The sequence below is a fragment of the Mesoplodon bidens genome (assembly GCF_964165515.1).
Source record: "Mesoplodon bidens genome assembly, chromosome: 17".
Taxonomy (NCBI): Eukaryota; Metazoa; Chordata; class Mammalia; order Artiodactyla; family Ziphiidae; genus Mesoplodon; species Mesoplodon bidens.
Genome location: NC_138174.1, coordinates 23,913,230 through 23,985,318, shown reverse-complemented (window position 1 = coordinate 23,985,318; position 72,089 = coordinate 23,913,230). Strand labels below are relative to the sequence as shown.

Below are 72,089 nucleotides of genomic sequence, written 5' to 3'. Positions count from 1 at the left end.
TTTTTCATTTCAAAACATTCTACAAACTGCAGCCTATGACATCTGGAAGGGCCAGTTAAGGTTTTGAATTTATATCTCAGGATTGGAAATAACCTTAAAGATTACCTAGATTAACTACCCATCTGATGATTAATCCACTCTATAACATCTCTACCAATTCTCTGTCTATTTTGGGCTCGAAAATTCTGAGAAATAGACACTCACTTTTTAAGGCAGTGGATTTTGCCAGTGAATTCCCCCTAGTCCAAAATGGTTGGTGTAATTCAGTACAAGGCTCTTAGAATGCTAATTTTTTCTTTGAAAACCTTATGGAAGTCCATATTGTTATTAATCCCTTTACAGATGGTCACACAATTTCATTACAAATGTGTATAGGAAGAATAAATGTCAAATATGCAAATGTCAAAAATAAAATGAGGTTATGCAGTTGTCTGCCCTGTGTCTTGTGGTATGCTAATAATAATTTAAAAATTAGGTTTGGATGTATTAACACAGCCAAACAGATGACTTACTACTAATAGTGATCTTACACAGTTCTAATGATCTTCTTTCTCAAATACATTTCACCATTGAAAAATGAGTGAATTTTCCAGATAAAAAATTAAGTTTACCTTTTACAACACCCACTCATGAAAATGAAAAAAATCAAGCATGATGGAAATATTTCCATAGAATGTCTCTGCTTGAGTTAACAGGGCATATTGACACACCCAAATTTTTCTGAAGGTCTTGTACTCAGCCCTGGAGCATTGAGGCTGGTCACCGCAGCACCAAGGCTCACTGGCTGTTGAACTCTGCAGTCACTCTGCTGTGCGTTCCTTACTTGTGAGTAATTCTTCCAAATCTTCCACTGCTCTCACCGATCATTTCTAACTGTGGTTGGCTATCCTTTCCTATAGGGGAAATCTTATTGCTTCAATTCTTCTGTTTCTTTTCATGCACACTGGATTTATGTTTAAAGATAAGAAATTGAAACAACTATTCTTCTAAGATTGCTAATTACTGCCACTAAATAAAGTGCATAGTATTTGGGACAGCTCTTTTTCTCAGTGCCCTTCCTCTCACTTCCAGTCCTGACTGATGATGACAGAAAATCTCACTGGCTGATAATTGATGCTGTGTAGTAGTCATAGTAATAATAACAAAAAGAAGAAGAAGAGGAGGAGGAGGGGGAGGGGAAAGAGGAGGAGGAGAGGAAGAAGAGTGTATACATATAGCTGATTCACTTCATTGTACGGCAGAAACTAAGACAACATTGTAAAGCAACTATACTCCAATTAAAAAATTTTAAAAACAAAAAAGAAAAACAGTAACCTGCATGTATTAAGCTCTCTTCTAAGGACTTTGGATATGTTGACTCATATTGTATTCATAACAACCCTATAATGTAAATTTCACTTTCTATATTTTTCAAATGAGTTGACCAAGGCATAGAAACTTAGGCTACCCGCCAGTAAGAGTCAGAGCCTGGATTTCATCACTGGACATATGGCCCCGGTGTTCCTGTTTTCAACCATTTAGTTTTAAGATAGAGTTTTTAAAGTTTTCACTCCGTAATAAGGTATGGATATATGTATATTAAGCAATCACTTACTTTCATCCTCTATTTGTTTTTGAATTTTATTTTATTTATTTTTTTATACAGCAGGTTCTTATTAGTTATCTATTTTATACATTAGTGTATATATGTCAATCCCAATCTCCCAATTCATCACACCATCACCCCACCACTTTCCCCCCTTGGTGTCCATACGTTTGTTTTCTACATCTGTTTTTCTGTTTCTGCTCTGCAAATCGGTTTATCTGTACCATTTTTCTAGGTTCCACATATATGCATTAATATACGATATATGTTTTTCTCTTTCTGACTTACTTCACTCTGTATGACAGTCTCTAGATCCATCCATGTGTCTACAAATGACCCAATTTCATTCCTTTTTATGGTTGAGTAATATTTCATCTTCTTTATTCATTCATCTGTCAGTGGGCATTTAGGTTGCTTTTATGACCTGGCTATTGTAAATAGGGCTGCAGTGAACATTGGGGTGCATGTGTCTTTTTGAATTATGGTTTTCTCAGGGTATATACCCAGTAGTGGGATTGCTGGGTCGTATGGTAGTTCTATTTTTAGTTTTTTAAGGAACCTCCATACTGTTCTCCATAGTGGCTGTATCAATTTACATTCCCACCAAACAGTGCAAGAGGGTCCCCTATTCTCCACATCCTCTCCAGCATTTGTTGTTTGCAGATTTTCTGATGATGCCCATTCTAACTGGTGTGAGGTGATACCTCATTGTAGTTTTGATTTGCATTTCTCTAATGATTAGTGATGTTGAGCAGCTTTTCATGTGCTTCTTGGCCATCTGTATATCTGCTTTGGAGAAATGTCTATTTAGGTCTTCTGCGCATTTTTGAATTGGGTTGTTTGTTTTTTAATATTGAGCTGTGTGAACTGTTTATATATTTTGGAGATTAATCCTTTGTCCGTTGGTTCGTTTGCAAATATTTTCTCCCATTCTGAGGGTTGTCTTTTCGTCTTGTTTGTAGTTTCCTTTGCTTTGCAAAAGCTTTTAAATTTCATTAGGTCCCATTTGTTTATTTTTGTTTTTATTTCCATTACTCTAGGAGGTGGATCAAAAAAGATCTTGCTGTGATTTAGGTTATAGAGTGTTCTTCCTATGTTTTCCTCTAAGAGTTTTATAGTGTCTGGTCTTACATTTGGGTCTCTAATCCATTTTGAGTTTATTTTTGTATATGGTGTTAGGGAGTGTTTTAATTTCATTCTTTTACATGTAGCTGTCCAGTTTTCCCAGCACCACATATTGAAGAGACTGTCTTTTCTCCATTGTATATCCTTGCCTCCTTTGTCGTAACTAATTCATCCTCTATTTTGCATGAGGACCTTTGGTAAAACCCGTGTACTGTTTTACGAGAGGCATCTTGGTATAACAGAAAGAACATAAGATGTATAGTCCAAAAGAAATGAGAGGACATTTGTTCAGGCATTCAGTACATAGTAGTTTGAACAAAGTCTCTTCAGTTTTTAGTCTTTTTCTTCTACCTTTCCTAGAAGACTAACAGTGCCTTCTTTGCATATGAGTGTGTAATACATGTTTGTTGTGGTGGTTATGATATCTGCCATACTGGTTATTTGTGAAGTGTATTTGCTCAGAAACATCTTATCATACATATTTTTGCATATGCATTGCTGTTTCAATATTTTAAGATTCAGGAGGACTCACTTTATTCAACAACCTTAATTAAGTGCCTGCTGTGTGCCAGGCATTTTGCTGGGTGACGAGGCTAAATAATGAGTAATACAGATTCCGTGTCCTCAAGGTTCTTATAGTCTATGGGGGAAGTCACTCATATGGAGAGAGTCACTGTCATGAAGAAAGTGATAGGATAAAGGTGAGTAAGGGACAAGAGAGGAAGGGCTCTTAGAAAAATCTAGTGTTTAAATTAGGGGGAAAAGCCTAGGAGGAGTTATTACCTGCTCTGAGACTTAAAGGTTGAAGAGTCAACCTAATAAACAGAATTGGCAGGAAACGTCACAGGTGCACCTCAGCCCTTTAAGTGTAAGGTGGAGTGCATCCAACCTGGCCTTCTGCCAGGGTTCCTTCAGTGGATGGCAACACTCACTTGCAGAAGACAGAAACCTGTGGGTATCTTTGACTTGATCTTCTTCCTCTCCATCCACAGCCAGTCAGTCACCAAACCCAAGGCATTCCACTTCCTAAATGGCTCTGGAACCCATCACTTCTCTCTACCACTTTTGCCACCACCGTGGTCATTTCTTGCCTGTAGTTGGCAATGGTCTGGTAACCAGCTCCCAGCCACCAGGCTTGCCCCACCCATGTTTTTCTACTACCCTCCCTCAAACTCATTCTCCACACTGTAGTCAAAGCATATTCTAAATATTATTCTAAATATTTCCTTGAGGGGAAAATAAAAATCTTTCAATTATTCTCCATTGCTCTTGGAATGAAATTTAAATTTTTATCATGACTGACAAGGGCTTGATGATTCAATGTTGCTTACTTTTCTAGTCTCTTTGTTTTATGGTATTATATCATATGCATATGTATATCACTTTGCAACTTACTTTTTTCTTTAACATTACCTTTTTAAAAATATTTTAAATTTATTTTTGGCCGTGTTGGGTCTTCATTGCTATGCGCGGGCTTTCTCTAGTTGCAGTGAGCGGGGGCTAGTCTTCATTGAGGTGCATGGGCTTCTCACTGTGGTGGCTTCTCTTGTAGCGGAGCAGGGGCTCTAGGTGTGCAGGCTTCAGTAGTTGTGGTACGCAGGCTCAGTACTTGTGGTGAGTGGGCTCAGTAGCTGTGGCGTGTGGGCTCAGTCGTTGTATCACCTTTGCCTAATTCTTTCTCACACTCTGATCAAGCTATACTGAACTTCTTAAGTTCTTTGAATACATCTTATTTTGCATCTAGGCCTCTACATGTGTGTTTTCCCAATAGTTTGGGATAACAATTACTCATCCCAAAAGTCTCATTTTAAATATGGCTTCCTCCAAAAAGTGTTTTCTGAACTCCCAGATCTAGGTGAGGAACTACTCTTAGGTTCTCCCAGAACACATTTTACTAATTACACTATATGATAAGTGGTTATTTCCTTGTGTAACAGAATGATAAGGTGGGATAAGATGCTAGGTGGCAAAAATTCCCATATTTTAAAAAAAGTTACTTACAGAAAAGGAATCTGGAAACCAGGTTAAGGATGTAAATGATTGAAGTTGAAGTAATCAAGAGGTACAATCTTCCAATTACAAAATTAATAAGTCATGGGGGGACTTCCCTGGTGGCACAGTGGTTAAGAATCTGCCTGCCAAAGCAGGGGACATGGGTTCGATCCCTGATCCAGGAAGATCCCACATGCAATGGAGCAACTAAGCCCATGTGCCACAACTACTGAGCCTGAGCTCTAGAGCCCATGAGCCACAACTACTGAAGCCCGTGCGCCTAGAGCCCGTGCTACGCAACAAGAGAAGCCACCACAATGAGAAGCCCGTGCACCACAATGAAGAGTAGCCCCTGCTCGCCACAGCTAGGGAAAGCCTGTGGGCAGCAACGAAGACCCAATGCAGCCAAAAATAAATAAATAAATAAATTTATAAAAGAAAATAAGTCATGGAAATGAAATATACAGTATGGTGACTATAGTTGACAATACTATATTGCATATTTAAAAGTTGCTAAGAGAGTAGATCTTAAAAGTTCTCATCACAAGTAAAACTTTTTTGTAACTACGTTTGGTGATAGATTTTAACTAGACTTATCGTTGTGATCATTTTGCAATATCTACAAATACTGAATCATCGTGTTGTACACCTGAAACTAATATCAGGTTATATGTCAATTATACTTCAATTAAAAATTAAGATAAATAAATTAAAGAGATAGTTTGTTTAGAGAAACTACAAGAAGGGCTTTGAAAGAACCAGTTAGGATGCTTGATATTTGTTCTGAAGCTTGAGATGACAAAGCGACCAGGATTTGGCCTATGTCTAAGAAGACCAAAGGGAAGTGGTAGGTCTAAAGCTGCCTGTCTGGTGGCAGGGCTAAGATGAAGCTGCACTGGGAGCAAAATATGCTTTCACGGACAACAGGGCAGAACTGTGTACCCAGGGACATGATGTGGGCACCCAAGGGGGAGACAATCTGAGGATAATATTTAACGGGACTCCAACCAAAAGAGCTTCTAGCCAGAGACAGGTTACAGAAACCGAGGTGGGAATTATAAATAATTAGCCAGAGGATAGGGCACTTCAGTCAGATGTTTTTGGTGGGAAAGTCTTCATGGGAACATGAAAATGCCCCAGGAAAAGATTAGCTCTGACCATTCAGCCACCAAGCCCAAAGAGCACCAATCCAGGCTATAACTGTGCCCCTTCCTTGGTTGCTCTTGACTCCACCCAACCCACAGCTGCACCCCTGCTGTAAATTTTCCAGACTCATTTTTCTAAACTGTGGGAGGAAAGAGAATTTAACTTTAAATGAATCAACGTTCTTATTATTAAACTGAATTCCTCCTTGGAATGACTAAACCAAGGGTATTCTCATGACTAAAAGTGTCCAGAAGACATTTTATTATTTAAGTGTGAACAAAAAAATTATGAGACTTGTCTGAGATTTCCAACTAAAAGGAAAAGAAAAATAGGAGTTTCTAAGAATATAGATGTTAGCAGTGTGATTATGGTGTGTCTAGGTGTGAATTTCTTTGTATATGCCTGTTTGGGGTTTCCTGGCTTTTTGAATCCATGGGTTGATGTTTTTAATCAGTTTGGAAAATTCTCACAATAATCTCATTATGTGTAGCTCCTTCCCCATTCTTTCCTTTCTTTCTGGAACTCTAATTACACATATGTTAGATCATTTGATAATGTTCCACATATTTCTAATGATATATTCTGTTATTTCCTAATTATTTTCCTCTGTGTGCCTCAGTTTGGAACTTTTCTGTTGAACTGCCTTTGAATTCATTGATCCCATTTTGTATTCAGTCTACTATTACAAAAATCTAATGAATTCTTAATTTCAGGTGTCTTATTTTTATTTTATTTTCTAGAATATCCATTTGATTATTTTTAAACCATTCCATTTCTCTGCTGAAATAGTCTATCTTTTCTTTTATTTTCCTTATCTTTTCCTCTATGTTCCTTATTATACTTATAATAGTTATTTTTAAATCCTTGCCTACTATTTCCAATATTTGGGTCATCTGCTGATCTGCCTCTATTGGATGTATTTTTTCCTCATGATTTAACTTCCTATCATGTCATGTAATTTTAAAATCTGCACACCAGACACTGTGTACTAAAGAACTGACATAGATATTATTTTGCAACTAAGGTGAGGAGGACTTCAATCCAATCAGAAATTGAGCTAGGCTGTAGCTTTAATTAGTTTCAGCACAACTCTTGTTTCAAATATCTTGGAGGCTATATTTGCTTAGTGCTTATTGTAAACCTTTCTCTCCAGTAATATTCTCTCACATACACCGTGAGACTTCCAAGAGATCCCTCTCTACCGTCTCAATCCAGTCCCCCAGCCTTGTAAGCTGCCCAGTACTCAGAAAAAGTCCTGTGAAGGAGAAAACAAGTAGTTGGAGAAAACTACCTAGGCATTTGGAGTTCCTCCAGATTTTAATGTGTCATGTCTTTTCCGGTAGAATCTCTCTGCCTGTAGCAAACTTGATCCTACACTTGCCTGTGTTTGCTTGGCAAATGCTCTCCAGGAGGAAAGTGGCTAGTGATATTTTCTCCCCTAGGAAAGATTGTTCATATAGAATTCAGTCCCTTTAAATTTCCCTGCATCATTTTCATCTCTGCATCTTGTTGATCTTTTTTTTTTTTTTTGCGGTATGCGGGCCTCTCACTGTTGTGGCCTCTCCTGTTGCGGAGCACAGGCTCCGGATGCGCAGGCTCAGCAGCCATGGCTCACGGGCCCAGCCGCTCTGCGGCATGTGGGATCCTCCCGGACCGGGGCACGAACCCGCGCCCCGTGCATCGGCAGGCGGACTCTCAACCACTGCGCCACCAGGGAGGCCCTACTGAATGGTTTTAAAGTCCCATTGCAGGGGCAGGAAATAATGCACATCGTTTTCTTTTTGCATTTATTAGGTTTTTGTTCTTTCAGTGTAAGTGCAACATTCATCTTAGAATGTAAGCTCTGTGGTGACAACTATGTATCTCACTCAGCATCATACCTCCTATGTTCACCACAGTGCCAGACTCGTGGCTGGTGTTCAGTAAATGTTTGTTGCATGAATAATTGTCAACATGAACAAAGACACAGGAGTTTGAAATAAATAGCACAGAGTATAGGGAAATTATAAATTTTTCTTTATGTTCTAAAACTAGAACTTTAAGTACAAGGAGAAAGTGATGGAAGATGAGGCTAAAGATACAGATGGGAAAAAATTAAGAAGGAGTTTGTAGCGTAAGTAATCACAGGCCAGTGACCAGTTTCAAATGGGAAAATGATACAGCCAGCTGCACATGATAGATTCTTCTGGAAACAGGTTTAAGTAGGAGGAGGTTGGTGGGAAAAAGAACAAGAGGGAAGCTGTTTTAGTACTACAGGCAAGAAATGACGAAAGGCTGATTTAGAGGCAAAGAAGAGGGAAGAAGCATGTTGGGAAGCTGGCATCAAATACCTTTGTCACCCTCTCACTCCCATCTCAAAGAATAAAGTATGTAGTATGTGGGGCTGGGAGGTTTACCTGAGGCTTCACGTCCTGAGGATTCAGTAGAGAAACAGAAAAGCACAGGCTAATTTCTGGACAAAATTACTGACAGCAATGAGTAGACCTAAGCATTAACAGACTCTGGAAAACCTGAAAAACCAATCCCATAACTTCCTGAGAGGCTCTGGATAGGTGATCCACATGCATCCTGAGAGACACTGGGAATTACTTGAAATTCCCAGCCCTGGGAGAATCCCACTGTCCCTCCTTAAGCCAGCCGCCTGGTAAGGTGAGGAAACACCTTCCTTATCGGTCACTTCCTGTGTGTCCACCATTGCAGAAGACATGTACAGATTAGTGGTTCTCAAAGTGTGGTCCTCAGACCTCTGAGGTCCCTGAGACCCATTCAGGGGATCCTCAAGATCTGAGCTACCTTTATAGTAATACTAAGATCATAACTTGCTTTTCTACTTTGTAGGCATTTGCACCAATGTATAAAATGCTGGAACCATAGCATAAATCAGTACAGTTGACATGAAAACTGTGTTAGTAGTCATGTATTCTTCACTGCTACACACTTCAGAGGTTTTTTTTTTTAAATAGTTAAAAAAAATCTTTGATGGAGTAAAAACTATTATTTTTATTAAGTCTTAATACTTGAATATACATTTTTTTATATTACATGGGACAAAATGGGATGTCTGCATTGAGGCACTTCTGCTACATAGCTAAGTAGGATTGTCATGAGAAAAAGCATTCAAGTCATTGTTCAAGTTGCAAGATGAATTAATGACAAACATTTACACCTTTCAGACTTGGGTATTTGTTCATTTGAAAAATGAACAAAGTGAGTTTGTCAGTTCAAGAAAAGCAATTGGCAGTATTTGTCGCCAATACAATTCAAGTTTTCAAGGACAAATTAGAACTTTGAAAAACTCCTATTTGCCTCTGTGAACTTAACAGCTTCCCAATAGTAAAGACTTTCCTGATAAAATCAGTGGTGATATTAGTGAATGTAGGTTTTTGATATTGCATAATGAAATATGTCAACACTTAGAAAATCTGTGGAACTCAGTGAATGAATATTTTCCAAATGACCAGTGTTATAAATCATCCCTGGGTAAGAGAACCATTCAAATAAAAATATAGATCAATGGATATTATTGTAACAGAGGAGGAAAACTCCACTGATGGTTTTAGATTCCATAGTGCAAATAATGGCTAAGAAGTGACCACTTGTTGAGTTCTGGTGTAGTAGAAAAGGAAAACACCACAATTATCAGAAAAGGCAATTAAAATATTCTTCCTTTTTCTAACTATATGTTTGTGTGAGGCTGTATTTTCTTCATACACTTTGACAAAAATAATGTATCACATCAGAGTGAGTACAGAAGCAGACAGAAGAATACAGCTGTCTTCTATTAAAGAGATTTGCAAACATAAACAATGTAGTCCTATTCACTTATATTTTTATTTTAAAAATGATCTATATTTCATAAATAATGTTAATGTTGTTACTGCAAATGAGCAAACATTTCTCTGTTTGAATTTTTAATATGGTAAATATTGACAGCTACAACTCACATTAAAAAAAAAGCTTTTGGAAGTTTCCATTGTAAGAGAGTAAACAGATTCTGAGACTAAAACGTTTCAGAGCTGCTAGTGTATAGATAATTACATAAAATCTGAAAGTCACTCAGATTTGAAAGGTTCAAATTTTCTTAAGTTCTATAAGCTTGATAATAAAATTCTACAATATTAGCCTTAAAAAATACATATATCTATTTCTCCTTATTGTCTGGGCATGTTATGCCCTTAAGTTTGCTGTATGTTTTCCTAGTCAGATTAGGTTATCAGTGTAATTAGAGAGTGATGTTATTTGGGGTAGTTTTCTATTTAACACTTAGTGTTCTCCCCAGTTTAGCCCTCTGTTATTGGAATGTCAGAAATGTTTCTTTTCTTTTTTTTGTTAACTTACTCATTCATTTCACAGACCTTCATGAAGCACTGTGTTAAGGCAGTAGGAATACAAAGGTCATGACTTCCCTCAGGGAGCTTACAGTCTAGTAGGTGAGAAGCAAAGTAAAGATCATAAAAAGAAGTTTCAGAACTACGATAAACATATGCACATCATGTAATAAAGAATTAGATAGAAATAGTGGGGCGTGACAGACAGCCTGGGGGTGGTGGGCTATCAGGAAAAGCTTCCTAAGGACAAGGGACCTTAACTGAATGTTTGAAGATAAGGCAATAATCAGGTGAAAAAGTCAGGGTGATCAATCCTGGTAGAAGACACTGAATGACCAAAGGTATAAGGGCAAGAAATGGGAGGGTGCAAGCGGTCCTGTGTTGCTGGGGCATAAAGTGTAAGGCTGCAGGGGGAAAAAGTGAGGCAATGAAGCAATAGGAACCAGAAGTTGACCTAAAACATGGTAAGGAGCTTGAGAGTCACCTGCTGGGCCAGTGATGTTTAAGAGGGGCTCCATGAAACCCTGGCAAGGACTGAAAACTGCAGGTCTGTGGAAATGCTTTGGATGGCCAGCATGATGCTTTAAAATGGATCTGTACTGTATAGCACAGGGAACTCTGCCAGTACTCTGTGATAACCTAAATGGGAAAAGAATTTGAAAAAGAACAGATACATGGATGTGTATAACAGAATCACTTTGCTGTGCACCTGAAACTAACACAACGTGGTTAATCAATGATACTCCAATATAAGATAAAAATTAAAAAAATAAAAATTAAATAAAATGGATCTGAATGCTTTTTCCCAATCTGACAGAGTCTTCAGTATCCTCCATGGTCCTGTTCTGGTCTCTTCTCTTCCTGTTCATTCAGTCCTGTAGGTTCCCCGGGCTACTGACTATTTTACTGACATTCAGGCCATTTGTGTTGCACTGTCCATTCGTGTTCTACAGATGTTTCTCATCTGGTTTTTACCAAATTTTGTTTCTTAAACCCTTGATATGTGAACCTCCCATCCCCTCAAAAAAAAAAAAAAAAGGATGAAAACTCTTTGAAAAACAGAGAATACCAAACCCCTTTTCTGGAGATTTACAAAATACATTTGTACATGTCACTGATATGATCCGCATTCAACAAAAAACAACTAATTTTGTTTAACGCAGGATTTTCCAAGCGAAGCCGACCATGGGACCACCCCTTTTATTAAGCGAATGTCGAGTAATTAGGGAGTGAAATGTTGACAAATAAATAAATTAATTAATAGGCCAGAAAGTTTCATTACCTTTGAAGAAGCAACAAGTGGACTGACAGTGGAGTTTCCGATCCAGCCCGTGGATGTGGGAACACAGAGGGATGACACCTTTAGGATAGGAAAGGAAAATGACTGCCTTGCAGGAGGAATGTCGCATGAAGAACTCTGAAGGAATGTAATATACGGTCCTATCCATGAAGCGACTAGGTAAACACAACTGAACAGATTCAGAGATTTGAGGGAACTTCTTCTAATCTGAGGATCAAGATGCCAAGGAATAAAAGACATGTATAAAACATTGAAAAAGAATGGAAAGGGCTATACAGTAAAGTCACTGTGGGTTTAGTTGTTATGACACATTTTTAAAAATCTTTGATTCTAGTAGAGATTTATAAAAAGGATGAAATATAGAATTGTTTCCCAAAAGAAGAAAAAGGAGAAGGAAGAGAAAGAGGGGGAAAACAACCGTTACTTCCCAAAGTTAACTAACAAAAAGTAAGAAGAGGCCCAGACTGCATGGAATAGAAGATCAACATTTGTTGTTTCTCTGTTGGAGTTTGAAAATTGTTTTTTTCCTTCTATCCTCATCCAACTTGAGATACATACACAAACGAATGCTAAAAGCATCTTTGAGTTGAACAAATCATTTCATCTGGGTGTTTATTTTTTACCCATCCTAATTGCCCTTCCTCAACACGTGCTGAGTTCTAAGTGTTTAATTGCGAACACGAGTTTTAGTAACTCAGAGATGTGCCATTTGTGAAAAATCTTCCCTATGAAATGCCCTTTCAAGAACCATGCAGAAAGAGGACACAAAATTCAAACGTAGTAACAAGAAGTGAAAACATCCTAAGTTTTTATAGGTGTTTAAATTGGCCAGTACCCCTGTTCCTTCCTGCTGAAGCTGTATCAGAATCTGTGAGCAATGTTCGTATTCTCATTTTCTTACCAAGGGGCACAATTCTGAAGACAGACTTTTAAAAAAGTCTTCCTTAGCAAGGAAACCAACATTCAATTATACCTCAGCTTTGTGTAACATCTTTCTTTCCTGATTGACAGCTGGATGAGCGCTCCTGGGTGGCCCGCCTCTGGGTGTATACCTCTCTTATTTTTAGGACACTGAAGGAAAGTAACTGCCAAGCAGTAGGAATGGCATGTGACTGAACTCTCTTCATATATATGGACCTATATGTAAAGTTACTGGGTCCTACCCCTCTCTCTGTACCAAATTTCTTTTTTTAAGTCACAGTTGGTGCCTATCGGCTCTCTGCTGCCACATTCAAAATCTGCCTCATTTAAAGCCACTTTGAGGGTGCAGAAACAGGGGTTTGGGAAGAGGGTTCTGGTTTCCTAAGCCTGCCAAAATACATATTTCGGAACCTATATTTGGAAACATGCTAGAGGCTGCACCCTCAGGATCTCTGAGGGTGTTCCTTGCTTAAAAAAAAAAAATGTGACAGGGGTGGTGGGAGGAGGAGAGGCAAATAGGAAGGGCCTTCAGACATCACCAAGTCCAACTTTCTAAATCCTATAGGCGAAACTGAGGCTAGCGGATGCCAACTGCCCCAGGAATGTCTGCGATGTCACCTTTATCCTTGACCAAGGCATTCATCTGCATCTCCCCCAGCCCATCTCTTGGACCTCCAGAAAGGCCGCTGAGGATGGGCAAGTGGCCTCTGGAACCGCTAGAACAACCCACAGCCTCCTCCTCTGAGGGCCCCGATGGGGAGGGAGGAGGTCTTTCAGGGAGAGAGTAAGGGAGGGAGGGCGAAAGGAAGGAAGGGGAGCCAGGGGTGGGAGTGGAAGAGGCAGGCTCGGCCGGGGCTGATTGGCTCCCGGGGCCAGCCCTCCCGAAGTGGTTTATAAGAGTTGGGGCGGCCGGCACTCTCCTCGCTCGCCCGCGCGCCCCAGGAGCAGCGCCCGGCTCTGAGCGCCCCTACGTCGAGGCCCGCCTGGCCGCGCGCCGGCTCTGCGCCGCCTTTGCACTTGGCCGCCGGCAGAACAGCCCCGGAGGGAGGCGAGCGCCGGAGCGAGGCGGGCCGAGCGCCATGCGCCGCGCCAGCCGAGACTACACCAAGTACCTGCGCGCCTCCGAGGAGATGGGCAGCGGCGGCTCCGGCGCCCCGCACGAGGGTGCCCTGCACGCCCCGCCGCCGCCGCCGCCCGCGCAGCCCACCCCGCACCATTCCGCCGCCGCCTCCCGCTCCACGTTCGTGGCCCTGCTGGGGCTGGGGCTGGGCCAGGTCGCGTGCAGCGTCGCCCTGTTCCTTTACTTCCGAGCGCAGGTGAGTGCTCGCCTCCCAGGGGCGCGCGGGCGGGGCGCACCCGCCTTCATCCTCCAGCACTTTGCAGGCGATGGAGTCTAGTCCCCCGGCTTGACTCCCCAGAGCTTGCATATCTGGGGAGGGGAAAGTGACTCTAAAAAGGGAGCGTCCGCCTGGGGGACAGCCAGGCGCGGGGCCCGGCGCGCTGGCCTCTGGTCCTCGCGCACGCACCCGGCCCCGCTGCGCGCCGAAGCTGAGCTCGCCCGACCTGGTGCGTTTGAATTTCCCCCGGCGAGACCGCATTGGCCGCTCACCTCTTTGGGAAACGACTGCACACTTTTCTCTGCTTCCACTTCCCACTTGAAGCAAAGAATGAACTTAGGTCCACTCAGGAAAAACAATTGAGCGTCTACCGTTGGGAATCGACCCCTTTCCCTTCCCACCCACCCCCGGGAGGATTTGGGGTCCTGGGGTTGGTTGCTTTGCACCGCGCAGTGCGTGCGCTGCCAGCAGCTGCTGGAGCCCCGGGGGGCGATGCCCAAGTCGCCAGATGGATCGAAAGACATAGCGCGGCCAGAGAAGCCCGGTCTTAGGATCCGGGCTCCGCTCGCGCGGAGTGAGAGAAGAAAGAAGGGCCCTCGTGCCTTCCCACTAAGTGGGCGGAGGAAGGAAGCAAAGTGTGTGTGGAGGTGTTCTCTCCCCCGGCACAGCCTAGCGACAGTCTAGCAAGTAACCAGCTTTTTCAAAGGTGAGGAAGCCGGTTAGGAACGGCAGAGAGATTGTAGAAAGGAAGGGGTAAATTTGTAACCTTATGCTTTCTGGTGGTTTATGCTCTTGTGTTTTCTTGGAAATTGCAGTGCAGTTGGTTGGATTCATTCAAGTATTCTTGTCTGGTGCTGTGAACTCTTTCTCAAAGGAAGTGGGGGGCTGACTGTGCATTTTTTTTTTTTATGGGAAAAGAGATTTGGGTTTGGACTTCATTGGTTTTCAGATTCAAAGGTGATTACCAAACCAAATTGAATGCATCAGGACAAGACATTGCCTGAGCTGCATGGGTTTTTGACGTGCGCCAGAGTCTTGAACTCCATTACTTGTAATCATAGGCTTTTTGTTAAATATTCAGTATCCACTAATTTGCATTTTATAGAACTAGTTTATCTACTAAAAGGTAGACATACTATGTGCAGTGCTTTAGAAAATTTGTATTTGTATATTAATAAAAATAATCTTTTCCTATTGAGAGGAAGTTTTTCTAAAAATACAACTTTCAAGTGGTGTACTTGCAATGTAGATTACACAAATATATATGAAAGTGATGAAACATTTTTCTTTCATTGGAGTATGCTGCAGCCAAGAATGAGTGATTTATCCATTTTCTCATCCAGCGTGTGGTCCTGTCCCCCTCCCCCTGCCCCGCCCCACCACTTAATGTCTGTATATTGAGTGCCTGCATTGCCCATGACACTATTAAATGGTATGGAATATGAATTAAGAATCATTTATTCAGGGCTTCCCTGGTGGCGCAGTGGTTGGGAGTCCGCCTGCCGATGCAAGGGACGCGGGTTTGTGCCCCGGTCCGGGAGGATCCCGCGTGCCACGGAGCAGCTGGGCCCTTGATCCTTGGCCACTGGGCCTGCGCGTCCGGAGGCCCGTGTACCGCAAAAAAACCCCAAAACAAACAAACAAACAAAAGAATCATTTATTCAACATACAATGGCCACATTGTGTGCATTGCATGATGCCAGGTAATGAAGGGGCCTAGAACAAAAGACTTTAAATTCTTAGTCAAATAAGAGAGAAGCATTCAGAAAAGGGACAGGAGATTCAGTAGTTCTCTTTTATCTTTTCTAACAACTTGGGGTTATGGCATTTTCATAGCAGTAGTAGTGAAGTGAGTATTCAGCACTGAAAGAGCAGTAGGGAATGAATGAGTTCTAGGGACCAGGAACAGCTTAGATTGGCAGGAACCATGGAAATCGGTGTGACCATTTAGGAAAGAATGACCTGTTGGGCTGTTGAAGAAAGTGTTCAGCTTCTTTGTAGAGATTCTCAATATTAATGACCTGGTGGGCTGAGGATTCTAGCCTTCTGATGATCATCTAGCAATCTTGATGTCACATGGATAGAAAATTTTCAGATGGAGAATTTAATGTCATCGAATTTCTGGGTACAGTTTTCCTAAATGCCATGAAGACTGGGCTTCTCCAAGACTTATGCAAATATATATTAACCATTACTCTGAACCCAACTGTGTATTACATTTTTAAAAGGTCTTCTCCTTGGGCTTCCCTGGTGGCGCAGTGGTTGAGAGTCCGCCTGCCGATGCAGGGGACGCGGGTTCGTGCCCCGGTCAGGGAAGATCCCACATGCCGCAGAGCGGCTGGGCCCGTGAGCCATGGCCACTGAGCCTGCGCGTCCGAAGCCTGTGCTCCGCAACAGGAGAGGCCACAACAGTGAGAGGCCCACGTACCTCAAAAAAAAAAAAAAAAAGTCATCTCCTTCAGTTAAGAAGTAATATTAGAAGCAATGTTTTCATAGCAGGATACTCCACTAGATGTGGTTACGTCTTGCTGAGTACGGTATTTACAGTTAATACTGAAAGGGGTCCTAATCATTTAGAGATACATTCGGAAGTAGTTACAAATGAAATAAGATGTTTGGAATTCATTGCAAAATAATAGGTGGGGAGCCTGGGGAACAGGGAAGTGGTTGCTTATAGATGAAACAAGATTGGCCATGCACTGGTAATTGCTGAAGCTCGGTGATGGGTACCTGGAGGCTCTACAAGTCTACAGTTCTTTCCACTTTTACATATGCTGGAAGCCTTCTTTCAAAGTTCTAGTTGAGAGAGTAGATTCAGTTTGACCTGACACTGATTTAACATTTTCACTTCTATCAGCTTCCTTGGATTAGAACTTGGTACCAAATAAGAGATAGTTTTTTGATTTCCACTAAATTTGTGGGTCAACTACTTGGGGCTTCTAAATGTGTTTGAACTAGAATGAAATCATCTAATATCAGGTAATATGTTTGCAGTTAACAGTTTACAAAAAAAAGAAAAGGAGCCAGTTTTATTGTTTTTGTTTAAAGATGGGAGGGGGGAGCCATGCAAATCCTCAAGAAACAACTATTCAATTTAGTTTTAAATGCATTTAGAAAAATGTCCCCAAATAATGTAAAAATAATAGTGACAAAAATTTTCCCCTGCTCCACTCATGTTTGAATAGCTAAACGTGAACCAGTCTCCTGAATGTTTGTAGATTGCTTGTGCCTAGATTAAGAAAAAAATAAAAAAGTACTAGATCCAGTGTAGACTGGCTTTTCCCCTACCAACCTTGCCAAAGAAAAAACAGCATGTGGCTTGTGCTATATATTTATCACATAGTATTCATACTTTGGTTAACAAAGAAAAAAAAACCCTTACAAAAAGTTGCTTTTAAAATTTCTGTGCCCCCTTTTTTTTTTTTAAGCATCCGTATAACCACATTCAAAGTTTAGAGCTTAGCTACAAGATAAGCTTTTCAGGAAACTCAATCTCTGTCCCCTTTTAACGCCTTCCGCCAAACCCCCAATATGCACACCAACCTCCCTGGGCTGTTTGTTACCCAAACAGGAGAACGGAAAATCTGATGTGGAGGTGTGTAGGCTGCCTGCTTGAAAAAAACAGAAAACAAAGTAGCACTAATGTCTAGCATCCTGCTTCATTTAACCCTACAGATGATTAAGTTTCAAGGAAGTTTTTTTTTTTTTAAAGATTGAGTTCCTTTCACATGAACTACATAATCTGATCACTGTATTTTTGAAGTCCAGTTTAAATCAGATATTCAAGATTCACTTAATATTTTCAGTCATTTCTAGGTACAATGAATTCATTTACTGTTTACTGTGATTTTTGGATGAGTTTCTTCTTTCCTCTGTCGAGTGTAAGTTCCTTGAAGGTCAGGACTGCCTGTTTTGCTCACTACCTTCTTTACAGCATACAGCCTAGGGCTTTGCGTGTTGAATTTACTGAAAAAGTTTTTCAAATGATTTGCAGCACTAGAAATATACCTTTTTCTAATTTTTAATGTATAAATGATCTCGTTAGTAGCTAAAATAGACTAAAAAGTGCAATTTTTCCATCATATAAATTTTCTATCCAGACTGCTGTGTCAGGGGATGGGTTGTTAGGGGAGAGGTTACATTTGTCCAGCCGCTCGGTGAGTAATGTGGAGGGTCCAGCATCAGTCCGGCGCCCTGCCCTGCAGCTCCTGCAGTGCTGAGACCACAGGAGCAGAGGCCATCATTTGCCTGTGTGTGTTGCTGGCCCTGCACCCCTGCACCTCTATGCCACCCTTTCTCCTGGTCTCCATCTTCAGGAAAGAAGAGCTGCAAAGGCACTGGAATAAGAAAGACATTTGCTTGCAGGTTAAAAATAAATTTCTAAGACACATGCAACCCTATGTTCATAGCAGCACTATTCACATTAGCTGAGACATGGAAACAACCTAAATGTCCATTGACAGGTGAATAGATAAAGAAGATGTGGTACATCTACACCATGGAATATTACTCAGCCATAAAAAAAGAATGAAATAATGCTATTTGCAGCAACATGGGTGGACCTAGAGATTTTCATACTAAGTGAAGTGAGTCAGAGAAAGACAAATACCATATGATATCACTTATATGTGGAATCTAAAATATGACACAGATGAACTTATTTACGAAACAGAAATAGATTCAGACATAGAGAACAGACTTGTGGTTGCCAAGAGGGTGGGCAGGGTTGGGGAGGGATGGAGTGGGAGTTTGGGATTAGCAGATGCAAACTGTTATATATATGTACAACTGAATCACTTTTCTGTACACGGGAAACTAATACAGCATTGTAAATCAACTATACTTCAATAAAATGAAATTTTAAAAATAATAAAAATAAAATTCTATCATATGACCCTTAAATAAACAAAATAAGTGAGTATATCAAAATTAATTATGCCATACTTTCATTTAGGAAAACACCTCCCCTTAGGGATATTGATTAAATTGGCCAAGGGTGGGACCTGGGCATGGACATATTTTTAAGAGAGAAGGGACAAAAATCTCTGCATTATATTTCTTTGCATTAAACCCTTAGCCATTATTGACCATTTCAGTAATTTTGTATTAATACTAATTGGTATTACTTGTGAAAAAATTTTAAAATTGGTGTCCAAAGAAATTTGGAGACATTTTTTTTTTTTTTGCGGTACGTGGGCCTCTCACTGTTGTGGCCTCTCCCATTTCGGAGCACAGGCTCCGGACGCACAGGCTCAGCGGCCATGGCTCACGGGTGCAGCCGCTCCGCGGCATGTGGGATCTTCCCGGACCGGGGCACGAACCTGTGTCCCCTGCATCAGCAGGCGGACTCCCAACCACTGCACCACCAAGGAAGCCCTGGAGACATTTTAATAGCAGACAATCGATATTTGTATCTTTGGTATTGGAAAGCATTACTTCTCAAACTTTAATGTGCATCAGAATCACCTAGGATCTAGTTAGAATGCAGATTCACAGGCACTGCCTGGGGTGGTGCCTGAGTGTCTGCATTTCTAGCAAACTCTGGGTGAGCCTGTAACACTGCAAGTGATTGGACTATAGTTTCCGTAGCAAGAGTCGCTGGTACTGCTGCTTCTGTTGATGGCACTTAGCTTTCAGCGGGACTGGAGCTTAACCAATGTTAGGGTACCCAGGCATTTCCCCATTAATATCACACTGTTCCTTTAGCTCAGCGGCTTTCTGGTGGTGAGCCAGCTGAGGCCTTTGCAGGATTCTTCTTTCTTGAGGTCTGAACCCAACGACTCTTCATATCAGCTGTCCAGGCTTCTCTGTTTTTTTGTGAAACTTATTGGTATAAGTGAGCTTTTTAAAAAAAGTATGGAATTGAACACTTGCCTTATATAAAATCTCAGATATTCTGATTCGTACTAATTATTTTAAAGAAATAAAAAGTAAACTTGGATTGCAAATAGTTTTGCTTCCTGAGTCACCCCGTGCAAAAGTGGAATGATAAAATTTGTATTAGTGGGTGCACATTTGTTGAAAGGCTATTATTTCATTTTGAGAATCTCAGGTATGGATAGGGTACTTTCTTAGGTTACTTCTAACAGCTGGTTAATAAACCTGCACATCTTCTGATGACTTTCAAAACGATGATTAAACCAGGGAACGAGAGACTTGATATTAATTGACTGGGCTTTGGTTATTGGAAACTTACATAATTTTCCCTTTTTTTCATCTAGCCTGTACCTAGTCATAAGCAAATGCACATGAAGTACCTTGACTTTTTTGAAAGAAGAGGAAAATAAATTAAACCACTTAAAAATTAAACCAATTAAAATAATCAGGTAGCTAATTACCTCTACTGTTTACTTGGCAGTTGACACCACTACAAAGGCTTGTAGGAGCCGCAGGAGGAGCTGGCAGACAATTTTAAGAGTAATACTTAAAGAAATGCTTATGCTGGCACCTGTTTTAACCAGGGGACCAGCTAATAACTTGATGGGGATATTTTGGGTGAGACTATCCAGTACACTACAAGAATTTTAGCATCCCCTCAGCATGTATCCATGGAGCTTGCTCACACCATGAGTCCTCCTCATCCCAGCTCACACCAAGTATCACCACACACATTCTTAGGCACCCTCTGACAGACGTACCACTCCAGGTTAAGAAAACTGATGAGAGGATCAACGAAAAGGGAAATTATGCTTATGGCTTTAGATTTTCTTTGGGGCTAGGAAATGGATTTCTCCCTCCCTTCTTCAGCTGATTAAAACACACATTGATTACGGGAAAAGGCCAGGCAAACATGGGAGCTGAACATGATGTTAATTTCACCTGACTTACATAGGTTTCATGCTTTGAACATCCAAGTGGGCTTCATAATCCCACATAGTGTGCTGCATGGGGGGGACTTAAAGATAAAAGGCTTTCTCTCACTGTACTGAACACATGTCATTTCTTTGATTCCCCTCCTCTCAGTGAGCACTTTTACAATGTCAGAAGATTTTGATAATTTCCCCATGAATCACATGTGTACAGGTGTGTTGTGGATGGTAGTCAGCTACTCATAAAAATGAATTAGAGGGCTTCCCTGGTGGCGCAGTGGTTGAGAGTCTGCCTGCCGATGCAAGGGACACGGGTTCGTGCCCCGGTCCGGGAAGATCCCACATGCTGCGGAGCGGCTGGGCCCGTGAGCCATGGCCGCTGAGCCTGCGCGTCCGGAGCCTGTGCTCCACAACGGGGGAGGCCACAACAGTGAGAGGCCCGCGTACCGCAAAAAAAAAAAAAAGAATTAGAAGTAAATTTTTTCACCAACTCGATGGTAACTGTATTAACTATTAGTTGTTGGGGACATAATGACTCTTGCAAGAATGAATTCGTTTGTCCTTAAGTCACACTTTATTGAATAACAGAATGATCAGTGATAACCACTCTGACGTCCTCACATTTTCCCCCCCTCAGATGGATCCTAATAGAATATCAGAAGATGACACTCACTGCATTAATAGAATTTTCAAACTCCATGAAAACACGGATTTGCAAGACGCAACTCTGGAGAGTCAAGACTCAAAATTAGTACCTGATTCGTGTAAGAGAATTAAACAGGCCTTTCAAGCAGCTGTGCAAAAGGTGAGTCCACATTGAGATAAGTCAAGGGCCCTCACTGACTCTCCTAATATTGAAAATTAAAACTGGCTAAGTGCTGTTGACTTTGTTCTTTTTTATTTTAATAATTTGTAAAAGAGCTAAAGAGAATTTTTTGAGGGATTCTTTTGAAGTTGGTAGTGGTTAGTTTTGGTGACCAGCAACATTCATGCAGATATTCTTTTCTTTCCTTCCTTTCTCTCTCTTTCTTTCTTCCTTCCTTCCTTCCTTTCTTTCTTTCCTTCTTTTTCTTTCTTCCTTCCTTTCTTTCTTTCTTTTCTTTTCTTTTCTTTTCTTTCTTTCTTTTCTTCTCTTATTTTGGAGGAGGGATTTACATTCACACTTGGAAGGAGGACAAAGATGGTTTGTGGTAGTCAGTGGGTTAGTTTGCTAGTTTGAATTCCCTGCCTTAGAAGACATTCCTTTAGTTCACAGAATTCTCTGCTGGCCACTTCCTTTATATTTGGTTTTACAATGGTAGGAACCTCTATTCCATGTATGTGGATCCAGGTCTCTGTTGAGAATAACTATAGCTGGTCCACTGTTGTCATCCGAAGTGAGGGGGTAAAGTGAGTAGAGCAAGAATTGGTGTGGTGGGTGAGATGGAAACTCTCTGTCCATTTTTCATTCTCCGGGAGAGCTGGGTGAGAAGGGAGGAGATGGGGACAGAGAAGACGGATGACTTCTCTACACCGACAGCCTCAACTGAGAAACCCTGTAATAACTGCCTGTTTTACTTTCCTGGATAAAGTCACTTGAGAATTCTGCAGCCTTGCAATTATTTTACTTCTACCCCAAAACCAGGTAGAATCCTGTGACTCCAGTGCATGCACATCTGTATACATTGCATACGTGCGTGCACATCTGCATGGATTCTTGCATCCGCTCATACATCCCAACCTCTAGTTTGCAACTCCCTGGGCTATCTCTGATTATCTTAGAGTAAATACTAAAGTTCTCAAGTGCCTTAAATCTAAACTAAAATTTAATTAGTTTTTTTCTTAAAGATTCACAAATAGTAATAGCATTTTTTAAAAAGAGGATATGGGGGGCTTCCCTGGTGGCGCAGTGGTTGAGAGTCCGCCTGCCGATGCAGGGGACATGGGTTCGTGCCCCAGTCCGGGAAGATCCCACATGCCGCGGAGCGGCTGGGCCCGTGAGCCATGGCTGCTGGGCCTGCGCGTCTAGAGCCTGTGCTCCACAACGGGAGAGGCCACAACAGTGAGAGGCCCGAGTACTGCAAAAATAAAAAAATAAAATAATAAAAAGAGGATATGTATTGGACATAGAAGTAGGGCGATAAAGCTGTTTTATATAACCCTTACAACTGATATTTGCTATATTTCAACAAATCTAAGATACCACGAATTTTCAGCTTACTTTATTTCATGCATCACAAAGAAAGAAAAAAATTTTAACTGAAGAATTAAACATGATCATTATAGATTCTCATTGCATCAATTTCAGAGATTCTGAAATATGAAAATAATACATCGGGCTTCCCTGGTGGCGCAGTGGTTGAGAGTCCACCTGCCGATGCAGGAGATACGGGTTCATGCCCCGGTTCGGGAAGATCCCACATGCCGCGGAGCAGCTAGGCCCGTGAGCCATGGCCGCTGAGCCGGCACGTCCGAAGCCTGTGCTCCGCAAGGGAGAGGCCACACAGTGAGAGGCCCGTGTACCACACACACACAAAAATCATAGAATCAAGGAAGTACATATTATTCTAATATCTATAGGAGCTATTGCTTAAAAATATTACATTTTCATTATAGTGTGTAGGTGCTTAGCTTTACGCAGTAGATGCATATTTTAAAATGTGGGTTTAAATTTGATCTTTTTATCTTACATTGTAATTTTTGAGCTACAGCAACAGCAATTCCACTAGTCTAATTCATGTTTTAAAGTTCTATAACATTTTCTTTTTCTGCTTTTGCAAAAAATTAAACTACTAAAAATAAGAGAAAAATGACTAACTTCTGATTTTTTACTATGGAAAGAAATTGGAAATTTAATGGCTACTATACTGTATTTACCTCTGCTCATATCATCTTAATTCATATATATTTTGTGGGAAAAATCGTGGCATGTGAAGTCAGACTTATGATTAAATAAATGTGGTCTTGGAAAATACTTAACATTTCTTCGCTTTGGCTCCCTCATCTTTAAAAAGTGGAGCTCACAATCCCTCCATAGCAGGACTGTGGCTGATTTGAAATAAAAGATGTAAAGGACCTAAGCACAGTACTGGAAATATAGTATGCACTCATTAAATGTTTATATATTATTTTTATCATGAGTATTACTAATTCATTGTCACTGTTGATGATTTAATCAAAGACATATTTTAAAAGTTTAGATAGAGCAGGTTTGATCATTTTTCTAAACATGCAATAGGACAAAACAATAGGACACTGAAGCAAGTTGCAGAAAACCACTGTGACACTTTTATCACCAGCAGCAATAAACATGTTGATTATATACTATCCTTAGGAAACTTCTAGGTCTATTTAAGATGTATAATTAATTAATTTAATTAATACAGTAAGTAATTAAACAGCCTATTCTTAAGGCATTTTAAGCTATATGTTGAAGGATAGTGTATTAGTGGAGGAGAGAAAGACATAACATTTGCAAGACCCTCAATTTAAAATTATCGTTAAAAATCCTGATCTACATTAGGAAAAAAAGGATCTACTGAGCTATCTATTAATCTAATACTCAATTTGCTATTCTTTTCTTATTGAAGTATAGTTGATTTACAATATTGTGTTAGTTTCAGGTATACAGCAAAGTGATTCCGTTTTTTTTCAGATTATATTCCATTATAGGTTATTACAAAATGTTGGATATAATTCCCTGGGCTGTACAGTAAATCCTTGTTGCTTATTCTATTTTATGTATAGGAGTTTGTATCTGTTAATCCCATACTCCTAATTTGTCCCTCCTTCCCTCCCTCTCCCCCTCTGGTAACCACAAGTTTGTTTTCTGTCTGTGAGTCTGTTTCTGTTTTTGCATATACATTCTTCTGGATTGTTTTTTAGATTTCACATGTAAGTGATATATTAAAAAAAAAGAATGAAATATTGCCATTTGCAGCAACATGGATGGACCTAAAGAATATTATACTTAGTGAAGTTAAGTCAGACAGAGAAAGACAAATTCTAATTCATTTTTTATTGTTTTTGTTTTATGTTTCATTTTCAGTAGTCAGTTTTTTATCCCACCTCCTAAATACTGAGTGGTCTATCTATAAACATTGACATGTACCAGAGGTAATCTGTTAGTTCAAAGCTGAACCTCTAATTAAGGTAATTCTGGTTAGGTAAATGATTGTCTCCTAATTTTCTGTTTAAATCAACCCATACTGTATATCCTTAAAATGAAAAAGAGATAAACTTTTAATTTCAATGGTGTTTTGGTTCTTAAAAATTATACTTTGGGTTTCCTCTGGAAGAATAAGTATGCAAGATCAGCCAAGATAATTTGGAAAATAAGTAATATTAAGAAGAACAGATACCATTAACATTTACCTATGAGAATGCAAGGATGGTTCATCTTAACAGGTCAAAGGAGAAAAATGTTATCATCTCATAGACACTGAGAAGTGATTGACAAAATTTTGCACTTATTTCTGATGTTTAAAATCCATTAGAGGGCTTCCCTGGTGGCGCAGTGGTTGCGAGTCCGCCTGCCGATGCGGGGGACACGGGTTCGTGCCCCGGTCCGGGAGGATCCCACATGCCGCGGAGCGGCTGGGCCTGTGAGCCATGGCCGCTGAGCCTGCGCGTCCGGAGCTTGTGCTCTGCAGCGGGAGAGGCCACAACAGTGAGAGGCCCACGTAATGCAAAAAAAAAAAAAAAAAAAAAAAAAAAAATCCATTAGAAAACAGAACGAGATGGATTCCTGATGTTATCCTAAATAGCTCAAACTAAAAGTTAGCTAATGATGAAAAATAGGAGCATTTCTCTTAATATCAGGAATACACCAAAGATGCCCACTGTCCCCTTGTTATTTAACATTGTTCAGAATGTGCCAGCAAATGTAATTACATATGAGAATGAAAGAAAATATATAGAAGGTAGAATCTGCATGTGATATGATCGTATACTTGGGAAAATTCAAAAGAACTGAAAAGCTACAAGCAAAATAAATCAGTTTGTAAAAGTTAATAAGTAGGGACTTCCCTAGTGGCACAGTGGTTAAGAATCCGCCTGCCAATGTAGGGGACACGGGTCCGGGAAGATCCCTCATGCCGCAGAGCAACTAAGCCTGTGCTCCACAACTACTGAGCCTGCACTCTAGAGCCCGTCAGCCACAACTACTGAGCCCGCAAGCCACAACTACTGAAGCCCGCATGCCTAGAGCCTGTGCTCCGCAACAAGAGAAGCCACTGCAATGAGACCCCCATGCACAGCAACGAAGAGTAGCCCCGCTCGCCGCAACTAGAGGAAGCCTGCGCGCAGCAAAAGACCCAAGGCAGCCAAAAATAAATAAATTTATTTATTTATTTATTAAAAAAATAGTTAATAGGTAATAATCACTAGCTGCCCCCATTTCAAACAATAATTAGAAAACATGAATGAAAGATTTCATTCATAATTTTTAAAAAGCCTGAAAAATTAGCTTAACAAGGAACGTACAAAGCTAGAAAACTCTATAGAGGCATTTAAAATAGGATTGGATAATGTAAAGACGGAACTATGCAAAGCCATAGTCCATGAACGAGAACATACACCTTGGAGTAGACCTCATTTTATGTCTGTGAATGTATGTGTGTGTATAATTTAATATAATAGAAAATTATTTTGAATAAGTGAGTGTAATTTGGGTTATTCAAAAATGGGACTAGGACAGTTTGCTGTTTTTTTTTTAAGTGATAGCCTTATCTCACGTCCTAAGTGAAAACAAATGCCAGATGGAGAGACGTGGCCAATAGCGGCTCCCTGGCAGTCTGACACTTCTGCTCCCTCGGTGAACTTTCCACCGCTAACTCCCCCATCAGAACTTACTTGTTCATTGTCCCATTTCCTTTGAGCTTTCTAACTGACTGTATAGAAAGTACGATAAGCCAATTTGTACTTAAAGATGTTGATGAACAATAATGAAAGAATTTTCACTATTTTAGGAGCTTGTTGGGGACAGGGTGCCTCATTCCACATGAGTAACACTAATTATGAGAGATTCAGTGCCTGGGAAGCCAGAAGGAGAAAGATTTGTGGGCGGACAAGAATAGTCAACTGCTCTTATTAAAGACACACAGGTTTTGTTTTTTTTTTTTAAGATTGTTTGATGTGGATCATTTTTCAAGTCTTTACTGAGTTTGTTACAACGTTGTTCGGTTTTATGTTTTGGTTTTTTGGCCGTGAGGCATGTGGGATCTTAGCTCCCCGACCAGGGAATGAACCCGCACCGTCTGCACTGGAAGTCAAAGTCTTAACCACTGGACCACCAGGGAATTCCCAAGACACACAGCTTTAATTATACTAACAGACTAGTGTGACTCACAGGATGAGTAGAACTTTATTTCATTAATTTAATATTTGCTTTTGTTGTGCTATAGGATTGTTACTCATGGGTGACAATATTACACACAGGTCATTCTTTTTAAGGAATAAGAAGTTGTCATAATATACCATTGTGTGTTTGGAGGTAGAAGATGCCATTTCTTCCCCCAGACAAGAGACTCTTTAGGAAGGAGACACACGTTATTCATCTTATCATTAGACTCAAGCAGTTTTATTCAGTGCACACACTGTGCTAGGCACTTTGCTATAACTTGTCCTTTAACCAAGGATTTATCCTTCTCTTACCTCGGCCAAAAAACGATTTGCCTAATGTGTTATCCTTTGATGAGGATTATTGGTTAAGGTGACAGTCTACACATCTTGCCAAAATAATCAAATTTCTCATGTCCCTTGCTGATGCTAAAAAGAGGATGGATGTATCAGGCATTCATAAGTAGGTTTGTATCTTAGTTTCAGTTCTAATATAGATATGGGGTGAACCCATAAAACACAATTACTTTTGTGGCTGCAGTCATTACTGAGAGATCTACCCATCCAATGGTAACAAATGCTAGACATAAGCACAATATCACATTCTATGTGTGCAAAAAGTGGTGTTTACCCAGCCCGTCTTTGGTCAGACAAGTAATGCTGTTTTTTCCGCCTTTTTTGTTTGTGGCTGGGTTTTCTTGGCTTTTTTTCCCTTTAGCACAGAACTCTGAAAGCCTCTTAGTGATCCAACCCTACCAACCACAATTTACAAAGTCTCTCATAACAGTCTATGACAATAAAGAAAACACTAGTACAAATACGGTGTCCGATGTATAAAGCAATTCTTGCTCCAGCTTTGGCCGCCTCTCTGGCCTCTGCCAGCCTGAGGAGCAGTGCGGGGGGCTCAGGCCTGAGCAGGAGCACTTGGCCTTCAGACCTCCCGACCAGTCTCAGTGGAAAGCCATCTGTTTATACATATTTATACATCCTGAGCCCTGGGATGTGACTCTACTTGATGTTAATATGCCTGCTTGTTGATTTCACATTGGGTACCTGTTTGTGAAAGACTTCCTGAAACTTACTTTGAAATGTATCTGAAAGGGTGATATGGAGGAGAGAGATCAATATGCAAATCACACCAATCACCTTGCTCTCCAACGTGGGTTGTTCAGTGCATTCAAGGTGACCTCCCTAGGACGCTGGAAGGAAGCAAGGTGATTTACATGTATCTGTATATTTTAATATTGGCTTCAAACTATTTTTGTGAATATTTTATAAGGTAGCTAATATACAGGAAGGTTTTTATTTAATACTTAAATAAATAAATATGCATGTTTGGGAGCATTAAAAATTTTTCCCTGAAGAAGCTGCACAGTCAGAAATGCTTAGAGATCTTGGAACGAATCTGAAGTTCCATCAGGACAAGAACTGCAGCCACTTTGCTCACATTTGAATATATCACATCTAATGTAGACTCAAGATTGAAGGAGGTCTTCCCTGGTGGCGCAGTTGTTGAGGGTCCTCCTGCCGATGCAGGGGACACGGGTTCGTGCCCCAGTCCAGGAAGATCCCACATGCCACGGAGCGGCTAGGCCCGTGAGCCATGGCCGCTGAGCCTGTGCATCCAGAGCCTGTGCTCTGCAACAGGAGAGGCCACAACTGAGAGGCCCGTGTACCACCAAAAAAAAAAAAAAAAGATTGAAGGAAAAGAACAAGTAAATGACTGATGACTTCTTGAACTCTGTAAACTAATATTTTTAAATAAACATGAGTCATTGACCAACTCACAAAGCCATTCAGAATGTTATAAGCCTGGTTCTCATCTATTGGATGTCTTACCAATGTTATAATTGATAATTATTAATATTATAGCCTGAAGCAATAATGCCTCCATATAATCATACTACAGGTTAATTTTTGTTGAAAGTTATGTTCATCTGGACTTCTTGCTTTAATCATGTTTCCCCCAGGTCTATTTGCCTCTTCATAGCTTATAAACTATGTAGAGGCAGGTTTACAATGTGAACTAAAAACACAGCTCTGGCTTCTTATATGTTTTTGTAAAACTCTCTTATTTCATCCCAAAATATGAAAAGCCAATGGTGATGATGACTACCAGTAAGCTATGTTGTTAGCATATTCTTGACTAACCATTTCCTGGAGTCAGTAAGTCTCTGAGCCTCCAAAGATTTACTGGAAAATGGGGAGTAAAACCAGAGCCATAATCACTGAACAATTAATTCTTACCTGGAATTCTTATTTTATTCCCTGGGAATCAGTGCATAGTTGGCCTTATCTCTTGCAGGATTCACAATATAAATGAAACTATCTCCTGGTGCTAAGAATGATGTACCCAAAGATTCACAGCCCTTTGATCCTCAGTCATATATTCACTGTTATTTCATATAGTCTATGCTGCCCTAACAAAGAGACTCATCCCTCATTGGACAAAATAAGATAGAAGTTTTTTCTCTCGTGTGCAGTAATCCGGAGGTGGCAGTTCAGGGCTGGCAGGAAGGCACCTCCATCCTCAACAGGTACCTTCCATCTCTGGATCCAAATTGGTTTCTCCATATATTGTCATCTCCATACAGAGGAAAGGGAGAAAGAAAAAGTCAAGGTGGTACCTGGAAGTTGAGAGGTCAATCATTTCTAGTAGCATCTTATTGGCTGGAACTTACTCATAAAATGACACATGGATGTCATGTCAAAGTAGGCTACACATTGTAGTCTCTAGCGGGGCAACCATTTGCACCAAAGCTTGAGGAAAGGGGTTGCCTGTAACTAACTGGAGAGAGGAGAGGATGGATTCTAGGGGGACAGTGAGTGATCTCCAGTGCTCATTAAACCCTATTTAGGCAGGAAAGTGGGTTCACTTTATGAACAAGAGGTAACTCTTTATATATACAAGTCTATGAAAAATTGGAACAGTCAAGATTTTATTTTCTAAAAGTTAAAGTACTTTAAGATTATTTAGATTCCAGAAGAGAGAGAAATTTGAAGGTAGATTTAACAGCATGCATCTTTCTGAGGAACTCTCAAAGGTTCATTTAGTCATATGCATCTGTGATCTGTGAATAAACCTTGATTCTCACTTGTCCAGTTTTTAGTAGGTTTTGTGGATTCAAGAACATTAATTTAAAACCAGAAAGTTCATCAGATTGAGTGGTTGTTTTTTTCATCTGTAAAGCTGATTCCTTAGAATTCCAATGTCAATTATTATGGGAAACCTATTCCCATTTTTAAAACTAAAGCACATAAGAAATCAATTAAAAGTTGAGTAGATCTTAACTGTTTATGAAATTGTAATCACTGGAGTTGTTACATAGCCATTATTTCTCATTTGCTTTGTAGTTAATACACACACAACAGAAACAAGGGGAAAAATTAAACACCGTTCATTATCTCTTTGCCTTTGTATATAAGAGTATGTGTCCCAAGAAAGTTTCTTGTAAACCCACAAGGCAACTTGGGGTTTGGGGGCACTGATGTTCCCAAATCAAGATGTTAGTCATGTAGTGGTTTTCCAATGGGATTTCATCTCTGCCATAACAGTTTTGGGAACTGCAATTCAATCAACCCCAATTATATCTAGCATTTATAAAAGCTGCCTTTATGGGAAAGCCAAAGTATGACCCACAGAATTTTCCTACAAAACCAAGGCCATCTACTGCCTTTTGCCCAACAATGGGCCATTGGCCGTGATGCGCTCAATCTCAGGGGAGACCCAGGGCAAAAGGCAGGAGGGTCTGCACGTGGGAAATAACCAGGGAATGATGTTGTCAGAGGTGGGCTTATCTTCGTGCTAAAAGTACTCCAGGGTGGAAGGAAAGATATTCTGGCTTGACATTTTTAAAGAAACAGAGCAGAAGAAGGACGTTCCTGAAAGAGGAGCATCTCGTTATGTGGCATGGGGATCTTGAGCTAAGACTCCAGAAGTCAGGAAGACTGAGGGTCCTCAGTTGGAGGGGACTTGGTAAAGGATGGTTGGATTGCTCCACCAGGAGTGGCTCGTCCTAGGAGAAGTACAGCCTGTGGAACTGGAGAGAATGGCCTGCCCTAGAGCAGCGTTTTCCAAACCTGCTTGATCTTAAGAATCACTTGGGGACCTTGTTTACAAAAGAAAGAAAAAGGTTCCTAGATTACTGTTACAAAGATTCTGATTTGGTAGTTTAGGAGTAGACTTTGTGACATGGGAAATCTTTTTTTAGAAGGGCTGGGGGCTGGTCCATCTTTACAAGAAGGCTTCAGGGTGGATACTGACCAAAGAGGTGTTCTAAGCATCCTAAGAAGAGTTGAGGGCCACTGGAGGACAGGGGAGCCATTGATGAATGAATGACTATATTTAAGAAGTAGGATTCAGCCTGTGTTGTGTGGAGAAGACGGGTCTTGGAAGTTGCAGAGAACAGTCTGTATCTGAGATGACCAGACAATAAATGTTTGCTTGAACTTTTTGAGATTCAGGGTCTGAGAGGTCCATTCTCTCGTAGCTTCCTCATCATGAGGGTGCTACCCCAGTCCTTAGTTATCGCCCTTTGAGAGCACTAGGTGGTAATAGCAGCAGCAGCAGCAGTAAAAATAATCTTGATAATTATAAGCTGTACGGCTTATCTTCATCAGAAAGTTTAGGTGAACTCAGAATCTCTTCTCCTCAGTGCCTGTACCTGCTTCTCATCTGATCTACCCTTGTGTGGTGAATTACTATGATATTATCTCCATCACCCCAAATCAGAAGCCAGAAGATGGTCTTAGACACTTACTCACTGACTTTTCATCTCACCCCCGTCCTGGGAATTCTACCTCCTTACGAAACCTTCACATACTTTACTCTGTGTCACTGCTGTTGTCACCTGAACACAGGTGTCACCATCACCATTGTCATTTTGCATCTGGACCGCTGCAAGTGGGCACCCCATCCTACTCACATTACCTCCAGTCCATCCTCCACAGCTGAGTGACTTCTCAAATTACAATCTTACTTTCCTACTTAAGGAAATCCTTTGGGGGACCCCCTATAGTCATCAGGATAAATTCTGAGCTGCTGAACACACAACACAAAGCCTTTTGTGTTCTGGAACCCTCCTTCCAACGCCAGCCTCTCCAGGCTCATTACCTTGTGGCTCCATCTCCTCACCCCACCTCAGCTTGTGCTCGGTGGACCCACCTCAGGAAGGTGCTAGAAGTTCCCTAACCTGGCTGTGCCCTTCCCCACCCCACCCCCGCCCCCCTGCTACAGCCATAAACACAGTGAAGCCAGAGAGGATATCCATCCAGGACATGCAGCATCTTAGCATCCTGCAGAGCATCTGGCCCTAGCAGCCATCAGTGAGCTTTGTGGGATGGATGGATGGATGGATGAAATGATGGATGAATTATGGGTCTTTGCACATGTTCTTTATGTGCCATTCCAGGCTCTTTGTGTACAGTTTTCTAATTGTCTTTCAAAATTTAGCTCAGGCATTACTTCCCAAAGAGTCCCCCAGTGATGCCCGCCTGCCCACCTTTGGGGTTAGGGGCCCCTTTTGTGCACACCTAGGGCTTCTCGTATTCACCCCATCATAGCATTGACCCCAGGAGCCGGGTGTGGGTCTGACTCACCCAGATGTGAGCTTTCCAAGGACAGAGACTATGTGATGTTTGGTTTCTCTAGCCAATGACAGGTACAACGAGTAGGTGCTCAGTTAATGTTTAAAGAACACGTTTAATGAATACACGAGTGATCTGTGCTCATCCCTGCTCTCGGTGTCATCAGGTGGCTGGTTGTTTAATCTTGTCGGAAGCTAGCCACATTACAAGGGCCTGGAAGGTTCTCGTCAAGGGGTGGAGGTCTTCTTCAGGAGGGAGCGTCTTCCCTCTTTGGGGCATGAACACCATAGGGACTTGGAGTCTGGAGGACCTTCACGGCCATCCTGCCCCTTCCCTCCTTGGCCTCACTGGTCCACAGTGGCTGGCCTGGTACCTCTGTTCCCCTTTAGTTCCATTTGTAGCAGTCAGAAATACTTTGGGGAAGAGTCGATGTGAGAGTAAGCCTTCTACAGAGGAGATAGGGCTTTGTGAATGTCAGAAGCTCTGCCAATATGAGGTGGCATAATTATGTTTCAAGTGGCAAAAGAGAGCAGAGACGTGGTAAATAGCACAGTTAGCCCAAGATTCCCCACTGCAGTTACCCTGCCAAGCCTTAGATGAAACTTTTTTTTTTTTTTTCTTTTTTGCGGTACGCGGGCCTCTCCCTGTTGTGGCCTCTCCCGTTGCGGAGCACAGGCTCCAGACGCGCAGGCTCAGCGGCCATGGCTCACGGGCCCAGCTGCCCCGCGGCATGTGGGATCTTCCCAGACCGGGGCACGAACCCGTGTCCCCTGCATCGGCAGGCGGACTCTCAACCACTGTGCCACCAGGGAAGCCCTAGATGAAACTTTTTAAACGAGTACCCTAGCTCAAGACACTTTAAAATTGGACTTTTTATGAAGACTAATATTGCTGTCATAGGGCTACTTTATGAAAACCCGAAGGGACCTTTACCTAGAGCAGAAGCTTCCTCATTTAAACCATGAAGGTTAAACAATAAAAACTAATTTTCTATTCCCAGCATAGTCATCGCCCTGCCGGGAAAGCATCACTGTGCTTCAGGAAAACAAGGGCACCGTATTCTTTAGCCGTTCGGTGGGTAGAGTACATTATGTGTGTGCAAAGACATGTCTTTTCCAATCAGCAGACTTCTGGGAGAAATGAGCCCTCGCTGACTGTACTTGGGGTGGAAGGAGGAGGCCAGTCCACATTTTTCTTGGTAAAACTCTTTCTTGAGAATTTCCGGGGATGGTCGTGGGTTGGTGGCTAATTCAGTGAGGAGACAAAGAGATGAGGGGGTTCAGAGCTGGGGTGCATGAGGGCGGGGGAGATAGAATCCTGTGGAGAAGACTCTGGCTTTGAGAGAATTTTTAAAATCAGTAGTTCATAGTAAGAAATCAAGAATTTTAGGGACGAGAGGGTAAAGTTACAAATTCAAGTCTCTCACCTTCAGGATTAGGGGGGTTTATGCCTTATCTACTGTTTCACCTGCCCCGACCCTTGCTGGACCCTGAGCCCCTCCTATCTCCCCCTCCCCCCCCTCCCCTGTGGGGATTGGGGGGAAATGCCCTTCCCCCTTCCCCGTGCTCCTGCCCTCTCCCTGCTGGTGCCGGGTACCCTGTAGGGCTTTGCTCCAGGGGATCTGGGTTGAGAAGCACAGGCTCCACTCTAGCTGAATGACATGTATTTAGGTGACAGAACCTTTAATGGCTCCTGCTCTTAAAGTTCTTTGCTTTGAAGTGTTTTCGAACTGTCACCATTGACTCTTCATGACAAGCTGGGGGGCCTCCAGCTCCATCCAAGTGCATACAGAGTGTTCCCGCATGTCCTGTGGATTGGAAGCTCCACGTGAGCTTTCGGAGAGCAGGCAAGCGAAGCTAAGGCATCAGTTCTAATCCTGTCTCTTTAGTTGCTCCACAACACCTGGTGGCTATTCTTTCGGTGCCTTGTGAGCCAAGAATGCCATGGGAAAAAAATCTTTACAATTAAAGATGAGCTATCGATAAGGCAGTAAGACATTTCTCCAGGGGAGCAGTTGTACGCCAAGTCTGCACGTATGGGAGGGCAGGAGACCTGCAGAGAGAAATAACTCTAAGTAGTTCTGTGTGGCTTGAGTGTCCAGAGTGTCCTCAGGGGTGATGGAGTTTGGGGGTGCAGGGGAGGAATAGCTGGAGGGTCCAGAATGGTAACCAGCCTGGTCGTGCAGGGCCTTATAAACCCAGGTAAGGAATGTAGACTTGTTCCTGAAGTCTGCAGGCAGCCCCTGGAGGGTTTTCAGAAGAGAAGGGACTTCATTGACAGAGGAATGGATAAAGGAGATGTGGTATATATACACAATGGAATATTACTCAGCCATAAAAAAAGAATGAAATAATGCCATTTGCAGCATGTGGATGGACCTAGAGATTGTCATACTAAGTAGTATTTGTAGTATTGTCATACTACAACTGAACTTATTTACGAAACAGAAATAGACTCACAGACATAGGAAACAAACTTACGGTTACCAAAGGGGAAGTAGGGGGAGGGATAAATTAGGAGTTTGGGATTAAAATATACACACTACTATATATAAAATAGATAACCAACAAGGCCTTACCGTATAGCACAGGGAACTATATTCAATATCTTGTAATAACCTATAATGGAAAAGAATCTTAAAAAGAATCTATCTATCATCTATCTATCTATCTATATAATTGAATCACTTTGCTGTGTGCCTGAAACAAACACAACATTGTAAATCAACTATATTTCCATAAGAATTTTTTTTTTTTTTTGCGGTATGTGGGCCTCTCACTGTTGTGGCCTCTCCCGTTGCGGAGCACAGGCTCCGGACGCGCAGGCTCAGCGGCCATGGCTCACAGGCCCAGCCGCTCCGCGGAATGTGGGATCTTCCCGGACCGGGGCACGAACCTGTTTCCCCTGCATCGGCAGGCGGACTCTCAACCACTGCGCCACCAGGGAAGCCCTCCATAAGAATTTTTAAAAACCTTTCAAAAAAGAAGAGAAGGGGCTTGCTTCCATGCAGATTTTCTGATGCTCACTCTAGCAGCAATGGACCAGTTGGAGGAAAGCAGGAGATCAGGAGAGGAGGTAGGAGGTTATTATTGGAATCCTAATGAGAAATGATAAAGCTTGAAGGAAGGCAGTGGTCCTCTGGCTGGAGAGGAGAGGATGGATTTCTGAGCTATTTACAAGGTGGAAGTCTGCAGGATTTCTCTGCAAAATTAGGAAACTGGCTATTCATTTTCAGAAGCAACCCATATGTGGCACTTATGTGCTAACTCAGCTGATGAAAACACTGTTCTTGTAACTAAGTTGGAGAAGAATTACAGGAAGGGTATCATTCAGATGTTAAAATGAATGCATTGCATATGTTAACAAGTGTATGAACCCTGTATTATATCTGGCAAACGGGGTGTTAAATCCTTGTTCAACCAGCCAGATGTCCCTGCAGCTGCCATTGGGATTGCAGGGGGAGCCAGCCACCTGAGACCCCAGGTAGGAGCTGGTGCCAGTGGTTTCTGGAAGCATCTGGCTAGACAAATTGTTTCTCCTGTGCTGATTGACAGGTCCCACATGGATCACACAATTCACATCACAATGAACAGATGGGATTTTCAGTCTGATAAGGCCAGACTCCAGGAACTTGACCTTTTTTCAGGGAATCTTTACAGCTGGGAGTGTCCCCAGTGCAAATTTAAATCTATTTATACATATGATTTTGTAAGACTAAAAAAAAAAAAAAAAAAAAAAACCACTTCAGTCAAACAAACTAAGCCCAATTTAATAACATTCGCTCTTGAATTGGTATGCTATCAAAGTCTTGTTTGGGGCAGTTATCCAGCTGAGTTTGCAAAGGCTGGCTTAAGCGTTTGCTGTAAATGTTTAAATTACCTGGAGCAAAATTCCCATAATTACTCAAAAGAAGTTGAAAGTACTGATAGGTGTTTATATTTATTCTTATGGAGTACAATCTTTCCTAAGTGACTTTGATATATCAAGACTGAGCCAGTTCTGGGATGTCTCCCTCCTCCCTCTTTTGGAAAAAGATCCAAAATATTCAAGGGAGCCTGTCCCAGCAGTCTCCCTGTCACACTCCTGGGAATTGTACTTCTGGGATGTTGAATTCAGGCGAAGTTAAAGAGAAGCAGTCCTACAGACCACAGTTACACAATCATATTAATCTTTTGTGTACTTTCTTTCCTGGAGGAGAAATTGTGAAATCCCAACATTTTTTCTATGAGTGAAATAAAAAGTCGAAATTTAAAAGGAAAGAAAAATCATACCGGTTGTTTTCTTGTCTGTTCAAATGTACTCGGACAGCAAAGACAAAAAGTCAGTGCAGTCTAAATAGGAAGATACCACAAGGAGCAGATTTTCAAATGTTGTGAAACTTCTGCATCTCTCTTGTTTTTAGACTTTGGAGTTGGGGGCGAAGGCAGTTTCAAATCTGCGAGGATCTGGCTGTGGAAGCCCAGGCTTGGCAATGCTAGACAGTGTCCACTAGGTGGCAGTATGTCAGAGGATTTCTTCTATCCTTGAATTGGCAGCGATTTCTTTGGCTGTCTACCAGTCGGTGGGTTTTCCTTTTTGTCCTGTTTTGAAGGGTTAAATGGAGCTCTCATAATTTAGGCGCAAATTATGCTTATTTAAGAAGTGCATAAATTCGCTGAAAAGCCTACTTGTTACAGTGTGACCATAAATAGGTTCCTTCATTCATGGGATTTTTCTTAGTAACTTACAGGTGATCCTAATGGTCATGAGTAGGTTTTGGAAACCAGGGGTAGTTCTCTTCGTCCTTGCATGTGACAGATGCTAAACATGCTGTATTCTGAGAAGGTAGATCGCTGATCTTCTTGGGGAGCAGGGCACTGGGCTCTCTTTAGTAGCTTTCAGCCAAGAGAAGAGCGCACGGAGGGCTGTCTGCCTGGCTTCCTCAGCCTGGAAACTGTTTCTGGCTTCTGTTGGAGGCTGTTTGCTGGGAGGTGTATCAGAACTGCCTATGCATCTTTATGCAAAGCTGTGGGCATTCTGAGAGTGTAGACAACATATGAGTGCATTGAATGTCTATCCAGAGAGTTAACTTTTTTTTTCTAATTTACAGCTGGATATAAAATAAGATAAAACACATATAACATTTTTTAAAAGATCTCTTTCATGTGAATAATTTGTTCAGAGGAAAGGAGTTAGGATGTTCTTTGTAGTGTCTTCCCCAAATTATTAATAGATGAATCAGAACTTTCTGCATTCAAAGAAACCAGAAGCAATGTCTGAATGATTAAATTTGGGACTTAAAGAACTCTGCAAATTTTAAAACACTTTAATTAATGTGACAAAAGAAGAGGACTACTGTGGATGAAAATAAACATAAATGCAAAGCTTAGGAAATAAATGGAATTGTCCGTTGGGGTGAAGTTTGGGTACTCCTTTAAAAGAGTTTCTTATAATTTTGAAAATTAAAAATATTAGGGGGCCATTCAAGAGAAAACTATGCTTGGTATGTACGTAGCAAAGTATCTGATGTTTGAGAAAAATGACCAAACAGAGTGGCCCTGCTCTGTGGAGTGGCCTTGATGGAGTCACATTTAGAGACGTGAGGCCCCCATGTCCAGGGCCCTCATGGCTTACTTTGGAGGCTTCACTAGCCAAGCTCTGAACAAGTCTTGGCAGGTTCTGAGCCTGCTGTTTTCTGAAGCCCCCTCCCCAAGAATTCTGAGACCATATTTCCTGATGTTGAGGTTCCTTTTTGTCAGATCCCTGGTCAAGGTGGGCCTCCTTTCAGAGTTTCTACTTCAGGGAGGGGACCACCCTCTAAGAACTTCCTGACAGGTATAGAGAGGGAAAAAAAATTTCTTCCCTCTCCCCACTTAGGTTCACCAGTCGGGGCCCTGTAAATTAGACTGACAAGAGATAAATTATAAGAGAAAAGCATACCAATTTATTTAATGTAAGTTTTATGTGACACAGGAGCTTTCATTAGGAAATGAAGACCCACAGGAATAGTTAAGCTGAGTGGTTTTTATACCCAGTTTGATGAAGGGTGGAAAGGTGTAGAAAAATTAGACAGGACAGGACAGGGTCTGAGCTAAGGATGGTAAACTGGGGGAAACGGAGCAAGGCCTGTTCCTTCAGATTCCTCAAGGCGTCCTCCCGTCTTAAGAGACGAAGACGCTCCTTTCTTCCCAGTGGTAAGGCACTTCTCACATGAGGGTCTGTGACCTGCTTCAGGGGAGAAGGACAAAGCCAGGTAGTCCTTCCTGCCTCTGCCATTTCCCCAAATCCTTTAGCTTAAAATATTCCACTTGCCAAAGCACCATATTTGGGGGTAGCATGTCCTGAACCCCATCACAGGCCACTGATACTTTCCTGCCAGCTTCCAGTAGAGTTGTTGACCACATCTTGTGAAGGGGGGTGGGCTGATAGCTCTAGAAGAGGACTGGGAAGGTGTAAGCTCAAGTCCCAGAGTTATTGGGGGCATCCTTATTCTCCCTTGGCCTCCATTTTCCAGTCTGAAAAGTGAGCTTAGTAGTAGTTACCCAGCCTCTGATTCTAACATGAATCAACCAGGGTAATACAAGGGGAGATAGTTGGCTTTTTGCTGGCTGCAGATGTAAGGGATGATTTAATTTTTTTTTTTTATTTTTTTTTTTTGCGGTACGCGGGCCCCTCACTGTTGTGGCCTCTCCCGTTGCCGAGCACAGGCTCCAGACACGCAGGCTCAGCAGCCATGGCTCACGGGCCCAGCCGCTCTGCAGCATGTGGGATCTTCCCGGACCGGGGCACGAACCCGTGTCCCCTGCATCGGCAGGCGGACTCCCAACCACTGCGCCACCAGGGAAGCCCGGGATGATTTAATTTTCAACACTTGGAATATATATAAATCGTAAGGATATAATAAATCTAGGACGAAATAGAGCTGTCGCCAAGCAACCATTCACGGAAATGCTCAATTAGTCATAATGTTTCTCAACGCCTGCTGCATATTAGAATCACCTGGGGAGATTCTTGTAAAAAGCTACCAAGTCAATATCAGACTAATTGAGTTAGACTGGCTGGAGTTGGGCCAGAGTACCCTAAAACTGTAGTCTTAGAAGAATGTTATGTTTGTGGTTGATATCTGTGCACATAAATAACAATGATCTTGAGTTCAAAAGATTGGGGTGGGGTAGGGATATAAGAACAGGTACTGAGACTACATTTTTTGTAGCCTGAGGCTATAGACACATCATGTACTTTGCTTTTCATGTGGAAACTTACCTATAGGGTTTCTAAGAGGAATTGCAATTCTTGGATACCCAACAATATATAACATGAAAGCAGCATTACCTCATGGGCCTTTAGCTCAAGTTTTAATTCATCCTGGGTCATGACACACTTTTTTTTTTTTTTTTTTTTAAGCAGACATTGAAAGTGTTTCTGAATGACACTGGTTACTGAATTTTCTTGAAATGAAAAGTTTCCGTGACAGATCTGACCTAGCACCTGCTGATTAAATGGGCAGGAGAAGTTTATTCCCAGGTAGAAGAGAACAAACTTTCCGTGCCCACTTAATCAGTGACTTTTGTCTGCTGCTCCTTTGGCCTGGTCTCAAGCTTCAAGAAAATCTCAGATTTGCTCATCTCTGAAATCTTTTGGGATGTGAGAGGGATTGCTCTTCTCAAATGGAGGCCCCAGGTCAGCAACACCAGCTCGTCTGTTACAAATGCAAATTCTCAGATCCCGCCCCAGACCAAGCAGATCAGAAACTGTGTTTCAACAAGCCCTCTGGGAGATCGTGCTGCATGTTCAAGGTTGAGAACCACTGAGCTAGCAAAATGGATCTTACCTTGTTTTTCTCAATAATAAGTGTGCTTTTCTCAATAGAAAAGCACCAAGCAGGCATTTGTAGGCATGTCATACTTTGCTTTCCTTCCTTCTTCTCTCTCCCCTCTTCCTTCTGAGGATGAGGCAGATGGGGGCTAGAGGGAAAATGAGGGGTAGCTTTAAATCTCTGAATTACTGTCATCCAGGTTCCTATTTGTTCCAATCTTTTAAGAGATAATAATCAGATAAAGTTACATTATATACACATATATAAGTATATAAAGAGATACACAATGTATAAAGATATATTGTATCATAAATGTATAAAGCTATATACAATGTATAGTAAACATTGTGTGTGTGTATATATCTCCATTATAAATGTAAAAAGATATATACAGTGAATAAAGATACACTATATATATATTATATATGGAATGTATTATGTATTTATAAAGGTAAAAGATACACTGTGTATATATAAATGTATAAAGGTATACACAATGTATAATAGGTACATTGTGCATATATAAATCTCTGTTGTGAATGCAGGGAAGACTAAACCAGGAAATTCCAGAAATCAGGGTACCATTGGGAATCCAAAGATCATGAGAAAAGACTTGGGAGATTGGCAGTCAGCAGGGGAGAGAAATAAATCTTGGATGGAGTGGGGAGAGGAACAAAGCCTGGTAAGGGCCACTGCATTGCACAACCCAAAAGAGCCAGCCATCATTTGCCTGGAATTTCCTGCAGAGATGCTCCCAGAGCTGTGCAGGGCAGTGCCCTGGGTCAAGGCAAGGGCAGGAAGTAGCCTTGGATGAGGCTGTAAAGTTTCCTTCTAAAAATCAGTCATGCTGTGACTTCTTTAAGATGTTAGAATAGGGAACTGAAGACAGCTGTGCTATCCTCCCAGGGTCTTTAAAAATAGAATTGATTCTCTTCTCTCTTGGGGGTCTTGAAGGCAGAGAGAAGAATCAATGTAATTTTACCACTAGAACCCTTCCAACTGCTAACAGTGGAAGTTTAGTTATAGCCTCTATCTATCTAACTATCCTCTATCTCAAAGCCCTTCTCTCCAGACATTCCAAGAACTTAAGCTATCTGGCCTATCTTTCAAACATCATGAGGGGGTGGGGTAGTGAGCATGGATGGTCACCCCAATAACCGAGAAATCAGGAATCTCTCCAGAGTGTTTCTAGTCGTGTTTAGATGTGTGGAGTTACCAGACCCTCTGCTGAATGCCTACATGCATGATCTTATTGAGTCTTCACAACCACCGATGATAAAGGTGCTATTAATGTCCTCAGTATTTGTAGGTGACTGAGAAGGGATTTGAGCTGAAGTCAAAGCCTGAAGTTCCATCCGCATCACTTTACTATTTAATGGTAGCTAAGGTCTTGATTCAGGTGGGCCTGCAGTTACTTATTGGACCCTTCACTGTCAGGGCTCAAATTGAGATACTCAATTACGTACGTTCTTTATGTACTTGAGTTCTTTCTTTTACTGGCTTGCACTTCTAAACCTCTATTTGTGGCAATATTTTAAGTTAATGATTGGTAATCTAAAAAGCTCTTAGACTTCCATGTAGTACTTTAAATACACTGTGACTTTTTTTTTTTTTTTTTTTTTCGGTACTCGGGCCTCTCACTGTTGTGGCCTCTCCCATTGCAGAGCACAGGCTCCGGACGCGCAGGCTCAGTGGCCATGGCTCAGGGGCCCAGCCGCTCTGCGGCATGTGGGATCTTCCCAGACCGGGGCACGAACCCGCGTCCCCTGCATCGGCAGGCGGACTGTCAACCACTGCGCCACCAGGGAAGCCCCACTGTGACTTTTTAAAATAAAAAATTAACCACTGGAAGCCAAGCATCTTTCTCTTTCCTATGGGCTGAGCTTCAACATTATAACAGGAATTCACTCATGAAACAGACATAAAAAGAGACTCTCTGAAAATTTAAGAGGGTCATATATTCTGTGGTAATTGTTATTTTCCTAGTTAATTTCATCTCCATTTGTGTACCTGCTACAAATGTTTAATTATGTTCAGTGATTCCGTGTTTTATAATTTACATTGTCTTTTATTTCCTCTTATTGTCCAAAGTATTTTATTGGATGGTATGTGTGTAGTCTACTTTTTAAGCACATCAACATAATTCTTTGGGGTGAACTTCCCTTGATAGCTACTTAGAACATCAAGAAATTTTACTGTCTATGTACTTCTGGCATATTTTAAAGGAAAGAGGATTAATTTATTGTATGTCCGACAGTCCTGAATTCTTAACTGCTTTATCAAAAGAGTGTATAAAAAAGATTTTTTTTTCTTTTTATTGCAGGAAATGCAACATATTGTTAAATCACAACACATCAGAGCAGAAAAAGGTAAGCATGGATCTGCATAAATATTTGAAAACCCCTAGGGTGATTCCTCTTTGAGCTAACATGGCTTCTCTCATCTCCAGCCATGGTGGAAGGTTCATGGTTAGATCCGGCCAGAAGGAACAAGCCTGAGACTCAGCCCTTTGCCCATCTCACGATTAATGCTATTGACATCCCATCAGGTAAGTTCCATTTATATCCAGCCTGAAAAATATTTCAAGAGTAAGTCAGAAAGAGAAAAACAAATACCGTATGCTAACAGTATATATATGGAGTTAAAAAAAAAAAGTTCTGATGAACCTACGGGCAGGACAGGAATAAGATGCATACATAGAGAATGGACTTGAGGACACAGGGAGGGGGAAGGCTAAGCTGGGACGAAGTGAGAGAGTAGCATTGACATATATTCACTACCAAATGTAAAATAGATAGCTAGGGGCTTCCCTGGTGGCGCAGTGGTTGAGAGTCTGCCTGCCGATGCAGGGGACACGGTTTCGTGCCCTGGTCCGGGAAGATCCCACATGCTGCGGAGCGGCTGGGCCCATGAGCCATGGCCGCTGAGCCTGCGTGTCTGGAGCCTGTGCTCTGCAACGGGAGAGGCCACAACAGTGAGAGGCCCGCGTACCGCAAAAGAAAAAAAAAAGATAGCTAGCGGGAAGCAGCTGCATCGCATAGGGAGATCAGCTCCGTGCTTTGTGACCACCTAGAGGGGTGGGATAGGAGGGGTGGAATAGGGAGGGTGGGAGGGAGATGCAAGAGGGAGGAGATATGGGGATATCTGTATACATATAGCTGATTCACTTTGTTATACAGCAGAAACTAACACACCATTGTAAAGCAATTATACTCCAATAAAGATGTTAAAAAAAAGTCATTTATCAGCCCATCTGAATACTCAGACCTATTCTTAGCCTGTTAGCAAAATTTTGAGAGCCCTTAACTTCTAGACCAGAAGAAAGATCATTTATTCTTCAGTTGGTCCTCCACATCATGGAAACAGTGATTCTCAATCATGCTGGAATGGACATCATCACTATATTCATTTTCAGATCATCAGAGTGAGTTTATTTTAAAAGACTGCAAGTTGAGGTTGCATAACTGGGAAGGATAATCCCGTGTTATACTCATCTCTATCTTTCCAAGCAAAAGTTGACACATCCCCATTGCTGGCCTGTGAGGTGCATGAATTCCTCCAGGTAGTCATATACTCAGCCATCTCCTGCAGAGTTCCAGGCAGGAGCTCAACAGAGTGATATTTAAGAGGCAATAGCCCTCTAGAAAATGAGACATCCTCATTCTCCAGGGACTTATCATTTTTTTCTGGCTAAGAATTTAGCTCAATAGACTGGAGACCTCATTATCTTTTGGAAATGAGGAAACCCAGAGCTCTGTGTCTACATCTACCTAATGTACCAGTGATTTCCATCATATAATCCCCACTGGTTACTTCACCTCGGGTTAGGTGAGCATCAGAAAGATCACAAAGGACATTATGATGGAGTGACAATGGAATATTATTGTTATTATTCTTATACCATTTATACACACACTTTGTATCAGGCATTTTGCTCTGTATTCGTTATCTCTAAACCTTACTACAACCCTGCAAGGCAGTGATTATCATTCAGATTTTGCAAACAGGGAAACCAAGTTCCACCTAGTGTAAGTTATCTGATCGAGGTTACAATGTGGCAGGATTAGAAGTTGAATTCCACTCTAGTTGATTCCCAAGTCCATGCTTTTTATACTATAGGTTATCACATAAGTACCTTGTGGCCTGTTGGCTTTGTCAGAGGGGAATAAATTCAGAGCGCTTATGTTCCTCTTTTCATGAAAGAAGTAGATTAATGTGGTTTTAATAGCAGGGCGTCTCAAGTCTGATGGCCTGGGTTTGAGGTCCCACTGTACTACCTGGCTGGGTGACCTTGTGCAAATTCTTGGAATCCTTTGTTTGTCAGCTTCTTCATGGGGATGGTAACAGTTTGTACCTCATGGGGCAGCTATAAAGATTTAATGAGGTTATATACTAAAATGCTTATATGGAAGTGGACATATAGTAAGAACTTAGTGAATGTAATTTGTCATTATTTAAAGTTTAATTAAATAATTTTATATATTCTATTTTTTGTTTTACAAAAATGATTCAAGGCAAGTTCTTCTTAGAGTTAAAAAAAATCCAAGTTTTAATAAGCAGTTTTGAAGCTACTAATATAGTATGGGCCACAAAGGAATTTCTCCTGACTACAGACATTGAAAGGAGAAACCAATTGTTTGATTTTTAGATTTTCCTAAACTATCTATACTGTCCCAGATATTTGCTTCATAAACAAATTCTCTCTCTCCCTCTCTCTCTCTCTCTCTCTCTCTCTTTCTGTGTGTGTGTGTGTGTGTATGTGTGTGTCTTATGGTGGAACTGCACTAATTTTCTGAGTGGAAAACTATTTTGCATGTTAGCAAAGGCAATCAAATTAATACTGATCTATCAGCTGTATGTGCTGTGAATGTAGTCTGCATTTATCTTTTCAGTTCATTTTAAATGGCATATGATAAATATTGCATTAGACTGTGTGCCAAAGTCTATTTGGCAATAACAAGCATGTTTTAGTTATATATAGCTCTCCCTCCGGGCACCTCGCATCAAATCATTGCCAAAAAGAAGGCAAAACTCCTGGTTATTTTCGGATGGTTATTGAGCTTGAGACAGAGTGAAATGAGTTAGTGTATGCTTCTGTTTAAGAAAATAGAATTTGCTCTTCTGGCTTGGCCAGTGACTCCTTGAGTCCATGTATCTCCCAGTTTGGGCCAGGATTGGATACTTCAGAGGAAGATGGCTTTCATTTTGCATGTTCATACGGGTCCTCTGTTCCATACTTATTTGTACTTATTTACACATAAGAAAGAAATCAGAATCTGCCTTATACTGACTGTATTTCAAAGCTTCTTGAATAAAATGCATTGGGGAGTATTTTGTGAGGTCAGCATTCATGGCTTTCTTAAGGGCAGCTCAGGCTAAATATCTGGAGAGACTTCTTCTCTAATATCTAATAGCAGTGACCTTAGGGGCTGGGGCAGCTGGGGAGGCTGAAGGTCTCTAGTGATGGAAACCCAGGCTTGCTGTGTGAGGGCCTCTAACCTGATGGGGCCGCTATTCTCATCTTTTCTCCCACTATCGCTATTCATGAGCCCTCCAGTTCACACTGACAGTTCTTCTCCCTTTTCCTCTGCGTGCTGTGTGCATTGCGTTCTTTGCTCGAACAGTTTCCCTCGATCACAATCCTCTCCCTTTTCTCAGCCCGTCCACATTTGACGCAAGTTCTCCCTGCCCTCTGTCACTGGGCTGAGTTCACGTGGTCGCCACTAATTTCTGCACCTTCCACTTGGCAGGTGATTTAACTGAACTTCAGCCATGTGCTGTGTGACCTGCAGACATGAAAATGTTATATTTTTCATTTGGTGTGCCCATTTCTTCTTTTCTCCACTACTAAGTGCCTTGAGGGTATACTGCTTGATGCATTTCTTAACTGTGGATAGAGTGAATGCCCATAGAAAGCACCATTCAGATATGTACTAAATGACTAAATTGATCAGCGAATGGATAAATATAGGCACGTATAGAAGGAAATAAGGACACTCCTTCAACTTGACTTGAGCTAACAACAGGAGTGCTATGCGGTCAGGGTTTCTGTGTTCTCCTCTCTCTTTCATATCCTTCCCTGCCTTCCCTGGACTGTATCACTGAGCCCTTGGTCTAACACTAGCTGATCCAACCTGTCGAGAGGGTAGACGTCACCTTAGTCATTCTGCTGCTATCTGTTAAGGGCCGTCATAGGAGATAAACTATAAGACCGATAATTGATTGCATAAAGGATTGAATACAAGAGTAGGGGAAGAAGGCAGTAACCATGGGATGGTTTGAAATAGGAAACACCTTGAGTTTTTTTAGCTCTGTCAATGGACTAGGTGGCTGTTTACCAGCCTGGAGAAGTTACTTTGCTAGTGTTCATGAGGATGTGATGCATAGAGTCTTACAGTCTCATTTTGACTCACTTGCGACCGTGGAATGATATTTACATTTGGGATGCTTTAATTTAGGATGATCTGAGGTAGGACCTCCGATGAAAAAGGGCAGGGCGCCGTGTTGGGTTCTGGAGGCAGCTTCTCAGGCTCGCTCGGGCGCCCTCCTGTGGATACGATGTGCAGTTCAGGAAATCTGTCCTGCCCCTGAGCACGGGGATTGAAACCATTGGCTTCTTTGCCTTTGCAGGCATGTCTAAGGATGGGGGGTTGCCCCACCATAGCTTGGACGCCGCCGCATTTTTTTTTCTTCCACTTACCCTACCATCTAGTTGGTTCTGGAACAGCCTGGTATTGAGGTCCCCAGACCATATCCCAGCTGCCCAGTAGCCATCCAGGGACAATAGAACATTTTTTTGTGGCTCTCCAGAGTAAGATGCAGGTGTTCACGTTTTCCCAGGATTCAGGCCAGTCTTGCAAGTTAGCCAGTGTGGGTTTCTGGTTCTATAAAGATCTCCCAAGGACCCACTCTAGCCAAAGTGTCGTCAGCTCTGATGGATCCGTGGAATCCCCTTTAAGTCTAAATTCTGTGGGGGGATTTCTCTTGGGTGACAGGCAGCAAAGAACTTCTCCCTGGCTTCAGAAACTACTCCCCACCCCGTTGAGACTCCTCAGCTCTGTTTTGCCTTGTTGAAATCCTAGCAGATGACAACCTTAACTTAGCATAAGTGTTTACAAAATCCTCTGGAGGAAAACTCTGGACTTTCCACAGTATAACAGCTTTTTCCCCACTAGCTGACATCTTTTCCAGTTGGCTAATAGGTATCCATATAAATATAAATATTTGATTAATGAGGTTTATCATGGAGGTAGTCCCAATTTTTTTTTTTTTTTTTTCTTTTTTTTGCGGTATGCGGGCCTCTCACTCCTGTGGCCTCTCCCGTTGCGGAGCACAGGCTCCGGATGCGCAGGCCCAGCGGCCATGGCTCACGGGCCCAGCCGCTCCGCGGCATATGGGATCCTCCCAGACCGGGGCACGAACCCGCATCCCCTGCATCGGCAGGCGGACTCTCAACCACCGCGCCACCAGGGAGGCCCGGTAGTCCCAATTTTTAAAGACCTAGTAAAGTACACTAAAGACCTGAAATATTCAAAGCGTTGGACGCTTTGCTGACTTAGAAGATTTTCTAGAAACTTCTGCTGCTCCAGAAACAGTGACATGAAGATCGGTTGTCACATTTCAGGTGTGAGAAGGAGCTAAAGGAGAGTTCTGGTCTAATAATTAGAAGAGATTTTACCATCCTTTGGGCACAAAGGATTGCATGAAGTTGTGAAGCTGGGGAGTGCAATGCCAAGGATGTGTTCTTTGTGAACTTCTCTGGGGGCAGCTTTTCAGTTGTGTGGCCTTGGGAGGCATTTGGGCTATTGGAGGAGGGGAAAATCAATGGTGATGAGAATATAGAGTTTAAGATTTTGACTTTTTGGTCAAAGTTGCTGTGACCCAGATTTTCAGCTCCTTCTATGTACCTGTCTCCGTGAATTAAAAGAGAAAGTGGGGTCATGTGAAGTCTGGATATTCTCTTCCTATACTTGTTTCTTGCTTTCTTGTTTCAACTTCCTTTGTCTGATTCTCTTCCTTCAACCTTGAATGACCTTTATGCTTCTGTTGGCTGAATTCCTCCTTTAAGTTATCAGGCTCAGTAGCCCAGCAAAATCGTTCTTGAGCCCTCTGGGAGGAAGTAATCTCTTTCCTTTGAATTCCCATTGCAATATCCACACCTTTCTTATCAGGGCCGCGCCTTGCTTCCTGTCTGAACGTATATCATACTTATCCCTTGTGTACTATAGGCTCCTTGAGGGCAGGAAAATTGAGATTTTATCTTTGTCCCCTCTCAGGTGCCTAGCAGAGAGCACAAGTACTTCTTAATGTACTGGTACTCCCCTTTTAGAAAATAAATTCTGAGAAATTATTTTCCCATTGGAACAATGTCTGGAACAATGTAAGTCCTTCTCCAACCTCATAGAATTGTGAGGATGTCCTTCTCCTTGAAGGGGTGGGCTTTAAATCACGTGCCTCTCTTTTCCTCAGGTTCCCATAAAGTGAGTCTGTCCTGCTGGTACCATGACCGAGGTTGGGCCAAGATCTCCAACATGACTTTCAGCAATGGAAAACTAATAGTTAACCAAGATGGCTTTTATTACCTGTATGCCAACATTTGCTTTCGACATCATGAAACTTCGGGAAACCTCACTGCGAATTATCTGCAGCTAATGGTGTATGTCACCAAGACCAGCATCAAAATCCCGAGTTCTCATACCCTCATGAAAGGAGGAAGCACCAAATACTGGTCGGGGAATTCTGAATTCCATTTTTACTCCATAAACGTTGGAGGATTTTTTAAGCTACGGTCTGGTGAGGAAATAAGCATTGAGGTATCCAACCCTTCACTACTGGATCCAGATCAAGATGCAACGTACTTTGGGGCTTTTAAAGTTCGAGATATAGACTGAGCCCCATTTTATGAAGTGTTTTCACGTATTTCCTAGGATGTATAGAAAACTTTAAAAACAAGCCAAGAAAGATATATGTAGGTGTGTGAGACTACTAAGGGCTATGACCCACAGGGTACAAGAAGACCCATGCCTTTGACTCTGTAGGGAGCGAATGTATTTACAGCCGATGGGAGATGTTGGACTCAAGGTGTGTTACAATCTAAGGGTTTTCTTACACAGTGGTTTTTAAATTTTGTAATGAATTCCTAGAATTAAAGCAGATTGGAGCAATTATGGTTGCTTTTATGAAAAACTGCCTTTGGGCTATGGGAGGGGTTAATTCTCTGTCTCTAATCCGTGGTTAGGTGCCAAGATGCAGCTGAAGTGGAAAGGGGGTCGTCTAATTGCAAACTGATGACCATCTGAAGGGTTAAATTCTTTTGAATTGTTACATCATGCTGGAACCTGCAAATAAATACTTTTTCTAATGAGAAAAAAAATATGTATTTTTATATAATATCTAAAGTTATATTTCAGATGTAATGTTTTCTGTGCAAAGTATTGTAAATTATATTTGTGCTATAGTATTTGATTCAAAATATTTAAAAATGTCTTGCTGTTGACATATTTAATGTTTTAAATGTACAGACGTATTTAACTGGTGCACTTTGTAAATCCCCTGGGGAAAACTTGCAGCTAAGGGGAAAAATGTTGTTTGCTCATATCAACTGTATGATACTTCTTCATTCTTTTTAACTTAATAGATTTTTCAGACTTCTTAAGTCTATTTCCAAAAAATTAAAATGGATGCCTTGAATAATAAGCAGAATGTTGACCACCAGGTGCCTTTCAAATTTAGAAGCTAATGACAGCTTTAGAAAGCTGACATTGCCAAAAAGGATACATAATGGGCTACTGGGATCTGTCAAGAGTATTTATATAATTATTGAACAGGTGTTTTTTTCTACAGGTGCTGCAAATTGTAAATTTTTTTCATGGAAAAGTTATCAGTGGCTTATAGCAAAAAAAAATTCCATTTTTAATTTAGTGGATGTTATTTTATACTATATAATAAAAACATTGCCTTAGAATGTTATTTTTTTTGGTATGAAAATAAATTTATAGGAAAACCTGCCTTGTGATTTTGTGCTTCTCTTTTATGTCTGTCTTGCTCTGTGATCCTTTCTCTCCAATATGGTAATGTGGCTTCTATCTTTCCAAAGGTTACCGGGAGAAATGCAGATTTAATTAAAAATTAGGAACCGATTCAATTAAATTGCTGAACCTCGGAATTTGAAAAATAATTTACAAGGGATTTGTATGCAAGAATGTAGCCAGATAGAACACAGAGGCTTCACCACTCAAAAAAGAAAAGTTTGTTATGCCTATATCGTGAGAAAAAATAGTGCTTTGCACAAGTTCATAATGCCCTGCAGAACAATCATTTGACCTGGAGGAAACCCTGAACGTTGTATCTCTTACTAGTGAAGAAGCATTAAGAGTGTATGGATGCTCGTCCTCATGGAAATTTATGTGAGGGAGCCATCTAGCCCATGTTGATTACTCCACATGAGACAGAAGGAAGTGAACAGCTTGTGAAGACACAGGAAGCTATAATTCAAGGCACTTGCCATTTGTGGATAAATGTTTCTTGATGGTTGGAACAGGATAAAAGGAGAAAAATGGCAGAGGTTACAAAGAAAAAAATTGTCAATTCTTTTTGGGGGTGGGACTTGATCATTGACCAAAATACACCTATTGTTTTCAAACTATCAGTAAATCTGAGGTAGATTTGTACAAAATGTCTGTTACGTATCCCAATTGTTGGCCCCAGATATTCTTTGTTTAAGGAAAAATTAACTTTGAGGGGACACTGGAGAATTTCTCTACTCTCCACTGACACAAAATCTTGTTACATAGAGAGCCTTATTAGCTACCCTGGCTTCTAGAATATGATTCTATCATTTCCAAAGGTGAATAACATTCATTCATTCATTTGCTTGTTTGCTGCACGTTATTTATTGAGCATCAACTATGTGCTAGGCACTGTACCAGGCACTGGGGATACTATGGCACTCCTCTTGCCCTGCAGGAAACTTCATTTCAGTGGGGAGCCAGCCTAGTAACAGTGTGGTAATCTCCAAGTCTTGGGCATCTACAGAATGCTGTAGGAACAGAAAGGGGGCCATTGAACCCAATAATGGGGATCACAGGAGGTCTAGAAATGAAATCAAAACTGGATAGGAGGTGGGCTGAATATCCATTCCCACTTTTAACTTAGAGGCAACTAACTTGCAGTCTCTCAAAAATGAGCTAAAACCCAAGTCCTAGGGATGGAAAAAACCTGGAATCTAGTAAGAAAATACATGGTGGCACTAGCCAGACTGAAGAACTAACATGGTGGATGGTCTGCCATGCTAAGAGAGATCCTCTAGAGAAGACCTTGAATATTCAGCCTGACCGTAATGTGAATTTTGTGTATGTTGACGACCTGATAGGTCAGGGATATTTAGAGCTTCGCTGGAATGAATCTATGTCAATGAAATGTTGGTGTGAACTGGCCTGTGCCTTGAAGGAGGCAACTGTAGCAAATGGATATGCCAGGAGGTCTGGGAAAGGCTTGTTCTCTTTTCTAGTGACACTCAAGGCTTTCCAGGATCTGAATAGCAGAATCCAAAACAGGATCCAAACCCTACTTTTCCCACTCACATGCTACTTTTTACTCCTGCTTTTTCTTCTCACTCACCCCCTTTTCCACCTCCACTCTTGAGTGTTTTAATCCTGTTTTTTCTTTTCCCCTAATTCCTGGCTCTTGCCTCAGAGGACCATTTAGTTTCTCTGATGGCCCTCGTGGAATAGAAGGCTGCTGCATCTGATTGTAATAGTACCCGACCATGTCAGCACTCAGCACAGTGAAGTGAAGGTTGAGGAGTGACAAAATATGTCAAGAAACCAACACATACTGGATGCTAGGGCAAATGGAACTGTTTGCTTATTTTACCTACTCCATTTCAATCTTCTTCCCAACACCTGCCAAATCTGAAGCAAGGGAAGCATGCCAAATTTGAAGTCATCTCTCTTCTTGAGTCGGTTTTGACATATATACCAGGTCCATGCATCCTTGCATCTTCCCAAAACACTATATGTGCAGCCATCCTTGTCTAGCAAATTTGTTTTCCTCCCTTTCCTCCTTCCTTTTGTCTCATTCATCTCCATCAGGCCATCCTAGAGAACTAACCAGAGAAGATCCATTTCCCCAGTGACTTAGGTGGGAACCTAAGCAGCTCACGCTTCATCCTCTCTCTGTGTGTATAATTATCAATGTGGCTAGAGATAGCAGCCTGGGGTTATACGTACACATTTTAGGGACCCAACTTTGACTCAACCTGCAGTTCCACGTTTAGCCTGTGGAGTCACTGAGGGGCACTCCAAGCACGTGCTGGCTTCAGGCTTGGCTTTGTTAATGGATTCTCTAGCTTCCTTGCAATGAAATTGATATATGTTCTCCAGTAGTTGCATTTATAAATGCTAATTAGTTATTGAGTCACATTATTATGATTTAGCCTTGTGTCCCTTTGTACAATAAAAGATTTGTACACAGTGAGTATTAGCTATAAAACAGAAATCTATCCTTTTGATTAATAATACTTTTATGATACTGCTACCCTTCTAGTCTTGTAGTTCAAAAATTGTTTCCTAACCATCTACCCTCACATCCCTCCTCCTTTGCTGACTGATTTTTTTTCTGTTGTTATTGCATCTTGACCACCGCTCTGGCTATTTGCAGTGACAAGCTCTTTGATATTATCAGATGTGGGCCACTTACAACATTATTCATATGCTACTGGCTTTCCATATCTGTAGAAAAATCCTGTAGAATCATCTGCTTTGAAAATTCAAAGAGGTAGCCCATTCCGTTGGCAAAGGAATGAGCTAGGAGTCACTTGCTCCGTTTGTAGCAGCCAGAGCTAAGATACCGGGGATCAGGGCTGGTTTCAGAGACAAGAATTTCTCCTGATAAAAGATAATAGATATTTCAATCTCCCTTATCAGGGTCTTAAAATCAAGGGATGTCATTCTCTTGGGAAAAATCCATTTTCTTCCTTTTCCTATGGATTCTGAAGAAGCTGTGTTGCCTCAAAAGACTGATCTCAACAATCCCACGTTGGTGGAATGAAAGTACCTCATGAGACATGAACATCTTTTGGAGGAAGGATCGCAGATTTGGGCATCAGCCAGATTCAGGCTTGGAATCTGAGCTCTGCTGCCTGGTAACCCTGGGCAGATGGCCACCACTCGGATTTCAGTCTCCTTCCTTGTAAAGCAGGAGTCTCCCTGTCTGTGTTGAAGAGTTGTGAGGATTAGCAATGGGAGGTGCTCAAATAGGAGCCACCGTTTTTTTGTTTGTTTGTTTGTTTTGGTTTTTTTTGCGGTACTCGGGCCTCTCACTGCTGTGGTCTCTCCCGTTGCAGAGCACAGGCTCCAGACGTGCAGGCTCAGAGGCCATGGCTCACGGGCCCAGCCGCTCCGCGGCATGTGGGATCCTCCCGGACTGGGGCACGAACCCGTGTCCCCTGCATCGGCAGGCGGACTCTCAACCACTGCGCCACCAGGGAAGCCCGGAGCCACTGTTTTTTAACCTCTCATCCCATTTGCTACATCCCGAGTCCCAGGTCACACACACAGTTTGTCCTCTTTTTCTCTAGCTGCCTGGCACAGCCTGTGTTGAGCAAAGCACTATGCTCTGAGTTGCGGGGGACACCAGGAGAGAGATGGTATTAATTTCCTGGGGCTGCAGGATGGTCACGTGGCTGGTGGCAAGAAGGGAGGGGGGGTTGAGAGATCAGAACCACACCTGTGACCCTGAAATCTTTGGTAAGTTACCAGCATCCTCATGCGTTTGTTTTTATTGCATTTCTGGTGGGAGCCAGTGGAAGGACAGCATTTGCCCAAACACTGTGAGATGCAGAACAGAGCATCCTGCAGAAGCAGGAGAGGAGGGAAGTGCGGGGCCACAGCCATGACCTTGGGGTAGAGGTGCTGTACTTTGAGGAGGGGTCCTTGAACCTTCTCTGGGTGGGGAAACCTGTGCTGAGGACACTTGTTCAGGTTTAAGATGGAGTATTCAAATTTAGAACGAAGACATCCTAGACCCTAATAAGTCAAAGGAGAAAAGTTCACACACAACTTCCAGGGAAAGCACAAATAATAAGTGAGACTTACCAAGAATGTCCAAGTGAGGAAACACATCATGAAATAGGCAAGGGGCATCTAGAGGAGTTTACCTAAATCCCAAGGTGCAGAGAGACACTGCAGCAGAGGAAGAAAGAGACACCCACGGCGTGTCAGGTCTATACTAGAAACAGAAGCGGCACCTTCCATTGCCTTCTCTTCTACAAAATCACCAAATAGGTGGCCCGTAATCCAAAAGGCAAGTCCCATCCCCTACTAGGCCCAAGTCAATAGTTAGGAAGCTGCGAGGAGTGTCTGGCCTATGGGAATGAAATAGGAAAGCAACTTGTGGGTGAGAATCCATGTCGGTTCAGGGATGAGTAGTGTGTGGCCAAAGGCTCAAGCAGGGGTTCAATTTTGAAAGAAGACTGGCAGGATCCCCAGAAGTGGGTCCAGCCCCAGCTGTCTGGAGGTACGGGCGGTGCCCGCTGCCAAGACATGGGGGAGCCCTAGGCTGGGTAGAAACCCCAGTGTCCATGTTCCTGGGAGAACTGGACTGACTGGCTGGTGGGCTGGTGGGCTTCCTTGTGGGAAATGTCAGGAAGTTTCCATGCAATCCTGATCTAGAAACCGCTAGAGGCTGTTACCCTCCCTATTAGTGTCCTGGAGCTGCTGGACAAATGGCCACAGACTCGGTGGCTTAAAACAAAAAAACTTATTCCCAAAGTTCTGGAGCCAGAAATCTAAAATCAAAGCTTGGGCAGGGCTGCTCTTGCTCTGGTAGATCTCGGGGAGACTCCTTTCTTGTTTCTCCCAGCTGCTGGTGGCTCCAAGAGTCCCCTATGGCTGTTTCACATCAGTCTCTGACTCTGTCTTCTCTTGGCCTTCTCCCCATCTCCCCATGTCTTCTTTCCTTCTGTTTCTTATAAGGATAACTGTCGTTGGATTTAGGGCCTGCCTGGATAATCCAGGAAGATCTCTCAAGATCCTTAATTACATCTGCAATGACCTGTTTCCTAAATAAGGTGACATCCAGAGATTCTAGGGGCTAGGATGGAGACGTGTCTTTGGGGGGCCACCATTCAACTTACTAAACTTTCCAAATCCCAACCATTAATTGGACCAGCCACCCTGGTATCCTCCTTTCGGCGGCGATGGCTTCCAGGGAAGAGGCTGGGACTGCGGAAACTGTAAGTAAAAGAATGAATGATCCAAAAATCCCTCGATCTGTGGCTTGCATGGAGACAGATCCCAGAGGTAACAAATATGAGACTGTTGCTGTGTTACGGAGATGGAATTAGGGATATTTTCTTCATTTCAAAATTTTCCTGTTATGACACTACCATTGAATTCAATAATAAAGAGCATTAAAGCTGATCTTTTCAATAGAGAAACAACATTGACGCTTTTGGTGCTAAATAATCCTAGAGCTCCATGATGTAAGCCTGTGTGCTATTTTTTTTAATTGAAGAATAGTTAATTTACAATGTTGTGTTAGTTTCAAGTGTACAGCAAAGTGATTCAGTTATGCATATATACAAACATACATACATATATATACATATATATTCTTTTTCAGCTTCTTTTCCATTATAGGTTATTACAAGATATTGAATATATTTCCCCGTGCTATACAGTAGGTCCTTGTTGTTTATTTCATATATAGTAGTGTGTATATGTTAATCCCAAACTCTTAATTTATCCACCCTCCACCCCGCTATCCCCTTTGGAAACCATAAGTTTGTTTTCTATGTCTGTGAGTGTATTTCTGTTTTGTAAATAAGTTCATTTGTATCATTTTTTTTTAGATTCCACATATAAGTGATATTATATGATATTTCTCTTTCTCTTTCTGACTTACTTCACTTAATATGATAATCTCTAGGTCCATGGACCTGTGATTTTGAAATGGAATACTCTAGAAGCTTGGGGAAAGTGTGTTTTAGAATGAGAAGAAGTGACCTCTCCCCAGTGTTGAAATTAGGAACAGGAACAGGCTTATCATCCAACATTCCCTCATTCTCTTCTGATACACGTTTTTCCACCACTCTCCTGATTTTAGAAGACAAGATGAGGAAGCAGCACAGTTTCAAAGACGAATCTTTTCCTGAATGTGTTAAACCCAGGAGGCTCTGAGTTAAATTTTTAAAGATGACTTGACAACTTGTTCACCTTGTTTTCTGCCCTCAGCAAGGTACTAAGCTTGATAGACAGAGACAAGTTAATTGAAATGTCCCCTTAGCTGGCAAGCTCCTTGGGTAAAGACGGAAAGATGGCATCCTTGTGGCATGGCTGTTTAATTAGGTGTGTGGGTTGTGTTTTTTTTCAAGAAAAGTAGATTGTTAAAAGGAACTCAACAAGTCAGCTGAACACTTTTGTTTGTGACATAGTAAGGATTGGTGATAAAGGCAATGAAGGCATTTGTTAAAAACAGAAACTTCGGTGTTTCAAAACCTAGGAATTTTTATTTAAGTCTGAAATATTGGCCCATCGAAGTCCAAACCTGCAAGCTATGGTGTCTATAGAGCATCTACTGGCCTGAAAAGGGGGTTCGGCTTCTGGCCCTATACCACTGCAAAAATTCTGCTTTTCCATCAGTAAAGGCTGGCTAAAGGGAGGAAAACAGGCAAACATGGGTAGAAAACCTTTCTTCTTTTTTAAAAATAAATAAATAAATAAATTTATTTATTTATTTTTGGCTGCATTGGACCTTTGTTGCTGAGCACAGGGTTTCTCTAGTTGCAGCGAATGGGGGCTACTCTTCATTGCAGTGCATGGGCTTCTCATTGCGGTGGCTTCTCTTGTGGCTGAGCACAGGCTCTAGGCACACGGGTTTCAATAGTTGTGGCACATGGGCTCAGTAGTTGTGGCACATGGGCTTAGTTGCTCCGTGACATGTGAGATCTTCCTGGACCAGGGGTCAAACCCATGTCCCCTGCATTGTTAGGTAGATTCTTAACCACTGTGCCACCAGGGAAGTCCCAGAAAACCTTTCTTATCTGTGCTTCACAATAAAATCCTTTGAAATTTGTTGTGCACTGTTAATATCATAGCTTTTAAATTATTTTTAAAAAGCCATAATGTAACATAATCTTGTTTCTATAGGGTGCTTAGGGAGATTTCTGTGGTTATTGGTACCCCTGGAAGGAATGAGTCATTTAATGACCTGGGTCTACCAGAATGCAGGTCCTGACCCAGAAGTGGTAGACCAATTTAGTCCACTTAAATACATCTTGAACAGATATTTTAAAATGTTATTTTTAAGAGAGAAGAGAGATGAATATATAAAGGCAGAGAAGGGAGCTGCTGGTGGCTATATTAAGTCTCTTTTTGGCTGTCCTGAACAGTTCAGATCTGGCCCAAACTTGCATATCACTCAGTGTAAAGGACTGCTGAAGTTCATCAGAACCCCCGTAAATAGTACAGCAGCTCCTTTTCATTAGAGGAACACAACCCTTAGGAGCCAAATCTCTACAGATGCCCCAGGGGACAAACATGAATTCCTTCCTGGCACACAGAGAAGTAAATATACTCTTTTCACCTCTCTCTTCTTACATTTCAAGGGCCCCAGCCATGAGCCCCGCCAGCCCACCCAATTTGGCTCTGTAAAATGTACACTGCAGTCACCTGTCTTTCAAAAAAAAAAAATTTCCCTTCTTATCCCAGAAAAGGGCTTATGAACTATAGTACATCCAATTGTCAAAAATCAAGTCTATTAATGCATTTTCATGCATTTTCTTTGCCTTGATCAATGATTAAGAAATACCTGCATTTGTTTCTTTTTTACCAAATCCATGCCAGCATTAGTCCCATGGTTAAAAATTGTGAATCGGGCAATAGTAAGACATGTTTCTTTTCAGGTTTTGAGAGCCTCCTATATACTGAACATTATGCTAGGCTATTTTCATACATAATCTATTATAATCCTCACTACAATTCAGTGTAATGACTGTTATGATCCCATTTTATAGACTCATAAATAATAAGTGACATCTGGAGTGCATGTGTATGTGTGTGTGTTTGTCTGTGTGTTTGGGATTTGAATGTGAAAATGTAGTAGGCTTTTTTTGGCACTCCTGCAGTCACAGACAATGTGACTGCGTCATTCCTTCTACCTGAAATGCCCTGCCACTTCTCCCCTGACCAGATTCTCACCATCCTTCAAGACCTTGTGTAAGCCCCACATTCCCCATGAATCCATCAGTCATCTTTTCCTTGTGAATTCCTATTGTTCTCTGTGGTTGTGTGTCCGTGTGTGTGTATGTGTGTGTGTGGTATGTGTGTCTATTCTAGTGATTCTGCTTCTCTCCTTTAACCTTGACTGATATACATACTCTCCAAGTCAACTAACGTGAGTATCCAGTCTAATCATTCATTCATTTAACCAAGAGTTATTTAGCACTGTTCTTTGTGTTTTAACCAAATCTAAGACTCAGTTATCTCTTGTCTCCTACCACTTTTGATTGTCTCCTAAGTTGTGGTCATGTCTTCCAAGAGGGGTGTGAGCTGCTTCAGTACCAGGGAGGCTGTTCTCTGTGCTTCTTTTGTACTCCCAAATGTGCCAAGCAGATAAGGGAGGGGGGCAGGTGAAAAGAACTTGATACAGGCTTGTGGAGTACATGATTGATGAATTCACCTGTGTCCTCTGTAAATCGTAAGCATCCATAGCCCTATTTGTGTGTGTAACTCTTAAGAGCCCCTTGAATTTTGGCCCCAACTTCCTGCTGAGGCTACACAGAATGGGGTGAGTGGTGGGAGGGGGAATGGAACCAATGGGGCCACGTTTATGCATTTTTTTCAGGTGTAGTGCCTTACATCAAATCCCATGGCAGGGAGATACAACAGAGTGGAAAGCAGAGCAAGTTTCATGTTTTGAGATCAGAGAGCTGGTCTTGCCCCTGCAATAACTGTCTCAAATTTTGGATCAGACACTTAATCTTTCTGTAGCTTACCTTCTATATTCACAAGATTAAAATATTTGGGTTGGCCAAAAAGTGCCTTAGGTTTTTTAGTAAAAATAAAAGACACATTTTCCATTTTCACCAAGAACCTTATTGAACAACATATTCACTCTTTTGTTCCACTACCTTCTGTCATTTTTCAGGTAACTTCATAATCCCAGCTTCCCAAAACTTTTTATCTTTTTGAGCAAAAAACTGTTCCAGATGCCTTTTACAGTCTTCCAGGGAATTGACATTTTTTCCATTAAGAGAATTTTGTAAAGACTGAAACAAATGGAAATCCGAAGGTGCAATGTCTGGTGAATACGGCGGAGGAATCAGGACTTCCCAGCCAAGCTGTGACAGTTTCTGCCTGGTCATCAAAGAAACATGCGGTCTTGTGGTATCCTGATGGAAGATTATGCGTTTTCTGTTGACTAATTCTGGATGCTTTTCATCAAGTGCTGCTTTCAGTTGGTCTAACTGGGAGCAGTACTTGTTGGAAGTAATTATTTGGTTTTCTGGAAGGAGTTCATATTGAGGACTCCCTTCCAATCCCACCATATACACAACATCACCTTCTTTGGATGAAGACTGGCCTTTGGTGTGCTTGGTGGCGGTTCATTTCGCTTGCCCCATGATCTCTTCCGTTCCACATTATTGTACAGTATCCAGTTTTCATTGCGTGTCACGATTCGTTTTAAAAACGGAACGTTTTCATTACGTTTAAGTAGAGAGCCACATGAGGAAATATGGTCAAGAAGGTTTTCTTCGCTTAACTTATGTGGAACCCAAACATCAAAGCGAATGACATAACCAAGCTGGTGCAAATGATTTTTAATGCTTGATTTGGATATTTTGAGTATGTCAGCTATCTCCTGCATGGTATAACATTGACTGTTCTCAATTAATGTCTCAATTTGACCGCTATCAACTTCAACTGGTCTACCCGACTGTGGAGCATCGTCCAGCGAGAAATCTCCAGCACAAAATTTAGCAAACCACTTTGACACATTCAATCAGTCACAACACCTTCTCCATACACTGCACAAATCTTTTTGTGCGTTTCAGTTGAATTTTTACCTTTCTTGAAGTAATAAAGCATAATATGCTGAAAATGTTGCTTTTTTTCTTTCATCTTCAATATTAAAAAGGCTACACAGATTTCACCAATTTTGATGTCTTTTTTAAAATGCACGCTGACATGACAGCTGTCACATACAATCTAACAAAATTGTTTCAAATTAAATTAAAGACAACTAAGTGCTTCTAGAGCCATCTTACAGAACAAACCGAAAGAACCTTTTGGCCAACGAATAATAGCCACTTCACCTACCTTGAGATTTTGAGAGTTCAAGTAAAACAAATGTGCAAACATGTCAAAGGGAATAAATTATACTATGGGTTGAATCGTGTCATAATTCTTGAAGGCAGTCTGACCAGTTACTCAGCTGGGCCTGATTGGCATCTAGGAGCTGTCCTGAAGTCCAGCTCATTCTCACCCACTTTGGTACCATCTCCCAGCCAGAAATCATTTCTGGGGAAGATTTTAGGGGTCTATGGGATCAATTCATGTGCTGGTCTCTATGTTGACCCAGATCTTCAAATGAATTCTATTTTGATTTGACATTTCAAGTGGTTTTTCTCCTGTTGAGCTCTGGTTTCACATCCCATAGGCTGAGCTCATCTCTTTCCAACTTTCCTTTTTCTAAAGGAAAGAAGAGAAAGGAGGAAAGGCAGAAAGGGAGTGCATTTTCATCGTAGTTACAATGGATCACTTTCTCTTTCCTGCAGGCAAAGTAAAAATATCCATGAAGTAGCAATGAATCAGCCTCAGGACCAAATCCATCTTCTTCTCCCCGTCCACCGAGCACTTCTATACTTCTCGCTCTCAGCCTGGGGGAGCTGATCAGCCTTGTGGTAAAAATGAGGGGAGTCCATGGAGATGGCATCTGAGATAATTCTTCATTTTTAAAAAAAATGATTCTTTAGGGACCTCCCTGGCAGTCCAGTGGTTAAGACTGTGCTTCCACTGCAGGGGGCGCAGGTTCAATCCCTGGTCATGGAACTAAGATCCCGCATGGTGTGTGTGGCATGGCCAAATTAAAAAAAAAAAAAGAGCATTTAAAGACCACCTCCATCTAAAATCCTCACAGCCTAGAGTGTCTAGCACTTAATAAGGATTCAATAAAATACAGAACAAAATTTAAGCCAATTTTTAGAAAAATAAGAAGTCTTAGAGAGGATCTCTGAGAGATATGTGTGTTACAGTAGAAGGAAAATTCCCCGATAAAAAGAATGGCTCATACGGAGAAGCATTTCAGACAGCAAGCGTTGGTTAGAAAAGAGATATTTTGGGGGGTGTGCATATGTGTGTTGTGTCCATGTGTATTTGGAAAGTATAACTCAGGATGCTTTTATCTGTAAGTAAGAGAGTCACCCTCAAAGTGACTTAAACAAACAATGGGGGAATTAGGTAATTTTTTTTTTTTTGCATAACAAGAAATCCAGCGGACGATCAGGCTACAGGTATATGTCAAGGCTCCAGGTCTGCTTCTTACTGTTCCCTTTGATCTGTTCTCCTTCATGTGTTGGCTTCACCCTCTTGATGTTAGCAAAATGGTCGCAGCAGTTCCGGGCATCAAATCCGGATACAACAATGTTCAGAGGTAAAAATAATAAGCACGGCTAGCCCAGTCTCAGCCAGTGCCCTTGAGGGGCTCCCAGCAGTGAAGGGAGTAAGTTTTGCAATTCCCACAAACCGGCTTCTAGCTAGAAGCCAGATGAGAGCAGAGGAAGCTGTATGCGCAGCTTCTGGAAAGCCATATTGATAAGGAATTTTTATAGCACTTTTGTGTACAGAAGGCAAACTGAAGGATTTCTCTGCAGCAAAACCCCATTGAGCACTAATCCACTCACAGCTGTGTGACCTTCACCTGAACCTTTCCCTCCATGCTTACTTGGCTTAAAAGTAATGCTTTGGGGCTGGATTTCCAGCATGCACACATTTTTTCTGAAATCTGAAATACCCCTTAAATGTCCTGCTCTAGCCAATACACTAAGGATGTAACATGGAAGCTTTCTGTTCTTTTAACATGAGCCCTTCCTGGCTTGCTAGAGGTTTGTTGTTCCAAACTTGTTTGGCTGCTCAGAACATGAGATCAGTAGTCATTTTGAGTTCTGAGATGACTTAACAATTGCTTTGGATCAACTGCACAACTGGCCCAAATGACTGCAAAACTTGGTCATTCAGATGATGGAGAAACATGTTTCAGCTGAACAACAGTCTAATGTGTGTCAACCAGTTGATGCGGCCAAAGCCCAGTCTGCTCTTCTGACCCGACCCCCACCTCTGCTGGCTCCCAATCCGCCTTCACGGTCCTCTCTTGACAGGATAATTTTCTAAAACACAGTCACAGTCATGTCAGTTACTGGAGCCGTACATCATTTCTCAATGCCCACAGACTAAGTGCAAAACATCTACTGGCATCAACCTCTTTTTGCAAGCTTTTCTCCTGAAATCTCTGTCCCCTGGCCTCTACAGGCTATGCTCCCGTCACACCAAAATACCACCTGTTGGGAATTCCCTGGCGGTCCAGTGGTTAGGACTCTGTGCTCTCACTGCTGAGGGCCTGGGTTTGATTCCTGGTCGGGAAACTAAGATCCCACAAGCTGTGTGGTGCGGCCAAAAAACAAACAAACAAAATACCACCTATTACCTCATTGGCCACCCATGCCCTTCACCCCTCTGAGACTGTGCCTGCTGCTCTGGGTGGGCTTTCCCCCTCTCTGCCTCATATCTGTCCCTTATCCTTGAATGTACAGCTCCAACATCATCTTTTGCATGAAACTTTCTTTATTCTCATGATCCTCAGCCAGTTGATCCTTTCTCTGGGCCCCTGTGGTCCTTTGGTTTAGTGCTCAAAGGTTAAATTGTAATTATTTATTTACTATTTGTTCCCCTCACTAGAGCAGGGACTTTTTTAAAAAAATTCATCTTTGTGGGCATGGTACTCAGCCCGATGACCAGAAACTAGGGGCTGCCCAAGGAATATTTAATGAGGAAAGGAAGGGAGGAAGGAAGGGAGGGAGGGAGGGAGGGAGGGCGGGAGCAAGAATGAAGGAAGCTGGTCAACTTGCTGTCCTAAATCCTAGTACTCCTCCTCCCCCTCTCAAGTCTTATCTCTGGCCAAGAATACAAATGAAGACTGAAGGTAATGAAAAGATCTGAAGGTAACGTCTGGAGGGTATCTAGCTGCCCCAGGCAGCTCTTCAATAGCCAGCCTAAACAGCGCGAGCCACAGCCTTCTCTCTGTGGAACAGATGCTCCTCACTCAGCAAGTGCTATACTGAGAGTCTTTTCTGTGCCAGTCATGTGCCAAATGCCATTAGAAAAGAAAAGAATTAGACATGGCCTTCAGTGGTCTACAATTTGGTTATCTCAATCTTCTCTTCTGGGTACTTCAGATTTCATCATCCTCTTTTCTCACCTCATAAACTTTCCCTGCTCTTTAGTCCTCTGTTGTTTCTAAACCTTGGATGTCACTGCACAAGGTCCCGAGAATGCCCCTATTTTCACATCTCACTGAACCTGAATGCAGAAGTCAGATGATCAGCCTCTTTTTTGTTTCTCTGGGCTTTCCTTTGCAAATCTGCTTTTCACAGTATTCTCTCTCTCCTCTCTTTCTATGAACTCCAATTTCACGTATATTAGACCTTTCACTCTTTCCATGTGCATCCCACACTCTCTTCTTCACTTTCCATCATTTTTGATCTCCATGCTTCAGTCTGGGTATTTTCTACTGATCTGTTTTCCAGCTCACTAATCCTAGCCTTTACTGTGTCTTATTGCTGTTAATTCCTTTCAATGTATAGATTTTAATTACTGTATTCTTTAGTTCTAGAATTTCTTTTTTTATATAAATTTATTTTATTTATTTTTGGCTGTGTTGGGTCTTCGTTGCTGCGTGTGGGCTTTCTCTAGTTGCTGTGAGCGGGGGCTACTCTTCATTGTGGTGCGTGGGCTTCTCATTGCGGTGGCTTCTCTTGTTGCAGAGTGTGGGCTCAAGGCGAGTGGGCCTCAGTAATTGCAGCGTGTGGGCTCAGCATTTGCAGAATGTGGGCTCTAGAGCACAGGCTCAGTAGTTGTGGTGCACAGGCTTAGTTGCTCCGCAGCATGTGGGATCTTCCTGGACCAGGGCTTGAACACATGTTCCCTGCATTGGCAGGCAGATTTTTAACCACTGTGCCACCAGGGAAGTCCCAGTCCTAGAATTTCTATTTGACTTTTTTCATAAGAAGTTTTTTGCTGAACTTCTCCCTTTTGTCATCTACTTTTGAACTGATTAATCTGAGTTTGATATGTTTGATAACTTCAATATTTGTGTCATTGTTCTGATTATTATTGCTACATAAAAAACTAACCCAAAACTTAATGGTTGCATAAAGCAACCATTTGGCTGGAATCATTTAGAGACATCTTCCCTCATGGCTGGCAGTTGATGCTGTTGGCTAGAGGTGCTTTCTACCACGGCTGCCTCAGGCTGGTTGAATTTCCTACATGGTGTCACTTTATAAGCTAAATAGAGATTATGGGGACGAGGGGGTGGGAAAGTAAGAGTGTGGGGAGAACAGTCAGAAGGTTATTGCTGCAGGGTCAGATTTCAGCATCCAAAATACTGATGCTCAAAGATGGTAAGGACACATGGGCACACACCTCATTCCACCCCCATGCCAAGCTGCAAAAATAGTGAAAGATTGTATTGTAAAAATAATTATATATTATCACATTATGATAATTAACATTTATTGAGAGATTACCAGGTACCATCAAGCTTAACATCCCCACAAAATAATTGCCACCAATAGATGAATGGATAAAGAAGATGTGGCACATATATACAATGGGATATTACTCAGCCATAAAAAGAAACAAAATTGAGTTATTTGTAGTGAGGTGTATGGACCTAGAGTCTGTCTTACAGAGTGAAGTAAGTCAGAAAGAGAAAAACAAATACCGTATGCTAACACATATATATGGAATCTAAAAAACAAACAAACAAAAATGGTCATGAAGAACCTAGGGGCAAGACAGGAATAAAGATGCAGACCTACTAGAGAATGGACTTGAGGACACGGGGAGGGGGAAGGGTAAGCTGGGACAAAGTGAAAGAGTGGCATGGATATATATGCACTACCAAATGTAAAATAGATAGCTAGTGGGAAGCAGCCGCATAGCACAGGGAGATCAGCTCGGTGCTTTGTGACCACCTAGAGGGGTGGGATAGGGAGGGTGGGAGGGAGGGAGACACAAGAGGGAAGAGATATGGGGATATATATATATATATATATATATATATATATATATATGTATGTATATAACTGATTCAATTTGTTATAAAGCAGAAAGTAACACACCATTGTAAAGCAATTATACTCCAATAAAGATGTTTAAAAAATTGTTACTATTATCCTCACTGTATAGATTTGGAAACGAGGCAAGAAAGGTCAGAAACTTGGCCAAGGGCACACAGTAAGTGGCAGAGCCCAAATTCAAATCCAGGCAGTTACATTCCATAGGCCACTAGGCAACAGGGTATTATACACAATACAATGGGCCAGGTATACACTGTCTTCCATTTTCTTTCTTTTTTTTTTTTTTTTTTTAAGTTTAATTTTTTTTTATTAGTTTCTGCTTTATAACAAAGTGAATCAGTCATACATATACATCTGTTCCCACATCCCTTCCCTCATGCATCTCCCTCCCTCCCACCCTCCCCATCCCACCCCTCCAGGCGGTCACAAAGCACCGAGCTGATCTCCCTGTGCTCTGCGGCTGCTTCCCACTATCTATCTACCTTACGTTTGGTAGTGTATATATGTCCATGCCTCTCTTTCGCTTTGTCACAGCTTACCCTTCCCCCTCCCCATATCCACAAGTCCATTCTCAAGTAGGTCTGTGTCTTTATTCCCGTTTTACCCCTAGGTTCTTCATGACATTTTTTTTTTTAAATTCCGTATATATGTGTTAGCATACGGTATTTGTCTTTCTCTTTCTGACTTACTTCACTCTGTATGACAGACTCTAGGTCTATCCACCTCATTACAAATAGCTCAGTTTCATTTCTTTTTATGGCTGAGTAATATTCCATTGTATATATGTGCCACATCTTCTTTATCCATTCATCCGATGATGGACACTTAGGTTGTTTCCAGCTTCGGGCTATTGTGAATAGAGCTGCAATGAACATTTTGGTACATGTCTCTTTTGGAATTATGGTTTTCTCAGGGTATATGCCTAGTAGTGGGATTGCTGGGTCATATGGTAGTTCTATTTGAAGTTTTTTAAGGAACCTCCATACTGTTCTCCATAGTGGCTGTACCAATTCACATTCCCACCAGCAGTGCAAGAGTGTTCCCTTTTCTCCACAACCTCTCCAGCATTTATTGTTTCTAGATTTCTTGATGATGGCCATTCTGACTGGTGTGAGATGATATCTCATTGTAGTTTTGATTTGCATTTCTCTAATGATTAATGATGTTGAGCATTCTTTCATGTGTTTGTTGGCAGTCTGTATATCTTCTTTGGAGAAATGCCTATTTAAGTCTTCTGCCCATTTTTGGATTGGGTTGTTTGTTTTTTTGCTATTGAGCTGCATGAGCTGTTTATAAATTTTGGAGATTAATCCTTTGTCAGTTGCTTCATTTGCAAATATTTTCTCCCATTCTGAGGGTTGTCTTTTGGTCTTGTTTATGGTTTCCTTTGCTGTGCAAAAGCTTTGAAGTTTCATTAGGTCCCATGTGTTTATCTTTGTTTTTATTTCCATTTCTCTAGGAGGTGGGTCCAAAAGGATCTTGCTGTGATTTATGTCATAGAGTGTTCTACCTATGTTTTCCTCTAAGAGTTTGATAGTTTCTGGCCTTACATTTAAGTCTTTAATCCATTTTGAGCTTATTTTTGTGTATGGTGTTAGGGAATGATCTAATCTCAAACTTTTACATGTCCCTGTCCAGTTTTCCCAGCACCACTTATTGAAGAGGCTGTCCTTTCTCCACTGTACATTCCTGCCTCCTTTATCAAAGATAAGTTGGCCATATGTGCGTGGGTTTATCTCTGGGCTTTCTATCCTGATCCACTGATCTATCTTTCTGTTTTTATGCCAGTACCACACTGTCTTGATTACTGTAGCTTTGTAGTATAGTCTGAAGTCAGGGAGCCTGATTCCTCCAGCTCCGTTTTTCGTTCTCAAGATTGCTTTGGCTATTCGCGGTCTTTTGTTTTTCCAAACAAATTTTGAAATTTTTTGTTTTAGTTCTGTGAAAAATGCCAGTGGTAGTTTGATAGGGATTGCATTGAATCTGTAGATTGCTTTGGGTAGTAGAGTCATTTTCACAATATTGATTCTTCCAATCCAGGAGCATGGTATATCTCTCCATCTATTTGTATCATCTTTAATTTCTTTCATCAGTGTCTTATAGTTTTCTGCATACAGGTCTTTTGTCTCCTTAGGTAGGTTTATTCCTAGATATTTTATTCTTTTTGTTGCAATGGTAAATGGGAGTGTTTTCTTGATTTCATTTTCAGATTTTTCATCATTAGTGTACAGGAATGCCAGAGATTTCTGTACATTAATTTTGTATCCTGCTACTTTACCAAATTTATTGATTAGCTCTAGTAGTTTTTCGGTAGCATCTTTAGGATTCTCTATGTATAGTATCATGTCATCTGCAAACAGTGACAGCTTTACTTCTTCTTTTCCAATTTGGATTCCTTTTATTTCCTTTTCTTCTCTGATTGCTGTGGCTAAAACTTCCAAAACTAGGTTGAATAAGAGTGGTGAGAGTGGGCAGCCTTGTCTTGTTCCTGATCTTAGTGGAAATGGTTTCAGTTTTTCACCATTGAGGACAATGTTGGCTGTGGGTTTGTCATATATGGCCTTTATGATGTTGAGGAAAGTTCCCTCTATGCCTACTTTCTGCAGGGTTTTTATCATAAATGGGTATTGAATTTTGTCGAATGCTTTCTCTGCATCTATTGAGATGATCATATGGTTTTTCTCCTTCAACTTGTTAATATGGTGTATCACATTGATTGATTTGCGTATATTGAAGAATCCTTGCATTCCTGGAATAAACCCCACTTGATCATGGTGTATGATCCTTTTAATGTGCTGTTGGATTCTGTTTGCTAGTATTTTGTTGAGGATTTTTGCATCTATGTTCATCAGTGATATTGGCCTGTAGTTTTCTTTCTTTGTGACATCCTTGCCTGGTTTTGGTATCAAGGTGATGGTGGCCTCGTAGAATGAGTTTGGGAGTGTTCCTTCCTCTGATATTGTTTGGAAGAGTTTGAGAAGGATGGGTGTTAGCTCTTCTCTAAATGTTTGATAGAATTCGCCTGTGAAGCCATCTGGTCCTGGGCTTTTGTTTGATGGAAGATTTTTAATCACAGTTTCAATTTCAGTGCTTGTGATTGTTCTATTCATATTTTCTATTTCTTCCTGAGTCAGTCTTGGCAGGTTGTGCATTTCTAAGAATGTGTCCATCTCTTCCAGGTTGTCCATTTTATGGGCATAGAGTTGCTTATAGTAATCTCTCATGATCTTCTGTATTTCTGCAGTGTCAGTTGTTACTTCTCCTTTTTCATTTCTAATTCTATTGATTTGAGTCTTCTCCCTTCTTTTCTTGATGAGTCTGGCTAATGGTTTATCAATTTTGTTTATCTTCTCAAAGAACCAGCTTTTAGTTTTATTGATCTTTGCTATCGTTTCCTTCATTTCTTTTTCATTTATTTCTGATCTGATTTTTATGATTTCTTTCCTTCTGCTAACTTTGGGATGTTTTTGTTCTTCTTTCTCTAATTGCTTTAGGTGTAAGGTTAGGTTGTTTATTCGAGATGTTTCCTGTTTCTTAAGGTGGGATTGTATTGCTATAAACTTCCCTCTTAGAACTGCTTTTGCTGCGTCCCATAGGTTTTGGGTCGTCGTGTCTCCATTGTCATTTGTTTCTAGGTATTTTTTTATTTCCTCTTTGATTTCTTCAGTGATCACTTCGTTATTAAGTAGTGTATTGTTTAGCCTCCATGTGTTTGTATTTTTTACAGCTCTTTTCCTGTAATTGATATCTAGTCTCATAGCATTGTGGTCAGAAAAGATACTTGATACAATTTCAATTTTCTTAAATTTACCAAGGCTTGTTTTGTGACCCAAGATATGATCTATCCTGGAGAATGTTCCATGAGCACTTGAGAAAAATGTGTATTCTGTTGTTTTTGGATGGAATGTCCTATAAATATCAATTAAGTCCATCTTGTTTAATGTATCATTTAAAGCTTGTGTTTCCTTATTTATTTTCATTTTGGAAGATCTGTCCATTGGTGAAAGTGGGGTGTTAAAGTCCCCTACTATGATTGTGTTACTGTCGATTTCTCCTTTTATGGCTGTTAGTATTTGCCTTATGTATTGAGGTGCTCCTATGTTGGGTGCATAAATATTTACAATTGTTATATCTTCTTCTTGGATCGATCCCTTGATCATTATGTAGTGTCCTTCTTTGTCTCTTCTAGTAGTCTTTATTTTAAAGTCTATTTTGTCTGATATGAGAATTGCTACTCCAGCTTTCTTTTGGTTTCCATTTGCATGGAATATCTTTTTCCATCCCCTTACTTTCAGTCTGTATGTGTCTCTAGGTCTGAAGTGGGTCTCTTGTAGACAGCATATATACGGGTCTTGTTTTTGTATCCATTCAGCCAATCTGTGTCTTTTGGTGGGAGCATTTAGTCCATTTACATTTAAGGTAATTATTGATATGTATGTTCCTATTCCCATTTTCTTAATTGTTTTGGGTTCATTATTGTAGGTCTTTTCCTTCGTTGTGTTTCTTGCCTAGAGAAGTTCCTTTAGCATTTGTTGTAAAGCTGGTTTGGTGGTGCTGAACTCTCTCAGCTTTTGCTTGTCTGTAAACGTTTTATTTTCTCCATCAAATCTGAATGAGATCCTTGCTGGGTAGAGTAATCTTGGTTGCAGGTTTTTCTCTTTCATCACTTTAATTATGTCCTGCCACTCCCTTCTGGCTTGTAGAGTTTCTGCCGAGAGATCAGCTGTTATCCTGATGGGGATTCCCTTGTGTGTTATTTGTTGTTTTTGCCTTGCTGCTTTTAATATGATTTCTTTGTGTTTAATTTTTGACAGTTTGATTAATATGTGTCTTGGTGTATTTCTCCTTGGATTTATTCTGTATGGGACTCTCTGTGCCTCCTGGACTTGATTAACTATTTCCTTTCCCATATTAGGGAAGTTTTCAACTATAATCTCTTCAAATATTTTCTCAGTCCCTTTCTTTTTCTCTTCTTCTTCTGGAACCCCTATAATTCGAATGTTGGTGCGTTTAATGTTGTCCCAGAGGTCTCTGAGACTGTCCTCTGTTCTTTTCATTCTTTTTTCTTTATTTTGCTCTGCAGCAGTTATTTCCACTATTTTATCTTCCACCTCACTTATCCGTTCTTCTGCCTCAGTTATTCTGCTATTGATCCCATCTAGAGTATTTTTCATTTCATTTATTGTGTTTTTAATCGATGCTTGATTCATCTTTAGTTCTTCTAGGTCCTTGTTAACTGTTTCTTGCATTTTGTCTATTCTATTTCCAAGATTTTGGATCTGGGAAATAGAATCTTGGATCATCTTTACCATCATTATTCTGAATTCTTTTTCAGGTAGACTGCCTATTACCTCTTCATTTGTTAGGTCTGGTGGGTTTTTATCTTGCTCCTTCTCCTGCTGTGTGTTTTTTTGTCTTCTCATTTTGCTTATGTCACTGTGTTTGGGGTCTCCTTTTTGCAGGCTGCACGTTCGTAGTTCCCGTTGTTTTTGGTGTCTGTCCCCAGTGGCTAAGGTTGGTTTAGTGGGTTGTGTAGGCTTCCTGGTGGAGGGGACTAGTGCCTGTGTTCTGGTGGATGAGGCTGGATCTTGTCTTTCTGGTGGGCAGGTCCACGACTGGTGGTGTGTTTTGGGGTGTCTGCGGACTTTTTATGATTTTAGGCCGTCTCTCTGCTAATGGGTGGCGTTGTGTTCCTGTCTTGCTAGTTGTTTGGCATAGGGTGTCCAGCACTGTAGCTTGCTGGTCGTTGAGTGAAGCTGGGTGCTGCTGTTGAGATGGAGATCTCTGGAAGATTTTCGCCGTTTGATATTATGTGGAGCTGGGAGGTCTCTTGTGGACCAGTGTCCTGAAGTTGGCTCTCCCACCTCAGAGGCACAGCACTGACTCCTGGCTCCTCAATTTGGAATGATTTGTTGTCTATTCATGTATTCCACAGATGCAGGGTACATCAAGTTGATTATGGAGCTTTAATCCGCTGCTTCTGAGGCTGCTGGGAGAGGTTTCCCTTTCTCTTCTTTGTTCTCACAGCTCCTGGGTCTCAGCTTTGGATTTGGCCCCGCCTCTGCGTGTAGGTCGCCGGAGGGCGTCTGTTCTTCGCTCAGACAGGACAGGGTTAAAGGAGCAGCCTCTTCGGGGACTCTGGCTCACTCAGGCCGGGCGGGAGGGAGGGGCACGGAGTGCGGGGCGAGCCTTTTGGGAGGTCTGGGGTCTTCTGCCAGCATTCAGTAGGTGTTCTGTAGGAGTTGTTCCACGTGTAGCTGTATTTCTGGTGTATCCGTGGGGAGGAAGGTGATCTCCGCGTCTTACTCTTCCGCCATCTTACCCGGAAGTCCTCTGTCATCCATTTTCTATCTGCATCCTGTCTAAACACCAGGCAACAGCAGTTACTGAGAGCTCAATGCAGCCATTACCTTTAGACCGGAGAGGTCAGGCAGGAATTGGGCTTCACCATTGTTTATTAGGTCCTCTAATCAAGGCCTCCAGTGAC

At 41.6% G+C, this 72,089-nt stretch overlaps 1 protein-coding gene across 1 annotated transcript; it reads left to right on the top strand.

Annotated features, from left to right (window-relative positions):
- Positions 1 to 13,476: 13,476 nt before the first annotated feature.
- TNFSF11 (TNF superfamily member 11) lies at positions 13,477 to 49,133 on the top strand (the record flags this gene model as incomplete). Its single annotated transcript, XM_081214930.1, has 5 exons — positions 13,477 to 13,713; positions 21,181 to 21,348; positions 42,566 to 42,611; positions 42,692 to 42,790; positions 48,712 to 49,133. The coding sequence occupies 5 exons, from the start codon at positions 13,477 to 13,479 to the stop codon at positions 49,131 to 49,133; spliced, it is 972 nt and encodes a 323-aa protein (XP_081071056.1).
- Between the last annotated feature and the right edge of the window lie 22,956 nt (positions 49,134 to 72,089).